General features: G+C 51.2%; 1 protein-coding gene and 1 long non-coding RNA gene across 4 annotated transcripts; one reads left to right on the top strand and one right to left on the bottom strand.

Moving 5' to 3' along the window:
- Window positions 1-16,796: 16,796 nt before the first annotated feature.
- On the bottom strand, window positions 16,797-34,180 carry LOC138776568 (F-box/LRR-repeat protein 6-like). Of its 3 annotated transcripts, none has more exons than XM_069956148.1 (10): window positions 33,939-34,178; window positions 33,273-33,580; window positions 32,755-32,913; window positions 29,745-29,808; window positions 29,293-29,424; window positions 27,663-27,770; window positions 26,749-26,862; window positions 26,439-26,670; window positions 23,897-24,143; window positions 16,797-23,822 (listed from the first exon to the last, which is right to left on the bottom strand). In XM_069956148.1, the coding sequence occupies exons 2-10, from the start codon at window positions 33,578-33,580 to the stop codon at window positions 23,666-23,668; spliced, it is 1,521 nt and encodes a 506-aa protein (XP_069812249.1). In that variant the 5' UTR covers window positions 33,939-34,178; the 3' UTR covers window positions 16,797-23,665. The 3 variants fall into 3 exon arrangements, with proteins under 3 accessions (XP_069812249.1, XP_069812248.1, XP_069812250.1); XM_069956147.1 differs by having other exon boundaries at window positions 33,921-34,177; XM_069956149.1 differs by lacking the exon at window positions 29,293-29,424 and having other exon boundaries at window positions 33,921-34,180.
- Window positions 34,113-66,793, top strand: LOC138776570 (uncharacterized). Its single transcript, XR_011360743.1, has 4 exons — window positions 34,113-34,309; window positions 63,064-63,156; window positions 63,878-63,941; window positions 66,664-66,793. It is a non-coding gene; the product is annotated as an uncharacterized lncRNA (long non-coding RNA).
- Window positions 66,794-70,447: the final 3,654 nt, after the last annotated feature.

The following is a 70,447-nucleotide window of genomic DNA, read 5'->3' as shown; positions in this document are numbered from 1 at the left end:
CCCCTTCTCTCTTTCCTGTATATTGTATACCCCCCTCCCCTTCTCTCTGCTCTCTTTCCTGTATATTGTATACCCCCCTCCCCTTCTCTCTGCTCTCTTTCCTGTATATTGTATACCCCCCTCCCCTTCTCTCTGCTCTCTTTCCTGTATATTGTATACCCCCCTCCCCTTCTCTCTCCTCTCTTTCCTGTATATTGTATACCCCCTCCACTTCTCTCTTTCCTGTATATTGTATACCCCCCTCCCCTTCTCTCTGCTCTCTTTCCTGTATATTGTATACCCCCCCTCCCCTTCTCTCTGCTCTCTTTCCTGTATATTGTATACCCCGCCTCCCCTTCTCTCTCCTCTCTTTCCTGTATACTATATACCCCCCTCCCCTTCTCTCTCCTCTCTTTCCTGTATATTGTATACCCCCCTCCCCTTCTCTCTGCTCTTTCTTTCCTGTATATTGTATACCCCCCCTCCCCTTCTCTCTGCTCTCCTTCCTGTATATTGTATACCCCCCTCCCCTTCTCTCTGCTCTCTTTCCTGTATATTGTATACCCTGCCTCCTCTTCTCTCTGCTCTCTTTCCTGTATATTGTATACCCCCCTCCCCTTCTCTCTGCTCTCTTTCCTGTATATTGTATACCCCCCTCCCCTTCTCTCTGCTCTTTCCTGTATATTGTATACCCCCCCTCCCCTTCTCTCTTTCCTGTATATTGTATACCCCCCTCCCCTTCTCTCTGCTCTCTTTCCTGTATATTGTATACCCCCCTCCCCTTCTCTCTGATCTGTCTTTCCTGTATATTGTATACCCCCTCCCCTTCTCTCTGCTCTTTCCTGTATATTGTATACCCCCCCCTCCCCTTCTCTCTTTCCTGTATATTGTATACCCCCCTCCCCTTCTCTCTGCTCTTTCCTGTATATTGTATACCCCTCCTCCCTTTCTCTCTGCTCTTTCCTGTATATTGTATACCCCCCCTCCCCTTCTCTCTGCTAAATCTTTCCTGTATATTGTATACCCCCGTCCCCTTCTCTCTGCTCTCTCTTTCCTGTATATTGTATACCCCTCCTCCCCTTCCTGTATATTGTATACCCCTCCTCCCCTTCTCTCTGCGCACTTTCCTGTATATTGTATACCCCTCCTCCCCTTCTCTCTGCTCTCTTTCCTGTATATTGTATTCCCCCCCTCCCCTTCTCTCTTTCCTGTATATTGTATACCCCTCCTCCCCTTCTCTCTTTCCTGTATATTGTATACCCCTCCTCCCCTTCTCTCTGCTCTCTCTTTCCTGTATATTGTATACCCCCCTCCCCTTCTCTCTCCTCTCTTTCCTGTATACTATATACCCCCCTCCCCTTCTCTCTGCTCTCTCTTTCCTGTATATTGTATACCCCCCTCCCCTTCTCTCTGCTCTCTTTCCTGTATATTGCATACCCCTTCTCTCTGCTCTCTCTTTCCTGTATATTGTATACCCCCCTCCCCTTCTGTCTGCTCTCTTTCCTGTATATTGTATACCCCTCCTCCCGTTCTCTCTGCGCTCTCTTTCCTGTATATTGTATACCCCCCTCCCCTTCTCTCTGCTCTCTTTCCTGTATATTGTATACCCCTCATCCCCTTCTCTCTGCTCTCTCTTTCCTGTATATTGTATACCCCCCTCCCCTTCTGTCTGCTCTCTTTCCTGTATATTGTATACCCCCCTCCCCTTCTCTCTGCGCTCTCTTTCCTGTATATTGTATCCCCTCCTCCCCTTCTCTCTGATCTGTCTTTCCTGTATATTGTATACCCCCCTCCCCTTCTCTCTGCTCTCTTTCCTGTATATTGTATACCCCCTCCCCTTCTCTCTGCTCTTTCCTGTATATTGTATACCCCCCTCCCCTTCTCTCTGCTCTTTCCTGTATATTGTATACCCTGCCTCCCCTTCTCTCTGCTCTCTCTTTCCTGTATATTGTATACCCCCCTCCCCTTCTCTCTGCTCTCTCTCCTGTATATTGTATACCCCCCCTCCCCTTCTCTCTGCTCTCTCTCCTGTATATTGTATACCCCCCTCCCCTTCTCTCTGCTCTCTCTTTCCTGTATATTGTATACCCCTCCTCCCCTTCTCTCTGCTCTCTTTCCTGTATATTGTATACCCCCCTCCCCTTCTCTCTGCTCTCTTTCCTGTATATTGTATACCCCCCCTCCCCTTCTCTCTCTTTCCTGTATATTGTATACCCCCCCTCCCCTTCTCTCTGCTCTCTCTCCTGTATATTGTATACCCCCCTCCCCTTCTCTCTGCTCTCTCTCTTTCCTGTATATTGTATACCCCCCCTCCCCTTCTCTCTGCTCTCTTTCCTGTATATTGTATACCCCCCTCCCCTCTGCTCTGTGTTTCCTGTATATTGTGTACCCCCCTCCCCTTCTCTCTTTCCTGTATATTGTATACCCCCCTCCCCTTCTCTCTGCTCTCTTTCCTGTATATTGTATACCCCCCCTCCCCTTCTCTCTGCTCTCTTTCCTGTATATTGTATACCCCCCTCCCCTTCTCTCTTTCCTGTATATTGTATACCCCCCCTCCCCTTCTCTCTTTCCTGTATATTGTATACCCCTCCTCCCCTTCTCTCTGCTCTTTCCTGTATATTGTATACCCCTCCTCCCCTTCTCTCTTCTCTTTCCTGTATATTATATACCCCCCTCCCCTTCTCTCTGCTCTCTTTCCTGTATACTATATACCCTGCCTCCCCTTCTCTCTGCTCTCTCTTTCCTGTATACTATATACCCCCCTCCCCTTCTCTCTTTCCTGTATACTATATACCCCGCCTCCCCTTCTCTCTCCTCTCTTTCCAGTATATTGTATACCCCCCTCACCTTCTCTCTGCTCTCTTTCCTGTATATTGTATACCCCTCCTCCCCTTCTCTCTTCTCTTTCCTGTATATTGTATACCCCTCCTCCCCTTCTCTCTGCTCTTTCCTGTATATTGTATAACCCTCCTCCCCTTCTCTGCTCTCTCTCCTGTATATTGTATACCCCTCCTCCCCTTCTCTCTGCTCTCTTTCCTGTATATTGTATACCCCTCCTCCCCTTCTTTCTTTCCTGTATATTGTATACCCCCCTCCCCTTCTCTCTGCTCTTTCCTGTATATTGTATACCCCCCCCTTCTCTCTGCTCTCTTTCCTGTATATTGTATACCCCCCCCTCCCCTTCTCTCTGCTCTTTCCTGTATATTGTATACCCCCGTCTCTCCTTCTCTCTGCTCTTTCCTGTATATTGTATACCCCCCTCCCCTTCTCTCTGCTCTCTCTTTCCTGTATATTGTATACCCCCCCTCCCCTTCTCTTTGCTCTTTCCTGTATATTGTATACCCCTCCTCCCCTTCTCTCTGCTCTCTTTCCTGTATATTGTATACCCCCCCTCCCCTTCTCTCTGCTCTCTTTCCTGTATATTGTATACCCCTCCTCCCCTTCTCTCTGCTCTGTGTTTCCTGTATATTGTATCCCCCCCTCCCCTTCTCTCTGCTCTCTTTCCTGTATATTGTATACCCCCCTCCCCTTCTCTCTCCTCTTTCCTGTATATTGTATACCCCATCCCCTTCTCTCTTTCCTGTATATTGTATACCCCGCCTCCCCTTCTCTCTGCTCTCTCTTTCCTGTATATTGTATACCCCCCCTCCCCTTCTCTCTGCTCTTTCCTGTATATTGTATACCCCCCTCCCCTTCTCTCTGCTGTCTTTCCTGTATATTGTATACCCCCCTCCCCTTCTCTCTTTCCTGTATATTGTATACCCCCCCCTCCCCTTCTCTGTCCTTTCTTTCCTGTATATTGTATACCCCCCCTCCCCTTCTCTCTTTCCTGTATATTGTATACCCCCCTCCCCTTCTCTCTGCTCTCTTTCCTGTATATTGTATACCCCTCCTCCCCTCTGCTCTGTCTTTCCTGTATATTGTATACCCCGCCTCCCCTTCTCTCTGCTCTCTTTCCTGTATATTGTATACCCCTCCTCCCCTTCTCTCTTTCCTGTATATTGTATACCCCCCCCCCTTCTCTCTGCTCTTTCCTGTATATTGTATACCCCCCTCCCCTTCTCTCTGCACTTTCCTGTATATTGTATACCCTGCCTCCCCTTCTCTCTGCTCTCTCTTTCCTGTATATTGTATACCCCCCTCCCCTTCTCTGCTCTCTCTTTCCTGTATATTGTATACCCCCCTCCCCTTCTCTCTGCTCTCTCTTTCCTGTATATTGTATACCCCCCTCCCCTTCTCTCTGCTCTCTTTCCTGTATATTGTATACCCCCCCCTCCCCTTCTCTCTCTTTCCTGTATATTGTATACCGCCCTCCCCTTCTCTCTGCTCTCTCTCTTTCCTGTATATTGTATACCCCTCCTCCCCTTCTCTCTGCTCTTTCCTGTATATTGTATACCCTGCCTCCCCTTCTCTCTGCTCTCTGTTTCCTGTATACTATATACCCCCCTCCCCTTCTCTCTTTCCTGTATACTATATACCCCGCCTCCCCTTCTCTCTCCTCTCTTTCCTGTATATTGTATACCCCCCTCCCCTTCTCTCTGCTCTCTTTCCTGTATATTGTATACCCCCCTCCCCTTCTCTCTTTCCTGTATATTGTATACCCCTCCTCCCCTTCTCTCTCCTCTCTTTCCTGTATATTGTATACCCCTCCTCCCCTTCTCTCTTCTCTTTCCTGTATATTGTATACCCCTCCTCCCCTTCTCTCTGCTCTTTCCTGTATATTGTATACCCCTCCTCCCCTTCTCTCTGCTCTCTTTCCTGTATATTGTATACCCCCCCTCCCCTTCTCTCTTCTCTTTCCTGTATATTGTATACCCCTCCTCCCCTTCTCTGCTCTCTCTCCTGTATATTGTATACCCCTCCTCCCCTTCTCTCTGCTCTTTCCTGTATATTGTATACCCCTCCTCCCCTTCTCTCTGCTCTCTTTCCTGTATATTGTATACCCCCCTCCCCTTCTCTCTTCTCTTTCCTGTATATTGTATACCCCTCCTCCCCTTCTCTGCTCTCTCTCCTGTATATTGTATACCCCTCCTCCCCTTCTCTCTGCTCTCTTTCCTGTATACTATATACCCCCCCTCCCCTTCTCTCTTTCCTGTATACTATATACCCCGCCTCCCCTTCTCTCTCCTCTCTTTCCTGTATATTGTATACCCCCCTCCCCTTCTCTCTGCTCTCTTTCCTGTATATTGTATACCCCTCCTCCCCTTCTCTCTTCTCTTTCCTGTATATTGTATACCCCCCCCTCCCCTTCTCTCTGCTCTCTTTCCTGTATATTGTATACCCCTCCTCCCCTTCTCTCTGCTCTTTCCTGTATATTGTATACCCCTCCTCCCCTTCTCTCTGCTCTCTTTCCTGTATATTGTATACCCCCCTCCCCTTCTCTCTTCTCTTTCCTGTATATTGTATACCCCTCCTCCCCTTCTCTCTGCTCTCTTTCCTGTATATTGTATACCCCTCCTCCCCTTCTCTCTGCTCTCTTTCCTGTATATTGTATACCCCTCCTCCCCTTCTCTGCTCTCTCTCCTGTATATTGTATACCCCCCCCTCCCCTTCTCTCTGCTCTCTTTCCTGTATATTGTATACCCCGCCTCCCCTTCTCTCTCCTCTTTCCTGTATATTGTATACCCCCCTCCCCTTCTCTCTGCTCTCTTTCCTGTATATTGTATACCTCTCCTCCCCTTCTCTCTTCTCTTTCCTGTATATTGTATACCCCTCCTCCCCTTCTCTCTGCTCTTTCCTGTATATTGTATACCCCTCCTCCCCTTCTCTCTGCTCTCTTTCCTGTATGTTGTATACCCCCCCTCCCCTTCTCTCTGCTCTTTCCTGTATATTGTATACCCCCCCTCCCCTTCTCTCTGCTCTTTCCTGTATATTGTATACCCCCTCCCCTTCTCTCTGCTGTCTTTACTGTATATTGTATACCCCCCTCCCCTTCTCTCTTTCCTGTATATTGTATACCCCCCCTCCCCTTCTCTCTCCTTTCTTTCCTGTATATTGTATACCCCGCCTCCCCTTCTCTCTTTCCTGTATATTGTATACCCCCCTCCCCTTCTCTCTGCTCTCTCTTTCCTGTATATTGTATACCCCTCCTCCCCTTCTCTCTGCTCTCTCTTTCCTGTATATTGTATACCCCCCTCCACTTCTCTCTGCTCTCTCTTTCCTGTATATTGTATACCCCCCCTCCCTTTCTCTCTGCTCTCTCTCTTTCCTGTATATTGTATACCCCCCTCCCCTTCTCTCTGCTCTCTCTTTCCTGTATATTGTATACCCCCCTCCCCTTCTCTCTGCTCTCTCTCTTTCCTGTATATTGTATACCCCCCTCCCCTTCTCTCTGCTCTTTCCTGTATATTGTATACCCCCCTCCCCTTCTCTCTGCTCTCTCTTTCCTGTATATTGTATACCCCCTCCCCTTCTCTCTGCTCTCTCTCCTGTATATTGTATACCCCTCCTCCCCTTCTCTCTTTCCTGTATATTGTATACCCCTCCTCCCCTTCTCTCTCCTCTCTTTCCTGTATATTGTATACCCCGGCTCCCCTTCTCTCTCCTCTCTTTCCTGTATATTGTATACCCCCCCCCTCCCCTTCTCTCTCCTCTCTTTCCTGTATATTGTATACCCCCCTCCCCTTCTCTCTCCTCTCTTTCCTGTATATTGTATACCCCCCCCCTCCCCTTCTCTCTCCTCTCTTTCCTGTATATTGTATACCCCCCTCCCCTTCTCTCTCCTCTCTTTCCTGTATATTGTATACCCCCCCCCTCCCCTTCTCTCTCCTCTCTTTCCTGTATATTGTATCCCCCCCTCCCCTTCTCTCTGCTCTCTTTCCTGTATATTGTATACCCCCCTACCCTTCTCTTTCCTGTATATTGTATACCCCCCTCCCCTTCTCTCTTTCCTGTATATTGTATACCCCCCCCCTTCTCTCTGTTCTCTTTCCTGTATATTGTATACCCCCCCTCCCCTTCTCTCTGCTCTCTTTCCTGTATACTATATACCCCCCTCCCCTTCTCCCCGCTCTCTCTTTCCTGTATATTGTATACCCCCCTCCCCTTCTCTCTTTCCTGTATATTGTATACCCCCCTCCCCTTCTCTCTGTTCTCTTTCCTGTATACTATATACCCCGCCTCCCCTTCTCTCTGCTCTGTCTTTCCTGTATATTGTATACCCCCCCTCCCCTTCTCTCTGCTCTCTTTCCTGTTTATTGTATACCCCCCCTCCCCTTCTCTCTTTCCTGTATATTGTATACCCCGCCTCCCCTTCTCTCTGCTCTCTTTCCTGTATATTGTATACCCCCCCTCCCCTTCTCTCTCCTCTCTTTCCTGTATATTGTATACCCCCCCTCCTCTTCTCTCTTTCCTGTATATTGTATACCCCCCCCTCCCCTTCTCTCTCCTCTCTTTCCTGTATATTGTATACCCCATCCCCTTCTCTCTTTCCTGTATATTGTATACCCCCCTCCCCTTCTCTCTGCTCTTTCCTGTATATTGTATACCCCTCCTCCCCTTCTCTCTGCTCTCTTTCCTGTATATTGTATACCCCTCCTCCCCTTCTCTCTGCTCTCTTTCCTTTATATTGTATACCCCTCCTCCCCTTCTCTCTGCTCTCTTTCCTGTATATTGTATACCCCTCCTCCCCTTCTCTCTCCTCTCTTTCCTGTATATTGTATACCCCCCTCCCCTTCTCTCTGCTCTTTCCTGTATATTGTATACCCCTCCTCCCCTTCTCTCTGCTCTCTTTCCTGTATATTGTATACCCCGCCTCCCCTTCTCTCTGCTCTCTTTCCTGTATATTGTATACCCCTCCTCCCCTTCTCTCTGCTCTCTTTCCTGTATATTGTATACCCTACCTCCCCTTCTCTCTGCTCTCTCTTTCCTGTATAATGTATACCCCCCTCTCTTTCTCTCTGCTCTCTTTCCTGTATATTGTATACCCCCCCTCCCCTCTGCTCTCTCTTTCCTTTATATTGTATACCCCCCCTCCTCTTCTCTCTTTCCTGTATATTGTATACCCCCCCTCCTCTTCTCTCTTTCCTGTATATTGTATACCCCGCCTCCCCTTCTCTCTGCTCTCTTTCCTGTATATTGTATACCCCCCCTCCTCTTCTCTCTTTCCTGTATATTGTATACCCCCCCTCCCCTTCTCTCTGCTCTCTTTCCTGTATATTGTATACCCCCCTCCCCTTCTCTCTCCTCTCTTTCCTGTATATTGTATACCCCCCCTCCTCTTCTCTCTTTCCTGTATATTGTATACCCCGCCTCCCCTTCTCTCTGCTCTCTTTCCTGTATATTGTATACCCCCCTCCTCTTCTCTCTTTCCTGTATATTGTATACCCCCCCCTCCCCTTCTCTCTGCTCTCTTTCCTGTATATTGTATACCCCTCCTCCCCTTCTCTCTCCTCTCTTTCCTGTATATTGTATACCCCCCTCCCCTTCTCTCTGCTCTTTCCTGTATATTGTATACCCCCCCACCCCTTCTCCCCTTCTCTCTTTCCTGTATATTGTATACCCCGCCTCCCCTCCTCTCTGCTCTCTCTTTCCTGTATATTGTATACCCCGCCTCCCCTTCTCTCTGCTCTCTTTCCTGTATATTGTATACCCCTCCTCCCCTTCTCTGCTCTCTTTCCTGTATATTGTATACCCCTCCTCCCCTTCTCTCTGCTCTCTCTTTCCTGTACATTGTATACCCCCCCCTCCCCTTCTCTCTGCTCTCTTTCCTGTATATTGTATACCCCCCTCCCCTTCTCTCTGCTCTTTCCTGTATATTGTATACCCCCCACCCTTCTCTCTGCTCTCTTTCCTGTATATTGTATACCCCGTCTCCCCTTCTCTCTGCTCTCTTTCCTGTATATTGTATACCCCCCTCCCCTTCTCTTTCCTGTATACTATATACCCCCCTCCCCTTCTCTCTGCTCTCTTTCCTGTATATTGTATACCCCCCTCCCCTTCTCTCTTTCCTGTATATTGTATACCCCCCTCCCTTTCTCTCTGCTCTCTTTCCTGTATATTGTATACCCTGCCTCCCCTTCTCTCTGCTCTCTTTCCTGTATATTGTATACCCCGCCTCCCCTTCTCTCTGCTCTCTTTCCTGTATATTGTATACCCCCCTCCCCTTCTCTCTGCTCTCTCTTTCCTGTATATTGTATACCCCCCTCCCCTTCTTTCTGCTCTCTTTCCTGTATATTGTATACCCCCCCCCTCCCCTTCTCTCTGCTCTCTCTTTCCTGTATATTGTATACCCCCCCTCCCCTTCTCTCTTTCCTGTATATTGTATACCCCTCCTCCCCTTCTCTCTGTTCTCTTTCCTGTATATTGTATACCCCCCTCCCCTTCTTTCTGCTCTCTTTCCTGTATATTGTATACCCCCCCTCCCCTTCTCTCTGCTCTTTCCTGTATATTGTATACCCCCCTCCCCTTCTCTCCGCTCTCTCTTTCCTGTATATTGTATACCCCCCTCCCCTTCTCTCCGCTCTCTCTTTCCTGTATATTGTATACCCCCTCCCCTTCTCTCTGCTCTCTCTTTCCTGTATATTGTATACCCCCCCTCCCCTTCTCTCTGCTCTCTCTTTCCTGTATATTGTATACCCTGCCTCCCCTTCTCTCTCCTCTCTTTCCTGTATATTGTATACCCCCCTCCCCTTCTCTCTGCTCTTTCCTGTATATTGTATACCCCCCTCCCCTTCTCTCTGCTCTCTTTCCTGTATATTGTATACCCCTCCTCTCTGCTCTCTCTTTCCTGTATATTGTATACCCCCCCTCCCCTTCTCTCTGCTCTCTTTCCTGTATATTGTATACACCCCTCCCCCTTCTCTCTTTCCTGTATATTGTATACCCCCCTCCCCTTCTCTCTGCTCTCTTTCCTGTATATTGTATACCCCCCCCTCCCCTTCTCTCTGCTCTCTTTCCTGTATATTGTATACCCCTCCTCCCCTTCTCTCTGCTCTCTTTCCTGTATATTGTATACCCCTCCTCCCCTTCTCTCTGCTCTCTTTCCTGTATATTGTATACCCCGCCTCCCCTTCTCTCTGCTCTTTCCTGTATATTGTATACCCCCCTCCCCTTCTCTCTGCTCTCTTTCCTGTATATTGTATACCCTGCCTCCCCTTCTCTCTGCTCTCTTTCCTGTATATTGTATACCCCTCCTCTCTGCTCTCTCTTTCTTGTATATTGTATACCCCCCCCTCCCCTTCTCTCTGCTCTCTTTCCTGTATATTGTATACCCCTCATCCCCTTCTCTCTTTCCTGTATATTGTATACCCCTCCCCTTCTCTCTGCTCTCTTTCCTGTATATTCTATACCCCCCTCCCCTTCTCTCTGCTCTCTCTTTCCTGTATATTGTATACCCCCCTCCCCTTCTCTCTTTCCTGTATATTGTATACCCCCCCCCCTCCCCTTCTCTCTTTCCTGTATATTGTATACCCCTCCTCCCCTTCTCTCTTTCCTGTATATTGTTTACCCCCCCCCCCCTCCCCTTCTCTCTTTCCTGTATATTGTATACCCCTCCTCCCCTTCTCTCTTTCCTGTATATTGTATACCCCTCCTACCCTTCTCTCTGCTCTCTTTCCTGTATATTGTATACCCTGCCTCCCCTTCTCTCTGCTCTCTTTCCTGTATATTGTATACCCCTTCTCTCTCCTCTCTTTCCTGTATATTGTATACCCCCCTCCCCTTCTCTCTCCTCTCTTTCCTGTATATTGTATACCCCCCTCCCCTTCTCTCTCCTCTCTTTCCTGTATATTGTATACACCCCTCCCCCTTCTCTCTTTCCTGTATATTGTATACCCCCCTCCCCTTCTCTCTGCTCTCTCTTTCCTGTATATTGTATACCCCCCTCCCCTTCTCTTTTATTGTATACCCCCCTCCCCTTCTCTCTGCTCTCTTTCCTGTATATTGTATACCCCCCACCCTTCTCTCTGCTCTTTCCTGTATATTGTATACCCCCCCCTCCCCTTCTCTCTGCTCTCTTTCCTGTATATTGTATACCCCCCCCCTCCCCCTTCTCTCTGCTCTCTCTTTCCTGTATATTGTATACCCCCCTCCCCTTCTCTCTGCTCTCTTCCTGTATATTGTATACCCCCCCTCCCCTTCTCTCTGCTCTTTCCTGTATATTGTATACCCCCCTCCCCTTCTCCCCTTCTCTCTCTTTCCTGTATATTGTATACCCTGCCTCCCCTTCTCTCTGCTCTCTTTCCTGTATATTGTATACCCCCCCTCCCCTTCTCTCTGCTCTTTCCTGTATATTGTATACCCCCCTCCCCTTCTCTCTGCTTTCTTTTCTGTATATTGTATACCCCTCCTCCCCTCCTCTCTGCTCTCTCTTTCCTGTATATTGTATACCCTGCCTCCCCTTCTCTCTGCTCTCTTTCCTGTATATTGTATACCCCCCCTCCCCTTCTCTCTGCTCTTTCCTGTATATTGTATACCCCCCTCCCCTTCTCTCTGCTTTCTTTTCTGTATATTGTATACCCCTCCTCCCCTTCTCTCTGATCTCTCTTTCCTGTATATTGTATACCCCTCCTCCCCTTCTCTCTGCTCTCTTTCCTGTATATTGTATACCCCCCTCCCCTTCTCTCTGCTCTCTTTCCTGTATATTGTATACCCCCCTCCCCTTCTCTCTGCTCTCTTTCCTGTATATTGTATACCCCCCCCTCCCCTTCTCTCTTTCCTGTATATTGTATACCCCCCCCTCCCCTTCTCTCTGCTCTCTCTTTCCTGTATATTGTATACCCCCCTCCCCTTCTCTCTGCTCTCTTTCCTGTATATTGTATACCCCCCCTCCCCTTCTCTCTGCTCTTTCCTGTATATTGTATACCCCCCTCCCCTTCTCCCCTTCTCTCTCTTTCCTGTATATTGTATACCCTGCCTCCCCTTCTCTCTGCTCTCTTTCCTGTATATTGTATACCCCCCTCCCCTTCTCTCTGCTCTCTTTCCTGTATATTGTATACCCCCCTCCCCTTCTCTCTGCTCTCTTTTCTGTATATTGTATACCCCTCCTCCCCTCCTCTCTGCTCTCTTTCCTGTATATTGTATACCCCCCTCCCCTCCTCTGTGCTCTCTCTTTCCTGTATATTGTATACCCTCCTCCCCTTCTCTCTGATCTCTCTTTCCTGTATATTGTATACCCCTCCTCCCCTCCTCTCTGCTCTCTCTTTCCTGTATATTGTATACCCCCCCTCCCCTTCTCTCTGCTCTCTCTTTCCTGTATATTGTATACCCCCCTCCCCTTCTCTCTGCTCTCTTTCCTGTATATTGTATACCCCTCCTCCCCTTCTCTCTGCTCTCTTTCCTGTATATTGTATACCCCCCTCCCCTTCTCTCTGCTCTCTCTTTCCTGTATATTGTATACCCCCCTCCCCTTCTCTCTGCTCTCTCTTTCCTGTATATTGTATACCCCCCTCCCCTTCTCTCTGCTCTCTTTCCTGTATATTGTATACCCCCCCTCCCCTTCTCTCTGCTCTCTCTTTCCTGTATATTGTATACCCCCCTCCCCTTCTCTCTGCTCTCTTTCTTGTATATTGTATACCCCCCTCCCCTTCTCTCTGCTCTCTCTTTCCTGTATATTGTATACCCCCCTCCCCTTCTCTCTGCTCTCTTTCCTGTATATTGTATACCCCTCCTCCCCTCCTCTCTGCTCTCTCTTTCCTGTATATTGTATACCCCGCCTCCCCTCCTCTCTGCTCTCTCTTTCCTGTATATTGTATACCCCCCTCCCCTCCTCCCCTTCTCTCTGCTCTTTCCTGTATATTGTATACCCCTCCTCCCCTTCTCTCTGCTCTCTCTTTCCTGTATATTGTATACCCCTCCTCCCCTTCTCTCTGCTCTCTCTTTCCTGTATATTGTATACCCCCCTCCCCTTCTCTCTGCTCTCTTTCCTGTATATTGTATACCCCCCTCCCCTTCTCTCTCTTTCCTGTATATTGTATACCCCGCCTCCCCTTCTCTCTGTTCTCTTTCCTGTATACTATATACCCCTCCTCCCCTTCTCTCTGCTCTCTCTTTCCTGTATATTGTATACCCCCCCTCCCCTTCTCTCTGCTCTCTTTCCTGTATATTGTATACCCCCCTCCCCTTCTCTCTGCTCTCTCTTTCCTGTATATTGTATACCCCCCCCTCCCCTTCTCTCTGCTCTCTTTCCTGTATATTGTATACCCTGCCTCCCCTCCTCTCTGCTCTCTCTTTCCTGTATATTGTATACCCCCCTCCCCTCCTCTCTGCTCTTTCCTGTATATTGTATACCCCCCCTCCCCGCTCTCTTTCCTGTATATTGTATACCCCTCCTCCCCTTCTCTCTGCTCTCTCTTTCCTGTATATTGTATACCCCCCTCCCCTTCTCTCTGCTCTCTTTCCTGTATGTTGTATACCCCTCCTCCCCTTCTCTCTCCTCTCTTTCCTGTATATTGTATACCCCCCCTCCCCTTCTCTCTGCTCTTTCCTGTATATTGTATACCCCCCTCCCCTTCTCTCTGCTCTCTCTTTCCTGTATATTGTATACCCCCCCTCCCCTTCTCTCTGCTCTTTCCTGTATATTGTATACCCCCCCCCTCCCCTTCTCTCTGCTCTTTCCTGTATATTGTATACCCCCCTCCCCTTCTCTCTGCTCTGTCTTTCCTGTACAAAATATATCACGGTATGGCCATTTCCCAATCATCTTTGAACGAAGTCTCTGTTACAGCAACTAGGTCCAAATAATCTCCAGACATAATGGCCGTCAGCTCACAGATCTTATCTGCAATTAATTATCCATTTTTTCACCTTGGTGGCTCCGAGCTAAGCTCTGCCTTTGCTTCAGGCCCTGTTCTATCTCGTCCAGATCCCGCCGGGCCATTCTCATTGGAGGTGGATGCCTCTTCTGTGGGAGCCAGAGTCATCCTCACCCAAAAAGACTCTTCAAGGAGGACCAAAGGTGTGGCTTTTTCGCAAAGACTCTCTCTCTAACAGAGAGGAACTTTACCATTAGAGATTGAGAGCTACTGGCTCTGGAAGAGTGGCATCATCTCCTGGAGGGTGCAAAAGATTTAATCAACACTTTCATGGACCACAAGAACCTTCTCTACCTCCAGATGTCCCAGCAACTTAATCCCAGGCAGACCCGGTGGTCCCTCTTCTTCCAGTTCAACTTCATCATCCATTTCTGTCCATAGTAACATAGTTATTAAGGTTGAAAGAAGATAAGGATCCATCAGGTTCAACCTTACTGTGGTAATCCAGGGGAAGGCAAAAACCCCTATGAGGCAGATGACAATTGCCCCATCACAAGGAGAAAACTCCCTCCCGACTCCACTGGCGATCAGAACAATCCCCGGATCCTGTGTATCACTGGAAATCTAATGCCCATAACTTTTAATATTTTGTTCAAGAAAAGCATCCAGGCCTCCCCTGTACTTATATAATGAATCGGCCATGACAACATCATGTGGCAGAGAGTTCCACAGTCTTACTGCTCGTACAGTAAAGAACCTGCGTCGATGCTGATGATAAAATCTTCTTTCCTCTAGACGTAGAGGATGCCCCCTTGTCATTGTTACAGACCTAGGAGTAAGGAGACCCCTACAAAGATCTCTGTACTGTCCATTCATATATTTCTACATTGGGATCAGATCGCCCCTAAGACGTCTTTTTTCTAGAGTAAATAACCCCAAGTGTGATAACCTGTCCTGGTCCTGTAACCCACCCATTCCCTTAATGACCTTTGTTGCCCTCCTCTGCACCCGCTCCAGTTCAGCTGTGTCCTTCTTATATACCGGTGCCCGCTGCTGTACACAGTATATACCATGTGTGGTCTGACCAGTGGTTTATAAAGAGGCAAAACTATGCAGAGTGAGCGGAGAAGGTCACTGAAAATCCTGGCGTCCAGAAGACTGGACAACTAATCTCTTGACACTACTGGTGGCCCAGTCTTTACAGGGATGTCAAGGGCTTTGTGGCCTCTTGCTCCATCTGTGCCCAAAACAAGTCTTCTCGTCCGAGGCCAGATGGTCTTCTCCAGCCTCTGCCCATACCAGATCGCCCCGGACATACATTGCCATGGACTTTGTTACAGAACTTCCTCCTTCTGCAGGTAACACTGTCATCTGTGTGGTCCCAATCAGTTTTTTAAAGATGTCCTATTTTTTGCTTCTTCGCTGTCTACCTTCTGCACCTCGGCTGGCCAGCCTTTTCCTTTAACATGTCTTCCATTTGCATAGTTTGCCTCAACACTGTCTCCAACAGAGGACCTCAATTTGTTTCCAAGTTTTGGCAAGCTCTCTGTTGACCGCTCCAAATGAAATTGGACTTCTAATTGGCTTATTATCCTGAGACCAACGGACAGATAGAGAGGGACAGCTAGGTCCTGGAGAATTATCTTTGTCATTTTGTTTTAGCGCACCAGGACAACTGGACTAGTTTTCTTCTCTGGGCAGAGTTCTCCTATAACCATCTGGACTCAAGCTCCACTGGCAAATCTTAATTCTTCATCATTTACGGGCAACATCCTCATCCTCCATGGCCTCTGCAGACATCTTCCGAGGTACCTGCCGAGAAGGTGTTGGTAAAAGACTTTGCGACCATTTGGGAACAGACAATCGCCAATCCCTGGTGCATACCTCCGATCAAATGAAGATCCAGGCTGACAAGAGGAGGCCTGCTGTAACCTTCTCCACTGGTGACAAGGTTTGGTTGTCTGCCAAATATGTATGATTAAACATCCCAAGCTATAAGTTGGGCCCACAGTTCCTTGGTCCATTCATGGTATCAACCCAGTTGATTATAAACTGTGTCTGCCTAGGCGGATCCCGAACTCCTTCCACATCTCCCTCCTGAAGCCAATGCAATCAGTATCATCTGATATCTGCACAGTCAAGGACATCCTGGCTATGAAGATGGTCAGAGGGAGATGGTTCTTCTTGGTCAACTGGTTTCAGCCCATAAGAGAGATCCAGGGAACCCGAAGCCAACATCCTGGACCGTGATCTCATCAGGAAATCTCTGCAGGCAAGAAAGAGGGGGAGGGGGGTACTGTTAGGGCTGCGGCGGCATCACATGCTCCGGGCCGCGGCTACACCTGCTCTCCCTGCTGGTTGTGTGCTGTCGTAGCTTCAGCCTCTCCAGACGCCTCAACCATCCTCACTCCTGGTCTGTCTTGCTTTGGCTTTGGCAAAAGCCTAGGGTGCACACCGGCTTTTGCGCATTTAAAGTGACAATACGTCCCTGATTTGTTAACGCACCCTGGTCCTCCCTTATAAATTCCTGCACCTTCTTGACCCCTCTGTTGGAGCCTCTAAATGCTTCCCATAAGTAAGTAGCAGATGTGATTCCAGATGTTGCTAGCTCCTGCTTCCAACTGTAGTTCCTGCCTGTGACTGCTATCCCAGTTCCAGTTGTGAGTCCTGTGGTGGTTCAGCCTGCTTGCCTACCTGTCTCCAGCTGCACCTTGTCCGCAGCCACTAGCGAGCCAAGCCAGGGGTTATGACCAGGAGATTGCCTGCTGCAGCAAGTCCGTCCCGCCCTGTGTTGGGCACTGGGGAAGGCCAGCGGCTCCATGCTCCATGGTGCAGCTTACGTCATGGCTAGTGGTGGTACAGTCCTTTGATATCTCACCATATCGTCTGATATCCCCTCATATTCTCTGATCTCCCCATATCCTAACATCCTCGGATAGCTCCACAAATTTTATATTCACCTCACGTTCTCCGATATCCCAGCATATTCTCTGATATACTCCTTTGTCGAGGTGCCTTCCCAAAGAAGGCCTACTGTTGTTGGCTGTCTCCTAATTAAGTTGGAGAATGGGTCCGGATCCCCTCTCCCACACCATGCACTTAGAATGAAGACACAGACAACGTATCTTGCAAACAAGTCTGGTGTAAATGGGCCCAGTTTTATTATGGTGATCACATTTTATAGACAGATAAAATATAGGGTGGTAACAAATGCTAATAAGACATAGATGAGGCGGTGCTAGTGATTTAGATATTCAGTCATGCGCAATGGCATCTATATTAGTATTCATTATTATTATTCAAAAAGGTTAGAACAATACATTCTGTGCAATGATACTTTCCCATTATTCCCACTGTAACAGACAGGCAACTTTCCTCTGAGAACGGCCTTGGACGCTGATAAACATGTCTCTGAGGGAAATAGTTCTTGAGACAAAACATTCTTTCTAGTGTCCATATCAGAAGTTTTCCAAGGTAAGCAATGTTCCAACTATCTCTGAGAACCCACCTTTGTTTATACAGAAAAAAACCAATGGATATGAATGTAAAATGCAAAGTCATACACTATATACGTCGTCAACTTCAAAAAACTAATAACTATATATTTTATACGATATATTTTGACAGATAAATTGTTTACATAAGGATGTTGATACATACATAAGGATGCTAAAAAACATTTGTTATCTGCTTATGAGAATTATAGAATAACATTTATTATCTGCTGGGAACAGGTTTATTATCTGCTGGGAACAGGTTCAGTCACATAGGAGAGTTCCATAATCTCGAAACCAGCTGTATATCCTTGAACAAGTTCAGTGAAAGTTCCATGAGAAAAAGTCTTATTGTTTCTTTCAAACTTTGGATGGAAAAGGATTTATTTTTCTTTCAAACTTTGGATGGATTAACTCATTCCTCTCAGTGTCCCCCCTTTTTGGCGATGATGAAGAAATCTGGGTCCTGGACAGGATTAAATCCCAGTATGCACCCTAAACACTCTCTGACCGGCGAGGGTTGTCAGGGTGCGGATGCTTCTGGGTCCAACACCATCACCTAGAGCCACATGGGCATATCCTCCTCCAAGAGATTTCCTCATCATAACGCCAATCTAGAAGGAAAAGAAACAAACATCATTACTTATAGAGTATAAGATTTAGTCTTTGTAACTTGCTGACAACAACAGCATAATCCTTTGATTACACAATAGACCAATAAAAGAAACAACATGATCTGACACATCCCCCCTTGAGTAGCAGTCAGAAAATCAAGCACCACAGTGTGCTGGTTAGTAACTACCATAAGTTGCCTCTGTACTGCTACTGAGGTGTTAAGTATATCCAGTATGTCAAATATCTGATCATCTAAATAGTCTGTGGCTCCAACTAATTTGTCCCAAGTTTGCATCACCATAAGATACAGAAATAAAGTACTAGAAAATTTGTTGAGAGTTATAGATGGCGGAACAAACTTACAGCAGATGAGGTAGGTAGGTCTGCAATAACCGAAAGAAAATACTAAACAATGGGTGAGTCTGTACAGTATACATAAATATACAGCTTAGTTACAACAAAACAAATAAAAGCTTATTATCAATACCCAAACTAATATATGTATGTGACAAATACCTCCCTGGATTTTGTCAAAATAACCAAACCTTATTGTATATAACAGACGTGACTCTATCACAAGGACTCTACCACTTTGGTATCATGTGGGTATTGGAAAGTCACAAAAACTAACTTTAAAAAGTTTCTGAAAAAGGAAAGTTTAGATGTGAGCAAATCTTATCTCATGGCAAAATTAAAATAAAAAGTTGATTGACACATAAACTAAAAACAGCATAACAGGTGAATGCAATAAAATCTCCACAATGTGACCTACTATGTAACCACTAGATTCACTTATAATAACCAGATAGTGAATTCACAATCTTCAGTATGGGATTCTCAAAATTTCCACTTCTTTTTAGTCTTTTTACTTTATTTTGTACCTAGAAAACGTCTTTATGATTAGATCACACAGGACTAATGACTGGTCGCATGGTCACATCTCTTCCTGTACATAATCATATAGTATAATACATACACCAATAATATGAAGTAACTTGGCGTTTATTACCGATATAATATTTGGATCCTACTGAATTGTCTCTTGTCTCACTGAGATCATCACATATTACACATAAAATAACCACCATAGAAATAAAAGCAAAGTGTAAATGATACATCACCTAAGGTTTCAAAGCCTTTTTAGAATAATATATCATATGATCCTTTTTGTAATAGTAGCATTGGTATGGATCCTTTATCCTTAAACCCATCTTTTGACTGACAGGCCTCTTTACAGACACTTGGATTCTTGGCCTCAGTTATATCGCTTCTTTTAAGGCCACTAGTATCACCTCAGACATTGGCTTTGTTGTCTCCCATAGCTTTGGCTGACCTGTAAAGAAGACACCAATACAAACAAGGACCTACCTATATGGACCACCTGTGGCAGGTGGATGACGTCCACTTACATTCCCTGAAACAGGCAGGAAGATGACAGACTATGCAGACAGGCACTTTACCGTGTTACTTACAGTAGGTTATGGCAGGTGTAGACAATACAGCCGTACACAACCCTCTCTGCTATATTTGTTGTCCCCTGGGCCGCCCAATGTGAGGATACTACACCATATTACACATGGCTTCCTTCTGCTGGTTTTGTCAGACAACTTACAGTGGGATACAAGGCAGGCGGCAAACACAGTTACTTACTTACTGTCTGACTGCCATCTTTACCCTGTACCTCCTCTCCATCCGCTGGTCTCACAGCTTGTTGCTGATTGTTTCTGGAAAAGACTTAAAAACAAACAGATCCACATCTCCACATCCACCTGTATACTATGTGCGGTTACCTCAGGAAGAGACTGGAAACATCTTCCCATCCACCTGTACACTATGTACGGTTACCTCAGGAAGAGACTGGAAACATCTCCCCATTCCCTTGTACACTATGTACGGTTACCTCAGGAAGAGACTGGAAACATCTCCCCATTCCCTTGTACGCTTTGTACGCTGTTACCTTGGGAAGAGCACAGAAACCACAGCATCACCAGCTTCATCCATCATCCTTTTTGGCATCAGGGTTTGTCTGCGTGAACGTTGCGTCAGCCGCTCTATGGCAGCTTTTTTTCAAGTGCTTTTGGTAAGCCCAGGGACCAAACAAATCTCTAATTTGCCAATTAACCCATAATGGTGGGCTTCATATAGACATCTGCACAGTCACCTCCAACCATCCTACATGTCTCAGTGATTGTCCTCACCTCCAGCTTATGGCAGCAGCGGTTTCTGCAGTGGAACGTCACTCTGCATGGCGGTAACATATATCCTTGCGTCTTGTGTCATCCATCTTGAAAAGTCTGAGATAATCTACAATGAAAACTTTTAAACTTTCATTAATATTTGGGCTTTCAATTACATTTTCATCTTTCACAATTTAAAATATCAAAATTGGCTACTCCATCAAAATGGGCTGCTATATATATATTGGCGGGCATAAGGAGTGCAGACTGGAGCCATGGATATGGGTTTGGCTTTACTAGGGATAAAACAATACATATATATTCATGAGCTAGTCTGCCATAACCCTAAAAATAAAGACATTAAAAAAACAATTAAACATTGTACACTTGTTAAATAAAGTTACATAGAAATATATATTACAGTAGTAAGTTACTACTCCTTAGAAATATCATACGTTGGGGACACACACTTAAAGAAAATCTGCTTACAATATACCTTTGTCTAACTTTCTTCTCCATCAGGTAATAATATTCATTAATAAATGTGCAAAACAGTTGTTAGACTCTATCGGAGAATCCTGTGCCCGCCCCCTCAGTGACACTAAGCAGTATGGGCGGAGGACAGAAATGCCAGGAGTTAAAATGGCCACCGGACTAGATAACCGGATATAGGGGTGTTGGCTTAGGGCATGGTTTTGAGACGTCACAATTATAATACAGACGTGGATGATATGTGGGAGTGGTTGGCTTTCCGTCGCCATCTTTGAGGGCTGATTACAAAAAAAGTGGCGTAGCTAAATAAACAAATGTTCCACGGTCGGGACAACAGAAAATGATCAACATTTTGTAACACGTAACATACTTCCAAAGCGGAACACCAGCTTAGTAAGACTGGCTGAAATACAACAGTATATAATGTAGGAGCGTACATTACATTACACTAACAGCTCTGATTCTTTTTTTTTCCTAATGCTGCTTGCATGTGATCTGCAGCCCTCAGAGCTGGTTGATGGCCTTGTACAAAACATAACAAATAACACACAAAAAAAACTTTGTATGCTGCTTCACTACGCAGCATTAATTAACCCCTTCAGCTCTCTCAGTACTGTATCTAGCAATGAGCTGGACTGTTCTCCTTGTCTGAGTACGTGGCTTTGTACTTAGACACTTACATGGCAATATACACTATTTGAGGTTAGGCTGCCCACCTCCACAAAGGCATTGGTCTTACTATCAGGTCAGGGGCACTTTAAATCAAAGTAACTACTTCAACAGCCGACCAAGGGGAAGATTCCTGCAGAACAAAGGGTCTATACGCCACCATTGGAGGTAGGTTGGCTTTTCGCAGGATCTGGAGTTTGTATACAGATATAAACTGGGTACAATGGTGTAACATAATGATGTGGCTTGGGTCTGCCACACACACTACAATATTCTGTCTTATCTAGATATTGCTGGTCACCGGCACATGACATGTCCACCCATTATCAATTATTAATCCTCCCCTTGTTTCTTGGACTTTAGTCCAAGTATTGGGGTTAAAAACAGCATCGTGTTGGATGTTAAAATATTTCAACATTGCTTTTGCCCTTTTTGCTTGTTCTTTGCCATATCGGCAGGTCACTATGTGGGTTGCAGAAACCCCTTTTGATTCTGTGTGGGTTGCAGAAACCCCTTTTGATTCTGTGTGTCCCATTTTATATTACTTCGTGATCGTATAACAGGAGGCACCCAGAATGATCAACTGATGATTTTCTTTCTTGTGTCCTGTACACTTATGACCACGGATCACTACCAAAAGCTGGGACTTAGAATATTCCACGGTTCAGGGCTTCCTTCTCTTATGTTGAAATATACTCTTGCTGCTATGTAGATTACAAAACAAGTTACCCCAAGTATACAGAGGACAGGGATTAGCATATCACAGATCTTTCCCTTGGAAACAACCAGACTACTGTCCAGCGTCCTTGTATAGTTAGGCTACTAGGCTCATTCCAAAGTGGTTTTAGCACTGGCACTGTTCCCACCGCACAACGCTCCGTGTCTATGAGGACCTGTGACAACCACGGCCGGGCTCTGGGTAACAGTTTTAGCCTGAATGAGCAATTCTTCGCCTACTATATACTAACCCTCACAGGTTAGGACAAACAGACACAGAACAGCCAACAAGAGGAGAACAAAGTTCAAATTGACACGCCTATCGTGAGTTCACTTTTGATAACTTACTCTGCAGAGGTAGGTAAGAAAAGATGTGAAGGAGGAGAGCACAGAAAAGAGTAAACAAATATTTTACTCTTACCTGGCCAGGTTTTGTGGTCTCCTTGTTCACCCCTCTCTCTCCTGGTACAGCAGTGTAGGTCATCCGATCTCCCCATGTAATGGGCGTGTCCCTGTTCGGGCGCCAATAATGTCGAGGTGCCTTCCCAAAGAAGGCCTACTGTTGTTGGCTGTCTCCTAATTAAGTTGGAGAATGGGTCCGGATCCCCTCTCCCACACCATGCACTTAGAATGAAGACACAGACAACGTATCTTGCAAACAAGTCTGGTGTAAATGGGCCCAGTTTTATTATGGTAATCACATTTTATAGACAGATAAAATATAGGGTGGTAACAAATGCTAATAAGACATAGATGAGGCGGTGCTAGTGATTTAGATATTCAGTCATGCGCAATGGCATCTATATTAGTATTCATTATTATTATTCAAAAAGGTTAGAACAATACATTCTGTGCAATGATACTTTCACATTATTCCCACTGTAACAGACAGGCAACTTTCCTCTGAGAACGGCCTTGGACGCTGATAAACATGTCTCTGAGGGAAATAGTTCTTGAGACAAAACATTCTTTCTAGTGTCCATATCAGAAGTTTTCTAAGGTAAGCAATGTTCCAACTATCTCTGAGAACCCACCTTTGTTTATACAGAAAAAAACCAATGGATATGAATGTAAAATGCAAAGTCATACACTATGCAAGTCATCAACTTCAAAAAACTAATAACTATATATTTTATACGATATATTTTGACAGATAAATTGTTTACATAAGGATGTTGATACATACATAAGGATGCTAAAAAACATTTGTTATCTGCTTATGAGAATTATAGAATAACATTTATTATCTGCTGGGAACAGGTTTATTATCTGCTGGGAACAGGTTCAGTCACATAGGAGAGTTCCATAATCTCGAAACCAGCTGTATATCCTTGAACAAGTTCAGTGAAAGTTCCATGAGAAAAAGTCTTATTGTTTCTTTCAAACTTTGGATGGAAAAGGATTTATTTTTCTTTCAAACTTTGGATGGATTAACTCATTCCTCTCATCCTTACTCTTATGTCCCAACTCATCCTCTGATATCTCCTTAAATAATATGTCTCCGAGGTCACAGGTCTGATAGTCATACAAGGGAGGTCAGATCACTGGATTCTAGGACAGATTCCAAGGTCACAGGTTTGATCTCCACATAGGGGAGGTCCAATCCCTGGATTTTCTGCAACGTTCTGGGGTCACAGGTCGGCAGACCTCCATTATCACCCCACAGTAACACAGGAATGGTGGACCAGTCATTGGTTCCCGTTCTTTCATAATAACAGCATGAGACATTGTAGGAAACAGAACAAAATTTATTCATAGAAAATGCATTCTCAATGAGTAATACCTTTGGTGTAAACAGTAGTGAGAGTGATGGTGGCGCCCCCTGTGGTGGTCAGTCCCTGCTCTCCTCCACCATCCTGCTGGTTAAGGTTTTCAGACATTGGCAGACGTCCTCCAGGCCACGGTACACGCACCTCAGGCCTCGGGGGATGTTCCGACATGAGGTGAGATCCAGGTGTGTCAGGGCCCGGCAGCTTAACAGCAGGTCCCTGCAAATAGAACAGTGTAAGCACCGAATTCAGACACAGCCCCGCTACATGTAATATAACACAGCGGTCAGCACCTGACAGCGGCCGCATGGACTTTGGTGCCTGTGAGGTTGAGGGACTGTAGCGTTTCATTGCTTGCAGCTCCAGAGAGGATACCCAGTGCCTGGCTCAGGTCACACTCAGTGAAGTTCTGCCCAGTCAGATCCAGTTCCTGAAGACTGTGGCACCATCGTCTAGTCAGTAGGGCACAGCCGGTAGAGGGCAGAGTGGGCTTCACTGTGGCGTCACTGCAGTACATGCCCAGGTAGAGGCGCTCCACATCTGTAAGCACAGAACAAAGATGATGGACTATGAACACTGCTTCCACCTGGACCATCCTCCATTACAGGAGTCCAAAGGAAGCAACCACCCTCTATTAGTATAGAACAAGGGGGAAGGGGGGGACACACGATGTGCATCTGTACACGGCAGGTCACTTATACTAGAGAAGCCCCACACCCGTACAGGGCAGGTCACATGTAATAGAGAAGCCCCTCACCTGTACACGGCAGGTCACATGTAATAGAGAAACCCCTCACCTGTACACGGCCGGTCACATGTAATAGAGAAACCCCTCACCTGTACACGGCAGGTCACATGTAATAGAGAAGTCCCTCACCTGTACACGGCCGGTCACATGTAATAGAGAAACCCCTCACCTGTACACGGCAGATCACTTATACTAGAGAAGCCCCTCACCTGTACACGGCAGGTCACATGTAATAGAGAAACCCCTCACCTGTACACGGCCGGTCACATGTAATAGAGAAACCCCTCACCTGTACACGGCAGGTCACATGTAATAGAGAAGTCCCTCACCTGTACACGGCAGGTCACATGTAATAGAGAAGCCCCTCACCTGTACACGGCCGGTCACATACAATAGAGAAGCCCCTCACCTGTACACGGCAGGTCACATATAATAGAGAAGCCCCTCACCTGTACACGGCCGGTCACATGTAATAGAGAAGCCCCTCACCTGTACAGGGCAGGTCACATGTAATAGAGAAACCCCTCCCCTGTACACGGCCGGTCACATGTAATAGAGAAACCCCTCACCTGTACACGGCAGGTCACATGTAATAGAGAAGCCCCTCACCTGTACACGGCCGGTCACATACAATAGAGAAGCCCCTCACCTGTACACGGCCGGTCACATGTAATAGAGAAACCCCTCACCTGTACACGGCAGGTCACATGTAATAGAGAAGTCCCTCACCTGTACACGGCCAGTCACATACAATAGAGAAGCCCCTCACCTGTACACGGCAGGTCACATATAATAGACGGGCCCCTCACCTGTACACGGCAGATCACTTATACTAGAGAAGCCCCTCACCTGTACACGGCAGGTCACATGTAATAGAGAAGCCCCTCACCTGTACACGGCCGGTCACATGTAATAGAGTAACCCCTCACCTGTACACGGCAGGTCACATACAATAGAGAAGCCCCTCACCTGCACACGGCAGGTCACATGTAATAGAGAAGCCCCTCACCTGTACACGGCAGGTCACATACAATAGAGAAGCCCCTCACCTGTACACGGCCGGTCACATACAATAGAGAAGCCCCTCACCTGTACACGGCAGGTCACATGTAATAGAGAAGCCCCTCACCTGTACACGGCAGGTCACATGTAATAGAGAAGCCCCTCACCTGTACACGGCCGGTCACATACAATAGAGAAGCCCCTCACCTGTACACGGCCGGTCACATACAATAGAGAAGCCCCTCACCTGTACACGGCCGGTCACATGTAATAGAGAAGCCCCTCACCTGTACACGGCAGGTCACATGTAATAGAGAAGCCCCTCACCTGTACACGGCAGGTCACATGTAATAGAGAAACCCCTCACCTGTACACGGCAGGTCACATGTAATAGAGAAACCCCTCACCTGTACACGGCCGGTCACATGTAATAGAGAAGCCCCTCACCTGTACACGGCAGGCCACATGTAATAGACGGGCCCCTCACCTGTACACGGCAGGTCACATATAATAGAGAAGCCCCTCACCTGTACACGGCAGGTCACATATAATAGACGGGCCCCTCACCTGTACACGGCAGGCCACATGTAATAGACGGGCCCCTCACCTGTACACGGCAGGTCACATATAATAGACGGGCCCCTCACCTGTACACGGCAGTCACATATAATAGACGGGCCCCTCACCTGTACACGGCAGGTCACATATAATAGACGGGCCCCTCACCTGTACACGGCAGGCCACATGTAATGGACGGGCCCCTCACCTGTACACGGCAGTCACATATAATAGACGGGCCCCTCACCTGTACACGGCAGGCCACATGTAATAGACGGGCCCCTCACCTGTACACGGCAGGTCACATGTAATAGACGGGCCCCTCACCTGTACACGGCAGGCCACATGTAATAGACGGGCCCCTCACCTGTACACGGCAGGCCACATGTAATAGACGGGCCCCTCACCTGTACACGGCAGGTCACATATAATAGACGGGCCCCTCACCTGTACACGGCAGGCCACATGTAATAGACGGGCCCCTCACCTGTACACGGCAGGCCACATGTAATAGACGGGCCCCTCACCTGTACACGGCAGGTCACAGATGCCCTCTGGGGTCACCTTGTAGCAGCCACGCAGGTCCAACACTCTCAGCTGGGTGCAGTCTCGCAGCAGTCTCTTGCAGACACCGTCAGTGATGAGGGAGAAGGAGGAGGTGGCCAGGCAGAGCTCCTGGAGGCAGGTGAAGCCCGGAGTCTCAGGGTACGAGGGCGTCTTGGACTTCACAGAGAAGACGACATTCAGCAGTCGCAGCACCTGAGAGGACAAAGAGGTGAGGAGAGTCCAGGGTGGGGGGAGGGATCTCGGGGTACCCCGGGCCCCCCACTCACTTACCTCCAGCTTTGGGCAGGATGTCTGGAGCCCCTCGGCAGAGACGTGCACCTCCCTCATCCGCTCCTGCATCCCTCTGTTCACCTCCAGGAGCCTCAGCTCAGGGCAGGAGCCCCTCTGTGACAGCATACAGAGATCAGACTACAGGGGCCACAGGAGGAGGATGGGAGGGCCAAGGGCCACAGGAGGAGGATGGGAGCATCAGGGGCCACAGGAGGAGGATGGGAAAGCCAGGGGCCACAGGAAGAGGATGGGAGGGCCAGGGGCCACAGGAGGAGGATAGGAAAGCCAGGGGCCACAGGAGGAGGATAGGAAAGCCAGGGGCCACAGGAGGAAGGAAAAGCCAGGGGCCACAGGAGGAGGATGGGAAGGCCAGGGGCCACAGGAGGAGGATGGGAAGGCCAGGGGCCACAGGAGGAGGATGGGAAGGCCAGGGGCCACAGGAGGAGGATAGGAAAGCCAGGGGCCACAGGAGGAGGAAAGGAGGGCCAGGGGCCACAGGAGGAGAATAGGAAAGCCAGGGGACACAGGAGGAGGAAAGGAGGGCCAGTGGCCACAGGAGGATGATGGGGGGACAGGGGCCACAGGAGGAGGATGGGAGGGCCAGGGGCCACAAGAGGAGGATAGGAAAGCCAGGGGCTACAGGAGGAGGATTGAAGGGCCAGGGGCCACAGGAGGAGGATTGAAGGGCCAGGGGCCACAGGAGGAGGATTGAAGGGCCAGGGGCCACAGGAGGAGGATGGGAGGGAAGGTTCCCTGGGGCCACAGGAGGAGGATGAGAGTTATGGTTTCCGGGGGCCACAGGAGGAGGATGAGAGGGATGGTTTCCGGGGGCCACAGGAGGAGGATGAGAGGGATGGTTTCCGGGGGCCACAGGAGGAGGATGGGAGGGAGGGATGGATGGGGCGGGCTCTCACCGCGAGCAGGCTGATGATGTTATTGGTCTGGCAGCTGAAGGACAGGTAAAGGCAGCGGAGATCGGCACCACGGATTTCCAGGAAGCGCGACACGGCATTAACATCCACCTGGTGAGACACGAGCCGCCACATGTCACCTGTGCGTCCCCTCCCCCACCTACCTGAGCGTCCCCTCCCCCCGCCTACCTGAGCGTCCCCTCCCCCACCTACCTGAGCGTCCCCTCCCCCACCTACCTGAGCGTCCCCTCCCCCACCTACCTGAGCGTCCCCTCCCCCCACCTACCTGAGCGTCCCCTCCCCCCACCTACCTGAGCGTCCCCTCCCCCCACCTACCTGAGCGTCCCCTCCCCCGCCTACCTGAGCGTCCCCTCCCCGCGCCTACCTGAGCGTCCCCTCCCCCCGCCTACCTGAGCGTCCCCTCCCCCACCTACCTGAGCGTCCCCTCCCCCCCGCCTACCTGAGCGTCCCCTCCCCCACCCACCTGAGCGTCCCCTCCCCCACCTACCTGAGCGTCCCCTCCCCCACCTACCTGAGCGTCCCCCTCCCCCCACCTACCTGAGCGTCCCCTCCCCCCACCTACCTGAGCGTCCCTCCCCCACCTACCTGAGCGTCTCCGCCCCTCCTTCCCACCTACCTGAGCATCTCCGCCCCTCCTTCCCACCTACCTGAGCGTCCCCTCCCCCCACCTACCTGAGCGTCCCCTCCCCCCACCTACCTGAGCGTCCCCTCCCCCCACCTACCTGAGCGTCCCCTCCCCTCCTTCCCACCTACCTGAGCATCTCCGCCCCTCCTTCCCACTTACCTGAGCGTCCCCTCCCCCCACCTACCTGAGCGTCCCCTCCCCCCACCTACCTGACCGTCCCCTCCCCCCACCTGAGCGTCTCCGCCCCTCCTTCCCACCTACCTGAGCATCTCCGCCCCTCCTTCCCACCTACCTGAGCATCTCCGCCCCTCCTTCCCACCTACCTGAGCGTCCCCTCCCCCCACCTACCTGAGCGTCTCCGCCCCTCCTTCCCACCTACCTGAGCGTCCCCTCCCCCACCTGAGTCTCCTCCCCTCCTTTCCACCTACTTGAGTGTCTCCCCCCCACCTGTACATCCCTTCCCCCAGCTACTTGAGTGTCCCCTTCCCTCCTTCTAACCTACCTGAGCGTCCCCTCCCTCACCTACCTGAGCGTCCACTCCCCCCACCTACCTGAGCGTCCCCTACCTACGTAAGCACCCACTCCCACCACCTACCTAAGCGTCCACTACCCCCCCACCTACCTGAGCGTCCCCTCCCCCTACCTACCTGAGCGTCCCCTACCTACCTGAGCGTCCCCTCCCCTCTACCTACCTGAGCGTCCCCTCCACCCTACCTACCTGAGCGTCCCCTACCTACCTGAGCGTCCCCTCCCCCTACCTACCTGAGCGTCCCCTCCCCCTACCTACCTGAGTGTCCCCTCCCCCCTACCTACCTGAGCATCCCCTCCCCCTACCTAAGCGTCCACTCCCACCACCTACCTGAGCGTCCCCTCCCCCCCACCTACCTGTGCATCCCCTCCCCCACCTACCTGATCATCTCCTCCCCTCTCCCCACCTATCTGAGCGTCTCCTCCCCCACCTATATGAGCGTCTCCTCCCTTACCTACCTGACAGTTCTGCAGATTGAGGGAGGTCAGATGGGGGCAGCGGTCACCCAAAGATTCCAGAGCGCTGACTGTCACCTTACTGCAGTGAGAGAGCGTCAGAGAGGACAGCAGAGGGCAGGAGGAGGCCAGCAACTGCAAGAGACAGACCCCCAGAGTGAGAGACAGACCCCCAGAGAGAGAGACAAACCCCCAGAGAGAGAGACAAACCCCCAGAGAGAGAGACAAACCCCCAGAGAGAGAGACAAACCCCCAGAGAGAGAGAGAGAGAGAGAGAGAGAGAGAGAGAGAGAGAGAGAGAGAGAGAGAGAGAGAAAGAGAGAGAGACAGAGAGAGAGAGAGAGAGACAGAGAGAGAGAGAGAGAGAGAGAGAGAGAGAGAAGTGTAGAGGGGACAGACACCCAGAATAGAGTGCAGTGTGATAGAGTAGAGAGCGGCCGTGGGCAGGACGTTACCTGGAGGACAAATGGGATGTGATTGTTCCAGTGATGGAGAGAGAAGTCACCAACCTGAGAGAGCCTGAAAGGGAGAAGAAGCAGGACATCCTCTGTGCTGCTGTGAGAGTGCTATATACACCTGTATGTATATATATATATATACCCCATATACTATACCATTATACCCTGTGTGTATATATATAATATACAGTTTTCACGGATTAGAAACATCATTAACAAACATCTGCCACTGTTGTGGCAAGATGAGGTACTACACAGTATGACCAAGGGTGGAGTTAGGGTCGTATCCAGAAGAGCTCCTACTCTGGGATCGATCCTGTCTCCATCTTTGTATACAGGAAGCAAAGATCAGGAAGCAACATGGTTAGACATTAAAGGATCCTATAAATGTGGACACCAAAGATGTGTGACATGTTCACACATTGCGGTTTCCAAGGAATTTAAGTCCTGCGTTAATGGGAACGTTTTTAAAATCCACAGCTACATTAATTGCAACACTACATATGTGGTATATGTGGCTATGTGCACACAGTGCAACCTGCAGTACGTAGGATGCACATCTACCAGCCTCAAAGCTAGAATACGTAAACATATCTCCGATTGTAGGAATGAGGTGGTAAATGTGTCCTCCCTAACTAAACACTTTAGAGAGGCACACGGAGGTAATGTACAATTTCTTAGAGTCATGGGCATAGAAAAAATTTACCCATCAAAAAGAGGGGGCTCTCTTAAAAGAAAACTATTTAATAGGGAGTCCTTTTGGATTTTTAGGTTGGGGAGTAGGTCTCCTGGTGGCTTAAATGCTAGACACGATCTTATTATGACTTACTAAAATTTAAAATTAAATATTGTTTATGTATTATTTCTGTTCATGTTATTGAGATTTATTTAGGAACGATTTTCTGTTTCAGGTCTCCTAATTCATTTGGTTTAGTGTTCGTACCATTCTTGTGCTTGCTTTTAAATTCATGTGTTTGTGATTTTTTAATTATGTGTCATGTGATGTCTGATACCGCCCATATAAGCTTGTGGGAAAATAGTATATGGTATATTGTGTTGTGAACAAGGCGTGAGATACGCCGAAACGCGTCAACCTACCGCATGTCTAGTTCCTGTATGTGAAGTTTGCACAAATAAAGAAAGAAAGTTTTTATCCGCTGCACTGGTGCTGGACTTTTCCTTTTGCATATATATATATATATATATATATATATATATATATATATATATACACTCACCGGCCACTTTATTAGGTACACCTGTCCAAATGCACGTTACCACTTAATTTCTAATCAGCCAATCACATGGCGGCATCTCAGTGCATTAAGGCATGTAGACATGGTCAAGACAATCTCCTGCAGTTCAAACCGAGCATCAGTATGGGGAAGAAAGGTGATTTGAGGCCTTTGAACGTGGCATGGTTGTTGGTGCCAGAAGGGCTGGTCTGAGTATTTCAGAAACTGCTGATCTACTGGGATTTTCACGCACAACCATCTCTAGGGTTTACAGAGAATGGTCCGAAAAAGAAAAACCATCCAGTGAGCGGCCGTTCTGTGGGCGGAAATGCCTTGTTGGTGCCAGAGGTCAGAGGAGAATGGGCAGACTGGTTCCAGCTGATAGGCAACAGTGACTCAAATAGCCAACCGTTACAGCCAAGGTAGGCAGAAGAGCATCTCTGATCGCACAGTACGGCCAACTCTGAGGCAGATGGGCTACAGCAACAGAAGACCACACCGGGGGCCACTCCGCTCAGCTAAGAACAGGAAACTGAGGCTACAATTTGCACAAGCTCATCGAAATTGGACAGTAGAAGATTGGAAAAACGTTGCCTGGTCTGATGAGTCTCGATTTCTGCTGCGACATTCGGATGGTAGGGTCAGAATTTGGCGCCAACAACATGAAAGCATGGATCCATCCTGCCTTGTATCAGCGGTTCAGGCTGGTGGTGGTGGTGTCATGGTGTGGGGAATATTTTCTTGGCACTCTTTGGGCCCCTTGGTACCAATTGAGCATGGTTACAACGCCACAGCCTACCTGAGTATTGTTGCTGACCATGTCCATCCCTTTATGACCACAATGGACCCAACATCTGATGGCGACTTTCAGCAGGATAATGCGCCATGTCATAAAGCTAGAATCATCTCAGACTGGTTTCTTGAACATGACAATGAGGTCACTGTACTCCAATGGCCTCCACAGTCACCAGATCTCAATCCAATAGAGCATCTTTGGGATGTGGTGGAACGGGAGATTGGCATCATGGATGTGCAGCCGACAAATCTGCGGCAACTGTGTGATGTCATCATGTCACTATGGACCAAAATCTCTGAGGAAGCTTCCAGCACCTTGTTGTATCTATGCCACCAAGAATTGGGGCAGTTCTGAGGGCAAAAGGGGGTCCGACCCGTTACTAGCATGGTGTACCTAATAAAGTGGCCGGTGAGTGTGTGTGTGTATATATATACCCCACACACTATACCATTATACCCTGTATATATATATATATATATATATATATACACCCCACACACTATACCATTATACCCTGTATATATATACACCCCACACACTATACCATTATACCCTGTATATATATATATATATATATATATATATATATATATACACCCCACACACTATACCATTATACACTGTATATATATATATATATATATATATATATATATATATATATATATATATATATACCCCACACACTATACCATTATACCCTGTATATATATACACCCCCCACACACTATACCATTATACCCTGTATATATATATACACCCCCCACACACTATACCATTATACCCTGTATATATATACACCCCCCACACACTATACCATTATACCCTGTATATATATACACCCCCCACACACTATACCATTATACCCTGTATATATATATACCCCACATACCATTATACCCTGTATATATATATACCCCACACACTATACCATTATACCGTATATATATAATATACACATACACACACGTATTACCTCTCTCGGATTACGCTCTCTATTGTCCTCTTCACCTTGTTCTGGATATTGGGGGGATCGGTCTTGGTTGGGACAATCCAGCACCGGCTGACAGACACCCGCAGCCACAGGTCCGGACTGGAGGCCACCTGACGCCACAGACGACACACCTGCGCCAGCCTGGTAATAAACATGACAGGTAAGAACAGGTCACAGAGCGTGCCCACTACACTCTCCCATAGCAGTCAGCAGGTGGTGTCACAGCTCTTCTCAATGCACAGAGCGTGCCCACTACACTCTCCCATAGCAGTCAGCAGGTGGTGTCACAGCTCTTCTCAATGCACAGAGCGTGCCCACTACACTCTCCCATAGCAGTCAGCAGGTGATGTCACAGCTCCCCTCCCTGCACAGGTCACAAAGCATGCCCACTACACTCTCCCATAGCAGTCAGCAGGTGACGTCACAGCTCCCCTCCCTGCACAGGTCACAGAGCACGCCCACTACACTCTCCCATAGCTGTCAGCAGGTAAGAGACTCACCTGCACAGGGCGGGCACTGCCCCCTCGCTGTCCACCACCAGCTGGAAGACCCTGTAGATGATCTCGTGAGGCATGAGGCTGCCCCAGCCACAGTCTGTGGTGATGGGGAGGCTGACCCCCTCAGATCGCCGCACTCTCTTCACCACAGTGACGCTTTCCTGCAGCTCGCTGGGGATGAGGAGCACCATGTCCTTGTCTGTGTGCTGGATGTAGTAGTCTCCTCCCGCTGCGCGCTGCGGATGACGCTTCTTACACGTTCTCTTGGCTCCTAACCCCGTACGGCGTCCCCGAGAGCTGCCCGAGGCCATCTGTGCGGAAGAGAGCAGAGGTGAGCGACACCTACAGGTTACCAAAACATCCTCTGTGCTGCTGTGGGGGCAGGGGGACATCCTCTGTGCTGCTGTGGGGGCAGGGGGACATCCTCTGTGCTGCTGTGGGGACAGGGGGACATCCTCTGTGCTGCTGTGGGGACAGGGGGACATCCTCTGTGCTGCTGTGGGGACAGGGGGACATCCTCTGTGCTGCTGTGGGGACATCCTCTGTGCTGCTGTGGGGACAGGGGGACATCCTCTGTGCTGCTGTGGGGGCAGGGGGACATCCTCTGTGCTGCTGTGGGGACAGGTCACGGCTGCTCACCCCCACACTTACCGTCTCTCGCTCTCGTACCTCAGTATGTGGGCGGGGCCGGGCCCAGCTTTGTGGGCGGGGTCAGGGAAGATACACACAGCTGATTGGGATTGAACTCTTGGTACCCCCGGAGCGGGCGGTGGGGGTGATGGGTGGGGGTGAGGGGTGATGCGGGGGGGCGGGGCCCCAGACACCCGTGCACCCGGAGCAGAAACATTGACATCACAGCCGCGATCTCTTCTGCCAATAGGAAACACTTAAGGGGCGGAGCCAGCCAAAGAGCCAAAGCACAGCGGGGTCATGTGATAGCGGAAGCACGTGGGGAGCGCGGGAGTCCGGAGCTGAGGGACACAAAGAGAGGGACGCGCGAGGACACGTGACCGCCGCCGGGAGACGTCACCCTGCGCCCTGTATGTATATATAGCCTTCTGTATACAGCTGTACCTAGTGACGTCACAGGGCAGGAGCCCAGCCGCGGCCCCATACACATATATACCGGCGCCATATACCTGTATATATCTATATACTGTGCCCATATACCTGTATATATACTGCCCCCATATACCTGTATATATCTATATACTTTGCCCATATACCTGTATATATCCTGCCCCCATATACCTGTATATATCTATATACTGCCCCCATATACCTGTATATATCCTGCCCCCATATACCTGTATATATCTATATACTGCCCCCATATACCTGTATATCTATATACTGCCCCCAGATACCTGTATATATACTGCCCCCATTTACCTGTATATATACTGCCCCCATATACCTGTATATATACTGCCCCCAGATACCTGTATATATACTGCCCCCAGATACCTGTATATATACTGCCCCCAGATACCTGTATATATACTGCCCCCATATACCTGTATATATACTGCCCCCATATACCTGTATATATCTATATACTGTCCGCATATACCTATATATATATCTATATACTGCCCCCATATACCTGTATATCTATATACTGCCCCCAGATACCTGTATATATACTGCCCCCATTTACCTGTATATATACTGCCCCCATATACCTGTATATATACTGCCCCCAGATACCTGTATATATACTGCCCCCATATACCTGTATATATACTGCCCCCATATACCTGTATATATCTATATACTGTCCGCATATACCTATATATATATCTATATACTGCCCCCATATACCTGTATATCTATATACTGCCCCCAGATACCTGTATATATACTGCCCCCATTTACCTGTATATATACTGCCCCCATATACCTGTATATATACTGCCCCCAGATACCTGTATATATACTGCCCCCATATACCTGTATATATCTATATACTGTCCGCATATACCTATATATATATATATATCTATATACTGTGCCCATATACCTGTATATATACTGCCCCCATATACCTGTATATATACTGCCCCCATATACCTGTATATATACTGCCCCCATATACCTGTATATATACTGCCCCCATATACCTGTATATATCTATATACTGCCCCCATATACCTGTATATATACTGCCCCCATATACCTGTATATATCTATATACTGTCCGCATATACCTATATATATATTTATATATATATATATCTATATACTGCCCCCATATACCTGTATATATACTGCCCCCATATACCTGTATATATCTATATACTGTCCGCATATACCTGTATATATACTGCCCCCATATACCTGTATATATACTGCCCCCATATACCTGTATATATCTATATACTGCCCCCATATACCTGTATATATACTGCCCCCATATACCTGTATATATCTATATACTGTCCGCATATACCTATATATATCTATATACTGCCCCCATATACCTGTATATATACTGCCCCCAGATACCTGTATATATACTGCCCCCAGATACCTGTATATATCTATATACTGCCCCCATATACCTGTATATATACTGCCCCCAGATACCTGTATATATACTGCCCCCATATACCTGTATATATACTGCCCCCATATACCTGTATATATACTGCCCCCATATACCTGTATATATACTGCCCCCATATACCTGTATATCTATATACTGCCCCCATATACCTGTATATATACTGCCCCCATATACCTGTATATATACTGCCCCCATATACCTGTATATATCTATATACTGTCCGCATATACCTATATATATCTATATATATCTATATATTGCCCCCATATACCTGTATATATACTGCCCCCATATACCTGTATATATACTGCCCCCATATACCTGTATATATACTGCCCCCAGATACCTGTATATATACTGCCCCCATATACCTGTATATATACTGCCCCCAGATACCTGTATATATACTGCCCCCATATACCTGTATATATACTGCCCCCATATACCTGTATATATACTGCCCCCATATACCTGTATATATACTGCCCCCATATACCTGTATATATACTGCCCCCATATACCTGTATATATACTGCCCCATATACCTGTATATATACTGCCCCCAGATACCTGTATATATACTGCCCCCAGATACCTGTATATATACTGCCCCCAGATACCTGTATATATACTGCCCCCATATACCTGTATATATACTGCCCCCAGATACCTGTATATATACTGCCCCCAGATACCTGTATATATACTGCCCCCATATACCTGTATATATACTGCCCCCATATACCTGTATATATACTGCCCCCAGATACCTGTATATATACTGCCCCCATATACCTGTATATATACTGCCCCCATATACCTGTATATATACTGCCCCCAGATACCTGTATATATACTGCCCCCATATACCTGTATATCTATATACTGCCCCCATATACCTGTATATATACTGCCCCCATATACCTGTATATATACTGCCCCCATATACCTGTATATATACTGCCCCCAGATACCTGTATATATACTGCCCTCATATACCTGTATATATACTGCCCCCAGATACCTGTATATCTATATACTGCCCCCAGATACCTGTATATCTATATACTGCCCCCAGATACCTGTATATATACTGCCCCCAGATACCTGTATATATCTATATACTGCCCCATATACCTGTATATCTATATACTGCCCCCATATACCTGTATATATCTATATATTGCCCCCATATACCTGTATATATACTGCCCCCATATACCTGTATATATACTGCCCCCATATACCTGTATATATTACTGCACCCAATATACCTGTATATATACTGCACCCATATACCTGTATATATACTGCCCCCATATACCTGTATATATACTGCCCCATATACCTGTATTATATACTGCCCTCATATACCTGTATATATCTATATACTGCCCCATATACCTGTATATTACTGCCCCCAGATACCTGTATATCCTATATACTGCCCCAGATACCTGTATATCTATATACTGCCCCCATATACCTGTATAGTATACTGCCCCCAGATACCTGTATATATACTGCCCCCCATTATACCTGTATATATACTGCCCCCATATACCTGTATATATCATATACTGCCCCCCATATACCTGTATATATCTATATACTGCCCCCATATACCTGTATAATATCTATATACTGCCCCCATATACCTGTATATCTATATACTGCCCCCCATATACCTGTATATATACTGCCCCCATATACCTGTATATATACTGCCCCCATATACCTGTAATATATACTGCCCCTCATATACCTGTATATATCAGATACTGCCCCCATATACCGTATATATCTATATATTGCCCCCATATAACCTGTATATCTATATACTGCCCCCATATACCTGTATATAATCTATATACTGGCCCCCCTATACCTGTATATATACTGGCCCTCATATACCTGTATATATCTATATACTGCCCTCATATACCTGTATATCTATATACTGCCCCCATATACCTGTATATATACTGCCCCCATATACCGTATATATACTGCCCCAGATACCTGTATATATCTATATACTGCCCCATATACCTGTATATATACTGCCCCCAGATACCTGTATATATCTATATATTGCCCCCATATACCTGTATATATACTGCCCCCAGATACCTGTATATATCTATATATTGCCCCCATATACCTGTATATATCTATATACTGCCCCCATATACCTGTATATATACTGCCCTCATATACCTGTATATATCTATATACTGCCCTCATATACCTGTATATCTATATACTGCCCCCATATACCTGTATATATACTGCCCCCATATACCTGTATATATACTGCCCCCAGATACCTGTATATATACTGCCCCCAGATACCTGTATATATACTGCCCCCATATACCTGTATATATACTGCCCCCAGATACCTGTATATATACTGCCCCCATATACCTGTATATATACTGCCCCCATATACCTGTATATATACTGCCCCATATACCTGTATATATACTGCCCCCAGATACCTGTATATATACTGCCCCCATATACCTGTATATATACTGCCCCCATATACCTGTATATATACTGCCCCCAGATACCTGTATATATACTGCCCCCACATACCTGTATATATACTGCCCCCATATACCTGTATATCTATATACTGCCCCCATATACCTGTATATATACTGCCCCCATATACCTGTATATATACTGCCCCCATATACCTGTATATATACTGTCCCCAGATACCTGTATATATACTGCCCTCATATACCTGTATATATACTGCCCCCAGATACCTGTATATCTATATACTGCCCCCAGATACCTGTATATCTATATACTGCCCCAATACCTGTAATATATACTGCCCCCAGATACCTGTATATATTACTGCCCCCAGATACCTGTATAATACTGCCCCCTATACCCTGTATATATACTGCCCCCATATACCTGTATATATACTGCCCCCATATACCTGTATATATACTTGCCCCCATATCCTTATATATACTGCCCCCATAAACCGGTATATATACTGCCCCATTACCTGTATATATACTGCCCCCAGATACCTGTATATATACTGCCCCCATATACCTGTATATATACTGCCCCCATATACCTGTATATATACTGCCCCCATATACCTGTATATATCTATATACTGCCCCCATATACCTGTATATATCTATATACTGCCCCCATATACCTGTATATATACTGCCCCCATATACCTGTATATATCTATATACTGTCCGCATATACCTATATATATATATATATATCTCTATATACTGCCCCCATATACCTGTATATATACTGCCCCCATATACCTGTATATATCTATATACTGTCCGCATATACCTATATATATATATATATATATATATATCTATAAATTGCCCCCATATACCTGTATATATACTTGCCCCCATATACCTGTATATATACTGCCCCATATACCTGTATATATACTGCCCCCATATACCTGTATATATACTGCCCCCATATACCTGTATATATACTGCCCCCAGATACCTGTATATATACTGCCCCCAGATACCTGTATATATCTATATACTGCCCCATATACCTGTATATCTATATACTGCCCCCATATACCTGTATATATCTATATATTGCCCCCATATACCTGTATATATACTGCCCCCATATACCTGTATATATACTGCCCCCATATACCTGTATATATACTGCCCCCATATACCTGTATATATACTGCCCCCATATACCTGTATATATACTGCCCCCATATACCTGTATATACTGCCCCCATATACCTGTATATATACTGCCCTCATATACCTGTATATATCTATATACTGCCCCCATATACCTGTATATATACTGCCCCCAGATACCTGTATATCTATATACTGCCCCCAGATACCTGTATATCTATATACTGCCCCCATATACCTGTATATATACTGCCCCCAGATACCTGTATATATACTGCCCCCATATACCTGTATATATACTGCCCCCATATACCTGTATATATCTATATACTGCCCCCATATACCTGTATATATACTGCCCCCATATACCTGTATATATCTATATACTGCCCCCATATACCTGTATATATCTATATACTGCCCCCATATACCTGTATATATATACTGCCCCCATATACCTGTATATATACTGCCCTCATATACCTGTATATATCTATATACTGCCCCCATATACCTGTATATATCTATATACTGCCCCATATACCTGTATATCTATATACTGCCCCCATATACCTGTATATATACTGCCCCCATATACCTGTATATATACTGCCCTCATATACCTGTATATATCTATATACTGCCCCCATATACCTGTATATATCTATATATTGCCCCCATATACCTGTATATCTATATACTGCCCCCATATACCTGTATATATCTATATACTGCCCCCATATACCTGTATATATACTGCCCTCATATACCTGTATATATCTATATACTGCCCTCATATACCTGTATATCTATATACTGCCCCCATATACCTGTATATATACTGCCCCCAGATACCTGTATATATCTATATACTGCCCCCATATACCTGTATATATACTGCCCCCATATACCTGTATATATACTGCCCCCAGATACCTGTATATATCTATATATTGCCCCCATATACCTGTATATATCTATATACTGCCCCCATATACCTGTATATATACTGCCCTCATATACCTGTATATATACTGCCCCCAGATACCTGTATATATCTATATATTGCCCCCATATACCTGTATATATCTATATACTGCCCCCATATACCTGTATATATACTGCCCTCATATACCTGTATATATACTGCCCTCATATACCTGTATATATCTATATACTGCCCTCATATACCTGTATATCTATATACTGCCCCCATATACCTGTATATATACTGCCCCCATATACCTGTATATATCAATATACTGCCCCCATATACCTGTATATATCTATATACTGCCCCCATAAACCTGTATATATCTATATACTGCCCCATATACCTGTATATCTATATACTGCCCCCATATACCTGTATATATACTGCCCCCATAAACCTGTATATATACTGCCCTCATATACCTGTATATATCTATATACTGCCCTCATATACCTGTATATCTATATACTGCCCCCATATACCTGTATATATCTATATACTGCCCCCATAAACCTGTATATATCTATATACTGCCCCCATAAACCTGTATATATCTATATACTGCCCCCAGATACCTGTATATATACTGCCCCCATATATCTGTATATATCTATATATTGCCCCCATATACCTGTATATATCTATATACTGCCCCCATATACCTGTATATATCTATATACTGCCCCCATATACCTGTATATATCTATATACTGCCCCATATACCTGTATATCTATATACTGCCCCCATATACCTGTATATATACTGCCCCCATAAACCTGTATATATCTATATACTGCCCCCATATACCTGTATATATACTGCCACCATTAACCTGTATATATCTATATACTGCCCCCATAAACCTGTATATATCTATATACTGCCCCCATAAACCTGTATATATCTATATACTGCCCCCAGATACCTGTATATATCTATATACTGCCCCCATATACCTGTATATATACTGCCCCCAGATACCTTTATATACCTATATACTGCCCCCATATACCTGTATATATACTGCCCCCATATACCTGTATATATACTGCCCCCATATACCTGTATATATACTGCCCCCAGATACCTGTATATATCTATATACTGCCCCCATATACCTGTATATATCTATATACTGCCCCCATATACCTGTATATATACTGCCCTCATATACCTGTATATATCTATATACTCCCCCCATATACCTGTATATATACTACCCTCATATACCTGTATATATCTATATACTGCCCCCATATACCTGTATATATACTGCCCCCATATACCTGTATATCTATATACTGCCCCATATACCTGTATATCTATATACTGCCCCCATATACCTGTATATATACTGCCCCCATATACCTGTATATATACTGCCCCCATATACCTGTATATATCTATATACTGCCCCCATATACCTGTATAACTATATACTGCCCCCATATACCTGTATATATCTATATACTGCCCCCATATACCTGTATATATCTATATATTGCCCCCATATACCTGTATATATCTATATACTGCCCCCATATACCTGTATATATACTGCCTCCATATACCTGTATATATCTATATACTGCCCCCATATACCTGTATATATCTATATACTGCCCCAATATACCTGTATATATATTGCCCCCATATAGCTGTATATATCTATATACTGCCCCCATATACCTGTATATATCTATATACTGCCCTCATATACCTGTATATATCTATATACTGCCCTCATATACCTGTATATCTATATACTGCCCCCATATACCTGTATATATCTATATACTGCCCCCATATACCTGTATATATCTATATACTGCCCCCATATACCTGTATATATACTGCCCTCATATACCTGTATATATCTATATACTGCCCTCATATACCTGTATATCTATATACTGCCCCCATATACCTGTATATATATACTGCCCTCATATACCTGTATATATCTATATACTGCCCCATATACCTGTATATCTATATACTGCCCCCATATACCTGTATATATCTATATATTGCCCCCATATACCTGTATATATCTATATACTGCCCCCATATACCTGTATATATACTGCCCCCATATACCTGTATATATCTATATATTGCCCCCATATACCTGTATATCTATATACTGCCCCCATATACCTGTATATATACTGCCCTCATATACCTGTATATATCTATATACTGCCCCCATATACCTGTATATATCTATATACTGCCCCCATATACCTGTATATATACTGCCCCGATATACCTGTATATATCTATATACTGCCCCCATATATCTGTATATATCTATATACTGCCCCCATATACCTGTATATCTATATACTACCCGCATATACCTGTATATATCTATATACTGCCCCCATATACCTGTATAACTATATACTGCCAGCATATACCTGTATATCTATATACTGCCCCTGCATATCTATATACTGCTGTGTGTGTGTGTGCGTGTGTGTGTGCGCACGCGCACGCGCAGTCCCAGAGGTTGGTGGATGTGTGTGTGCGGTTCTAGAGGTCTGTGCATGTGTGTTTGTGTTTTCGCGCGCGGTCCCAGAGGTCTGTGTGTGTGTGTGTGTGTGTGTGTGTGTGTGCGCGCGCGGTCCCAGAGGTCTGTGTGTGTCTGTGTGCGCGGTCTCGGTTCGTCGGTCCCGGAGGTCTCTGTCTGTGTGTTGGTGCGGTTGGTCGGTTCCGGAGGTCTCTGTCTGTGTGTTGGTGTGGTTGGTCGGTCCCGGAGGTCTCTGTCTGTGTGTTGGTGCGGTTGGTCGGTCCCAGAGGTCTCTGTCTGTGTGTTGGTGCGGTTGGTCGGTTCTGGAGGTCTCTGTCTGCGTGTTGGTGCGGTTGGTCGGTCCCGGAGGTCTCTGTCTGGTCCCGGAGGTCTCTGTCTGTGTGTTGGTGCGGTTGGTCGGTCCTGGTGGTCTGTGTGTCTATGTGTTGGTGCGGTTGGTTGATCCCGAAGGTCTCTGTCTGTGTGTTGGTGCAGTTGGTGAGTCCCGGAGGTCTCTGTCTGTGTGTTGGTGCAGTTGGTGAGTCCCGGAGGTCTCTGTCTGGTCCCGGAGGTCTCGGTCTGTGTGTTGGTGCGGTTGGTCGGTCCCGGAGGTCTCTGTCTGTGTGTTGGTGCGGTTTGTAGGTCCCGGAGGTCTCTGTCTGTGTGTTGGTGCGGTTGGTCGGTCCCGGAGGTCTCTGTCTGGTTCCAGAGGTCTCTGTCTGTGTGTTGGTGCGGTTGGTTGGTCCCGGAGGTCTCTGTCTGGTTCCAGAGGTCTCTGTCTGTGTGTTTGTGCGGTTGGTTAGTCCCGGAGGTCTCTGTCTGGTCCCGGAGGTCTCTGTCTGTGTGTTGGTGTAGTTGGTCAGTCCCGGAGGTCTCTGTCTGGTCCCGGAAGTCTCTGTCTGTGTGTTGGTGCGGTTGGTCGGTCTCGTAGGTCTCTGTCTGGTCCCGGAGGTCTCTGTCTGTGTGTTGGTGCGGTTGGTCGGTCCCGGAGGTCTCTGTCTTGTCCTGGAGGTCTCTGTCTCTGTGTTAGTGTGGTTGGTCGGTCCAGGAGGTCTCTGTCTGTCTGTGTGTTGGTGCGGTTGGTCGGTCCCGGAGGTCTCTGTCTGTCTGTGTGTTGGTGCGGTTGGTCGGTCCCGGAGGTCTCTGTCTGTGTGTTGGTTGCGGTTGGTCAGTCCCGGAGGTCTCTGTCTGTGTGTTGGTGCGGTTGGTCGGTCCCGGAGGTCTCTGTCTGTGTGTTGGTGCGGTTGGTTGGTCCCGGAGGTCTCTATCTGTTTGTTGGTGCGGTTGGTTGGTCCCGGAGGTCTCTGTCTGGTCCCGGAGGTCTCTGTCTGTGTGTTGGTGCGGTTGGTCGGTTCCGGAGGTCTCTGTCTGTGTGTTGGTGCGGTTGGTCGGTCCCGGAGGTCTCTGTCTGTGTGTTGGTGCGGTTGGTCGGTCCCGGAGGTCTCTGTCTGAGTGTTGGTGCGGTTGGTCGGTTCTGGAGGTCTCTGTCTGTGTGTTGGTGCGGTTGGTCGGTCCTGGAGGTCTGTGTCTGGTCCCAGAGGTCTCTGTCTGTGTGTTGGTGCGGTTGGTCGGTCCTGGAGGTCTGTGTCTGGTCCCAGAGGTCTCTGTCTGTGTGTTGGTGCGGTTGGTCCGGTCCCTGAGGTCTCTGTCTGTGTGTTGGTGCGGTTTGTAGGTCCCGGAGGTCTCTGTCTGTGTATTGGTGCGGTTGGTCGGTCCCGGAGGTCTCTGTCTTGTCCAGGAGGTCTCTGTCTGTGTGTTGGTGCAGTTGGTCAGTCCCGGAGGTCTTTGTCTGGTCCCGGAGGTCTCTGTCTGTCTGTGTGTTGGTGCGGTTGGTCGGTCCCGGAGGTCTCTGTCTGTCTGTGTGTTGGTGTGGTTGGTCGGTCCTGGAGGTCTCTGTCTGTGTATTGGTGCGGATGGTCGGTCCCGGAGGTCTCTGTCTGTGTGTTGGTGCGGTTGGTCGGTCCCGGAGGTCTCTGTCTGTGTGTTGGTGCGGTTGGTCGGTCCCGGAGGTCTCTGTCTGTGTGTTGGTGCGGTTGGTCGGGTCCCAGAGGTCTCTGTCTGAGTGTTGGTGCGGTTGGTCGGTTCTGGAGGTCTCTGTCTGTGTGTTGGTGCGTTTGGTCGGTCCCGGAGGTCTCTGTCTGGTCCCAGAGGTCTCTGTCTGTGTGTTGGTGCGGTTGGTCGGTCCCGGAGGTCTGTGTCTGATCCCAGAGGTCTCTGTCTGTGTGTTGGTGCGGTTGGTCGGTCCCGGAGGTCTCTGTCTGTCTGTGTGTTGGTGCGGTTGGTCGGTCCCGGAGGTCTCTGTCTGTCTGTGTGTTGGTGCGGTTGTTCGGTCCCGGAGATCTCTGTTTGTGTGTTGGTGCGGTTGGTCGGTCCCAGAGTCTCTGTCTGAGTGTTGGCGCGGTTGGTCGGTTCTGGTGGTCTCTGTCTGTGTGTTGGTGCGGTTGGTCGGTCCCGGAGGTCTCTGTCTTGTCCCAGAGGTCTCTGTCTGTGTGTTGGTGCAGTTGGGCGGTCCTGGAGGTCTGTGTCTGGTCCCAGAGGTCTCTGTCTGTGTGTTAGTGCGGTTGGTCGGTCCTGGAGGTCTGTGTCTGGTCCCAGAGGTCTCTGTCTGTGTGTTGGTGCGGTTGGTCGGTCCCGGAGGTCTCTGTCTGTGTGTTGATGCGGTTGGTCGGTCCCGGAGGTCTCTGTCTGAGTGTTGGTGCGGTTTGTAGGTCCCGGAGGTCTCTGTCTGTGTATTGGTTCGGTTGGTCAGTCCCGGAGGTCTCTGTCTTGTCCAGGAGGTCTCTGTCTGTGTGTTGGTGCAGTTGGTCAGTCCCGGAGGTCTTTGTCTGGTCCCGGAGGTCTCTGTCTGTGTGTTGGTGCGGTTGGTCGATCCCGGAGGTCTGTCTGGTCCTGGAGGTCTCTTTCTCTGTGTTAGTGTGGTTGGTCGGTCCCGGAGGTCTCTTGTCTGTCTGTGTGTTGGTGCGGTTGGTCGGTCCCGGAGGTCTCTGTCTGGTCCCGGAGGTCTCTGTCTGTCTGTGTGTTGGTGTGGTTGGTCGGTCCTGGAGGTCTCTGTCTGTGTGTTGGTGCGGATGGTCGGTCCCGGAGGTCTCTGTCTGTGTGTTGGTGCGGTTGGTCGGTCCCGGAGGTCTCTGTCTGTGTGTTGGTGCGGTTGGTCGGTCCCGGAGGTCTCTGTCTGTGTGTTGGTGCAGTTGGTCAGTCCCGGAGGTCTGTGTCTGGTCCCGGAGGTCTCTGTCTGTGTGTTGGTGCGGTTGGTCGATCCCGGAGGTCTGTCTGGTCCTGGAGGTCTCTGTCTCTGTGTTAGTGTGGTTGGTCGGTCCCGGAGGTCTCTGTCTGTCTGTGTGTTGGTGCGGTTGGTCGGTCCCGGAGGTCTCTGTCTGGTTCCGGAGGTCTCTGTCTGTCTGTGTGTTGGTGTGGTTGGTCGGTCCTGGAGGTCTCTGTCTGTGTGTTGGTGCGGTTGGTCGGTCCCGGAGGTCTCTGTCTGGTCCCGGAGGTCTCTGTCAGTGTGTTGGTGCGGTTGGTCGGTCCCGGAGGTCTCTGTCTGGTCCCGGAGGTCTCTGTCTGTGTGTTGGTGCGGTTGGTCGGTCCCGGAGGTCTCTGTCTGTCTGTGTGTTGGTGCGGTTGGTCGGTCCCGGAGGTCTCTGTCTGTCTTTGTGTTGGTGCGGTTGGTCGGTCCCGGAGGTCTCTGTCTGTCTGTGTATTGGTGCGGTTGGTCGGTCCCGGAGGTCTCTGTCTGTCTGTGTGTTGGTGCGGTTGGTCGATCCCGGAGGTCTCTGTCTGTCTGTGTGTTGGTGCGGTTGGTCGGTCCCGGAGGTCTCTGTCTGTCTGTGTGTGGGTGCGGTTGGTCGGTCCCGGAGGTCTCTGTCTGTCTGTGTGTTGGTGCAGTTGGTCGGTCCCGGAGGTCTCTGTCTGGTTCCTGAGGTCTCTGTCTGTGTGTTGGTGCGGTTGGTTGGTCCCGGAGGTCTGTGTCTGGTCCCGGAGGTCTCTGTTTGTGTGTTGGTGCGGTTGGTCGGTCCCGGAGGTCTCTGTGTGGTCCCGGAGGTCTCTGTCTGTGTGTTGGTGCCGGTTGGTCGGTCCCGGAGGTCTCTGTCTGTCTGTGTGTTGGTGCGGTTGGTCAGTCCCGGAGGTCTCTGTCTGTGTGTTGGTGCGGTTGGTTGGTCCCGGAGGTCTCTGTCTGTCTGTGTTGGTGCGGTTGGTCGGTCCCGGAGGTCTCTGTCTGTCTGTGTGTTAGTGCGGTTGGTCGGTCCCGGAGGTCTCTGTCTGGTCCCGGAGGTCTCTGTCTGTGTGTTGGTGCGGTTGGTCAGTCCGGAGGTCTCTGTCTGTGTGTTGGTGCGGTTGGTCGGTCCCAGAGGTCTCTTTCTGTGTGTTGGTGCGGTTGGTCGGTCCCGGAGGTCTCTGTCTGTGTGTTGGTGCGGTTGGTCGGTCCCCGAGGTCTCTGTCTGTGTGTTGGTGCGGTTGGTCGGTTCCGGAGGTCTCTGTCTGGTTCCGGAGGTCTCCGTCTGTGTGTTGGTGCGGTTGGTCGGTTCCGGAGGTCTCTGTCTGTGTGTTGGTGCGGTTGGTTGGTCCCAGAGGTCTCTGTCTAGTCCCGGAGGTCTCTGTCTGTTTGTTGGTGCGGTTGGTTGGTCCCGGAGGTCTCTGTCTGGTCCCGGAGGTCTCTGTCTGTGTGTTGGTGCGGTTGGTCGGTCCCGGAGGTCTCTGTCTGTCTGTGTGTTGGTGCGGTTGGTCGGTCCCGGAGGTCTCTGTCTGTGTGTTGATGCGGTTGGTCGGTCCCTGAGGTCTCTGTCTGAGTGTTGGTGCGGTTGGTCGGTTCTGGAGGTCTCTGTCTGTGTGTTGGTGCGGTTGGTCGGTCCCGGAGGTCTCTGTCTGGTCCCAGAGGTCTCTGTCTGTGTGTTGGTGCAGTTGGTCGGTCCTGGAGGTCTGTGTCTGGTCCCAGAGGTCTCTGTCTGTGTGTTGGTGCGATTGGTCGGTCCCGGAGGTCTCTGTCTGTGTGTTGGTGCGGTTGGTCGGTCCCGGAGGTCTCTGTCTGTGTGTTGGTGCAGTTGGTCAGTCCCGGAGGTCTCTGTCTGGTCCCGGAGGTCTCTGTCTGTGTGTTGGTGCGGTTGGTCGGTCCCGGAGGTCTCTGTCTGTGTGATGGTGCGGTTGGTCAGTCCCGGAGGTCTCTGTCTGGTCCCGGAGGTCTCTGTCTGTCTGTGTGTTGGTGCGGTTGGTCAGTCCCGGAGGTCTCTGTCTGGTCCCGGAGGTCTCTGTCTGTGTGTTGGTGCAGTTGGTCGGTCCCGGAGGTCTCTGTCTGGTCCCGGAGGTCTCTGTCTGTGTGTTGGTGCGGTTGGTCGGTCCCGGAGGTCTCTGTCTGTGTGTTGGTGCGAATTGCAGGTCCTGGAGGTCTCTGTCTGTGTATTGGTGCGGTTGGTCGGTCCCGGAGGTCTCTGTCTTGTCCAGGAGGTCTCTGTCTGTGTGTTGGTGCGGTTGGTCGGTCCCGGAGGTCTCTGTCTGGTTCCAGAGGTCTTTGTCTGTGTGTTGGTGCGGTTGGTTGGTCCCGGAGGTCTCTGTCTGTTCCCGGAGGTCTCTGTCTGTGTGTTGGTGCGGTTGGTCGGTCCCGGTGGTCTGTGTGTCTGTGTGTTGGTGCGGTTGGTTGGTCCCGAAGGTCTCTGTCTGTGTGTTGGTGCAGTTGGTCAGTCCCGGAGGTCTCTGTCTGGTCCCGAAGGTCTCTGTCTGTGTGTTGGTGCGGTTGGTTAGTCCCGGAGGTCTCTGTATGTATGATGGTGCGGTTGGTCAGTCCCGGAGGTCTCTGTCTTTCTGTGTTTGTGCGGTTGGTCAGTCCCGGAGGTCTCTGTCTGGTCCCGGAGGTCTCTGTCTGTGTGTTGGTGCGGTTGGTCGGTCCCGGAGGTCTCTGTCTGGTTCCAGAGGTCTTTGTCTGTGTGTTGGTGCGGTTGGTTGGTCCCGGAGGTCTCTGTCTGTTCCCGGAGGTCTCTGTCTGTGTGTTGGTGCGGTTGGTCGGTCCCGGTGGTCTGTGTGTCTGTGTGTTGGTGCGGTTGGTTGGTCCCGAAGGTCTCTGTCTGTGTGTTGGTGCAGTTGGTCAGTCCCGGAGGTCTCTGTCTGGTCCCGAAGGTCTCTGTCTGTGTGTTTGTGCGGTTGGTTAGTCCCGGAGGTCTCTGTCTGGTCCCGGAGGTCTCTGTCTGTGTGTTGGTGTAGTTGGTCAGTCCCGGAGGTCTCTGTCTGGTCCCGGAAGTCTCTGTCTGTGTGTTGGTGCGGTTGGTCGGTCTCGTAGGTCTCTGTCTGGTCCCGGAGGTCTCTGTCTGTGTGTTGGTGCGGTTGGTCGGTCCCGGAGGTCTCTGTCTGGTCCTGGAGGTCTCTGTCTCTGTGTTAGTGTGGTTGGTCGGTCCAGGAGGTCTCTGTCTGTCTGTGTGTTGGTGCGGATGGTCGGTCCCGGAGGTCTCTGTCTGTCTGTGTGTTGGTGCGGTTGGTCGGTCCCGGAGGTCTCTGTCTGTGTGTTGGTGCGGTTGGTCAGTCCCGGAGGTCTCTGTCTGTGTGTTGGTGCGGTTGGTCGGTTCCGGAGGTCTCTGTCTGTGTGTTGGTGCGGTTGGTTGGTCCCGGAGGTCTCTATCTGTTTGTTGGTGCGGTTGGTTGGTCCCGGAGGTCTCTGTCTGGTCCCGGAGGTCTCTGTCTGTGTGTTGGTGCGGTTGGTTGGTTCCGGAGGTCTCTGTCTGTCTGTGTGTTGGTGCGGTTGGTCGGTCCCGGAGGTCTCTGTCTGTGTGTTGATGCGGTTGGTCGGTCCCAGAGGTCTCTGTCTGAGTGTTGGTGCGGTTGGTCGGTTCTGGAGGTCTCTGTCTGTGTGTTGGTGCGGTTGGTCGGTCCTGGAGGTCTGTGTCTGGTCCCAGAGGTCTCTGTCTGTGTGTTGGTGCGGTTGGTCGGTCCTGGAGGTCTGTGTCTGGTCCCAGAGGTCTCTGTCTGTGTGTTGGTGCGGTTGGTCGGTCCCTGAGGTCTCTGTCTGTGTGTTGGTGCGGTTTGTAGGTCCCGGAGGTCTCTGTCTGTGTATTGGTGCGGTTGGTCGGTCCCGGAGGTCTCTGTCTTGTCCAGGAGGTCTCTGTCTGTGTGTTGGTGCAGTTGGTCAGTCCCGGAGGTCTCTGTCTGGTCCCGGAGGTCTCTGTCTGTCTGTGTGTTGGTGCGGTTGGTCGGTCCCGGAGGTCTCTGTCTGTCTGTGTGTTGGTGTGGTTGGTCGGTCCTGGAGGTCTCTGTCTGTGTATTGGTGCGGATGGTCGGTCCCGGAGGTCTCTGTCTGTGTGTTGGTGCGGTTGGTCGGTCCCGGAGGTCTCTGTCTGTGTGTTGGTGCGGTTGGTCGGTCCCGGAGGTCTCTGTCTGTGTGTTGGTGCGGTTGGTCGGTCCCAGAGGTCTCTGTCTGAGTGTTGGTGCGGTTGGTCGGTTCTGGAGGTCTCTGTCTGTGTGTTGGTGCGTTTGGTCGGTCCCGGAGGTCTCTGTCTGGTCCCAGAGGTCTCTGTCTGTGTGTTGGTGCGGTTGGTCGGTCCCGGAGGTCTGTGTCTGATCCCAGAGGTCTCTGTCTGTGTGTTGGTGCGGTTGGTCGGTCCCGGAGGTCTCTGTCTGTCTGTGTGTTGGTGCGGTTGGTCGGTCCAGGAGGTCTCTGTCTGTCTGTGTGTTGGTGCGGTTGGTCGGTCCCGGAGGTCTCTGTCTGTGTGTTGGTGCGGTTGGTCGGTCCAGAGTCTCTGTCTGAGTGTTGGCGCGGTTGGTCGGTTCTGGTGGTCTCTGTCTGTGTGTTGGTGCGGTTGGTCGGTCCCGGAGGTCTCTGCCTTGTCCCAGAGGTCTCTGTCTGTGTGTTGGTGCAGTTGGGCGGTCCTGGAGGTCTGTGTCTGGTCCCAGAGGTCTCTGTCTGTGTGTTAGTGCGGTTGGTCGGTCCTGGAGGTCTGTGTCTGGTCCAGAGGTCTCTGTCTGTGTGTTGGTGCGGTTGGTCGGTCCCGGAGGTCTCTGTCTGTGTGTTGATGCGGTTGGTCGGTCCCGGAGGTCTCTGTCTGAGTGTTGGTGCGGTTTGTAGGTCCCGGAGGTCTCTGTCTGTGTATTGGTTCGGTTGGTCAGTCCCGGAGGTCTCTGTCTTGTCCAGGAGGTCTCTGTCTGTGTGTTGGTGCAGTTGGTCAGTCCCGGAGGTCTTTGTCTGGTCCCGGAGGTCTCTGTCTGTGTGTTGATGCGGTTGGTCGGTCCCGGAGGTCTCTGTCCTGGAGGTCTCTTTCTCTGTGTTAGTGTGGTTGGTCGGTCCCGGAGGTCTCTTGTCTGTCTGTGTGTTGGTGCGGTTGGTCGGTCCCGGAGATCTCTGTCTGGTCCCGGAGGTCTCTGTCTGTCTGTGTGTTGGTGTGGTTGGTCGGTCCTGGAGGTCTCTGTCTGTGTGTTGGTGCGGATGGTCGGTCCCGGAGGTCTCTGTCTGTGTGTTGGTGCGGTTGGTCGGTCCCGGAGGTCTCTGTCTGTGTGTTGGTGCGGTTGGTCGGTCCCGGAGGTCTCTGTCTGTGTGTTGGTGCAGTTGGTCAGTCCCGGAGGTCTTTGTCTGGTCCCGGAGGTCTCTGTCTGTGTGTTGGTGCGGTTGGTCGATCCCGGAGGTCTGTCTGGTCCTGGAGGTCTCTGTCTCTGTGTTAGTGTGGTTGGTCGGTCCCGGAGGTCTCTGTCTGTCTGTGTGTTGGTGCGGTTGGTCGGTCCCGGAGGTCTCTGTCTGGTCCCGGAGGTCTCTGTCTGTCTGTGTGTTGGTGTGGTTGGTCGGTCCTGGAGGTCTCTGTCTGTGTGTTGGTGCGGATGGTCGGTCCCGGAGGTCTCTGTCTGGTCCCGGAGGTCTCTGTCTGTGTGTTGGTGCGGTTGGTCGGTCCCGGAGGTCTCTGTCTGGTCCCGGAGGTCTCTGTCTGTGTGTTGGTGCGGTTGGTCGGTCCCGGAGGTCTCTGTCTGTCTGTGTGTTGGTGCGGTTGGTCGGTCCCGGAGGTCTCTGTCTGTCTTTGTGTTGGTGCGGTTGGTCGGTCCCGGAGGTCTCTGTCTGTCTGTGTGTTGGTGCGGTTGGTCGGTCCCGGAGGTCTCTGTCTGTCTGTGTGTTGGTGCGGTTGGTCGATCCCGGAGGTCTCTGTCTGTCTGTGTGTTGGTGCGGTTGGTCGGTCCCGGAGGTCTCTGTCTGTCTGTGTGTTGGTGCGGTTGGTCGGTCCCGGAGGTCTCTGTCTGTCTGTGTGTTGGTGCGGTTGGTCGGTCCCGGAGGTCTCTGTCTGGTTCCTGAGGTCTCTGTCTGTGTGTTGGTGCGGTTGGTTGGTCCCGGAGGTCTGTGTCTGGTCCCGGAGGTCTCTGTCTGTGTGTTGGTGCGGTTGGTCGGTCCCGGAGGTCTCTGTGTGGTCCCGGAGGTCTCTGTCTGTGTGTTGGTGCCGGTTGGTCGGTCCCGGAGGTCTCTGTCTGTCTGTGTGTTGGTGCGGTTGGTCAGTCCCGGAGGTCTCTGTCTGTGTGTTGGTGCGGTTGGTTGGTCCCGGAGGTCTCTGTCTGTCTGTGTTGGTGCGGTTGGTCGGTCCCGGAGGTCTCTGTCTGTCTGTGTGTTGGTGCGGTTGGTCGGTCCCGGAGGTCTCTGTCTGGTCCCGGAGGTCTCTGTCTGTGTGTTGGTGCGGTTGGTTGGTCCCGGAGGTCTCTGTCTGTGTGTTGGTGCGGTTGGTCGGTCCCAGAGGTCTCTTTCTGTGTGTTGGTGCGGTTGGTCGGTCCCGGAGGTCTCTGTCTGTGTGTTGGTGCGGTTGGTCGGTCCCCGAGGTCTCTGTCTGTGTGTTGGTGCGGTTGGTCGGTTCCGGAGGTCTCTGTCTGGTTCCGGAGGTCTCTGTCTGTGTGTTGGTGCGGTTGGTCGGTTCCGGAGGTCTCTGTCTGTGTGTTGGTGCGGTTGGTTGGTCCCAGAGGTCTCTGTCTGGTCCCGGAGGTCTCTGTCTGTTTGTTGGTGCGGTTGGTTGGTCCCGGAGGTCTCTGTCTGGTCCCGGAGGTCTCTGTCTGTGTGTTGGTGCGGTTGGTCGGTCCCGGAGGTCTCTGTCTGTCTGTGTGTTGGTGCGGTTGGTCGGTCCCGGAGGTCTCTGTCTGTCTGTGTGTTGGTGCGGTTGGTCGGTCCCAGAGGTCTCTGTCTGTGTGTTGGTGCGGTGGTCGGTTCTGGAGGTCTCTGTCTGTGTGTTGGTGCGGTTGGTCGGTCCCGGAGGTCTCTGTCTGGTCCCAGAGGTCTCTGTCTGTGTGTTGGTGCAGTTGGTCGGTCCTGGAGGTCTGTGTCTGGTCCCAGAGGTCTCTGTCTGTGTGTTGGTGCGGTTGGTCGGTCCCGGAGGTCTCTGTCTGTGTGTTGGTGCGGTTTGTAGGTCCCGGAGGTCTCTGTCTGTGTGTTGGTGCAGTTGGTCAGTCCCGGAGGTCTCTGTCTGGTCCCGGAGGTCTCTGTCTGTGTGTTGGTGCGGTTGGTCGGTCCCGGAGGTCTCTGTCTGTGTGATGGTGCGGTTGGTCAGTCCCGGAGGTCTCTGTCTGGTCCCGGAGGTCTCTGTCTGTCTGTGTGTTTGTGCGGTTGGTCAGTCCCGGAGGTCTCTGTCTGGTCCCGGAGGTCTCTGTCTGTGTGTTGGTGCAGTTGGTCGGTCCCGGAGGTCTCTGTCTGGTCCCGGAGGTCTCTGTCTGTGTGTTGGTGCGGTTGGTCGGTCCCGGAGGTCTCTGTCTGTGTGTTGGTGCGAATTGCAGGTCCTGGAGGTCTCTGTCTGTGTATTGGTGCGGTTGGTCGGTCCCGGAGGTCTCTGTCTTGTCCAGGAGGTCTCTGTCTGTGTGTTGGTGCGGTTGGTCGGTCCCGGAGGTCTCTGTCTGTCTGTGTGTTGGTGCGGTTGGTTGGTCCCGGAGGTCTCTGTCTGTTCCCGGAGGTCTCTGTCTGTGTGTTGGTGCGGTTGGTCGGTCCCGGTGGTCTGTGTGTCTGTGTGTTGGTGCGGTTGGTTGGTCCCGAAGGTCTCTGTCTGTGTGTTGGTGCAGTTGGTCAGTCCCGGAGGTCTCTGTCTGGTCCCGAAGGTCTCTGTCTGTGTGTTGGTGCGGTTGGTCGGTCCCGGAGGTCTCTGTATGTATGATGGTGCGGTTGGTCAGTCCCGGAGGTCTCTGTCTTTCTGTGTTTGTGCGGTTGGTCAGTCCCGGAGGTCTCTGTCTGGTCCCGGAGGTCTCTGTCTGTGTGTTGGTGCGGTTGGTCAGTCCCGGAGGTCTCTGTCTGGTCCCGGAGGTCTCTGTCTGTGTGTTGGTGCGGTTGGTCGGTCCCGGAGGTCTCTGTCTGTGTGTTGGTGCGGTTTGTAGGTCCCGGAGGTCTCTGTCTGTGTATTGGTGCGGTTGGTCGGTCCCGGAGGTCTCTGTCTGGTTCCAGAGGTCTCTGTCTGTGTGTTGGTGCGGTTGGTTGGTCCCGGAGGTCTCTGTCTGGTCCCGGAGGTCTCTGTCTGTGTGTTGGTGCTGTTGGTCAGTCCCGGAGGTCTCTGTCTGGTCCCGGAGGTCTCTGTCTGTGTGTTGGTGCGGTTGGTCGGTCTCGTAGGTCTCTGTCTGGTCCCGGAGGTCTCTGTCTGTGTGTTGGTGCGGTTGGTCGGTCCCGGAGGTCTCTGTCTGGTCCCGGAGGTCTCTGTCTCTGTGTTAGTGTGGTTGGTCGGTCCAGGAGGTCTCTGTCTGTGTGTTGGTGCGGTTGGTCAGTCCCGGAGGTCTCTGTCTGTGTGATGGTGCGGTTGGTCAGTCCCGGAGGTCTCTGTCTTTCTGTGTTTGTGCGGTTGGTCAGTCCCGGAGGTCTCTGTCTGGTCCCGGAGGTCTCTGTCTGTGTGTTGGTGCAGTTGGTCAGTCCCGGAGGTCTCTGTCTGGTCCCGGAGGTCTCTGTCTGTGTGTTGGTGCGGTTGGTCGGTCCCGGAGGTCTCTGTCTGGTCCCGGAGGTCTCTGTCTCTGTGTTAGTGTGGTTGGTCGGTCCAGGAGGTCTCTGTCTGTCTGTGTGTTGGTGCGGTTGGTTGGTCCCGGAGGTCTCTGTGTGGTCCCGGAGGTCTCTGTCTGGCTGTGTGTTGGTGCGGATGGTCGGTCCCGGAGGTCTCTGTCTGTCTGCGTGTTGGTGCGGATGGTCGGTCCCGGAGGTCTCTGTCTGTGTGTTGGTGCGGTTGGTCAGTCCCGGAGGTCTCTGTCTGTGTGTTGGTGCGGTTGGTCGGTTCCGGAGGTCTCTGTCTGTGTGTTGGTGCGGTTGGTTGGTCCCGGAGGTCTCTATCTGTTTGTTGGTGCGGTTGGTTGGTCCCGGAGGTCTCTGTCTGATCCCGGAGGTCTCTGTCTGTCTGTGTGTTGGTGCGGTTGGTCGGTTCCGGAGGTCTCTGTCTGGTCCCGGAGGTCTCTGTCTGTTTGTTGGTGCGGTTGGTTGGTCCCGGAGGTCTCTGTCTGGTCCCGGAGGTCTCTGTCTGTGTGTTGGTCTGTCTGTCTGTGTGTTGGTGCGGTTGGTCGGTCCCGGAGGTCTCTGTCTGAGTGTTGGTGCGGTTGGTCGGTTCTGGAGGTCTCTGTCTGTGTGTTGCTGCGGTTGGTCGGTCCCGGAGGTCTCTGTCTGGTCCCAGAGGTCTCTGTCTGTGTGTTGGTGCGGTTGGTCGGTTCCGGAGGTCTCTGTCTGGTCCCGGAGGTCTCTGTCTGTGTGTTGGTGCGGTTGGTCGGTCCCGGAGGTCTCTGTCTGTCTGTGTGTTGGTGCGGTTGGTCGGTCCCAGAGGTCTCTGTCTGAGTGTTGGTGCGGTTGGTCGGTTCTGGAGGTCTCTGTCTGTGTGTTGGTGCGGTTGGTCGGTCCCGGAGGTCTCTGTCTGGTCCCAGAGGTCTCTATCTGTGTGTTGGTGCGGTTGGTCGGTCCCGGAGGTCTGTGTCTGGTCCCAGAGGTCTTTGTCTGTGTGTTGGCGCGGTTGGTCGGTCCCGGAGGTCTCTGTCTGTCTGTGTGTTGGTGCGGTTGGTCGGTCCCGGAGGTCTCTGTCTGTCTGTGTGTTGGTGCGGTTGGTCGGTCCCGGAGGTGTCTGTTTGTGTGTTGGTGCGGTTGGTCGGTCCCAAAGTCTCTGTCTGAGTGTTGGCGCTGTTGGTCGGTTCTGGAGGTCTCTGTCTGTGTATTGGTGCGGTTGGTCGGTCCCGGAGGTCTCTGTCTGGTCCCAGAGGTCTCTGTCTGTGTGTTGGTGCGGTTGGTCGGTCCTGGAGGTCTGTGTCTGGTCCCAGAGGTCTCTGTCTGTGTGTTGGTGCGGTTGGTCGGTCCCGGTGGTCTGTGTGTCTGTGTGTTGGTGCGGTTGGTTGGTCCCGAAGGTCTCTGTCTGTGTGTTGGTGCAGTTGGTCAGTCCCGGAGGTCTCTGTCTGGTCCCGGAGGTCTCTGTCTGTGTGTTGGTGCGGTTGGTCGGTCCCGGAGGTCTCTGTCTGTGTGATGGTGCGGTTGGTCAGTCCCGGAGGTCTCTGTCTGGTCCCGGAGGTCTCTGTCTGTCTGTGTGTTTGTGTGGTTGGTCAGTCCCGGAGGTCTCTGTCTGGTCCCGGAGGTCTCTGTCTGTGTGTTGGTGCAGTTGGTCAGTCCCGGAGGTCTCTGTCTGGTCCCGGAGGTCTCTGTCTGTGTGTTGGTGCGGTTGGTCGGTCCCGGAGGTCTCTGTCTGTGTGTTGGTGCGGTTTGTAGGTCCCGGAGGTCTCTGTCTGTGTATTGGTGCGGTTGGTCGGTCCCGGAGGTCTCTGTCTGGTCCCGGAGGTCTCTGTCTGTGTGTTGGTGCGGTTGGTCGGTCCCGGAGGTCTCTTTCTGGTTCCAGAGGTCTCTGTCTGTGTGTTGGTGCGGTTGGTTGGTCCCGGAGGTCTCTGTCTGGTCCCGGAGGTCTCTGTCTGTGTGTTGGTGCAGTTGGTCAGTCCCGGAGGTCTCTTTCTGGTCCCGGAGGTCTCTGTGTGTCTGTGTGTTTGTGCGGTTGGTCAGTCCCGGAGGTCTCTGTCTGGTCCCGGAGGTCTCTGTCTGTGTGTTGGTGCAGTTGGTCAGTCCCGGAGGTCTCTGTCTGGTCCCGGAGGTCTCTGTCTGTGTGTTGGTGCGGTTGGTCGGTCTCGTAGGTCTCTGTCTGGTCCCGGAGGTCTGTGTCTGTGTGTTGGTGCGGTTGGTTTGTCCCGGAGGTCTCTGTGTGGTCCCGGAGGTCTCTGTCTGTCTGTGTGTTGGTGCGGATGGTCGGTCCCGGAGGTCTGTGTCTGGTCCCAGAGGTCTTTGTCTGTGTGTTGGCGCGGTTGGTCGGTCCCGGAGGTCTCTGTCTGTCTGTGTGTTGGTGCGGTTGGTCGGTCCCGGAGGTCTCTGTCTGTCTGTGTGTTGGTGCGGTTGGTCGGTCCCGGAGGTGTCTGTTTGTGTGTTGGTGCGGTTGGTCGGTCCCAAAGTCTCTGTCTGAGTGTTGGCGCTGTTGGTCGGTTCTGGAGGTCTCTGTCTGTGTATTGGTGCGGTTGGTCGGTCCCGGAGGTCTCTGTCTGGTCCCAGAGGTCTCTGTCTGTGTGTTGGTGCGGTTGGTCGGTCCCGGAGGTCTGTGTCTGGTCCCAGAGGTCTCTGTCTGTGTGTTGGTGCGGTTGGTCGGTCCCGGTGGTCTGTGTGTCTGTGTGTTGGTGCGGTTGGTTGGTCCCGAAGGTCTCTGTCTGTGTGTTGGTGCAGTTGGTCAGTCCCGGAGGTCTCTGTCTGGTCCCGGAGGTCTCTGTCTGTGTGTTGGTGCGGTTGGTCGGTCCCGGAGGTCTCTGTCTGTGTGATGGTGCGGTTGGTCAGTCCCGGAGGTCTCTTTCTGGTCCCGGAGGTCTCTGTCTGTCTGTGTGTTTGTGTGGTTGGTCAGTCCCGGAGGTCTCTGTCTGGTCCCGGAGGTCTCTGTCTGTGTGTTGGTGCGGTTGGTCAGTCCCGGAGGTCTCTGTCTGGTCCCGGAGGTCTCTGTCTGTGTGTTGGTGCGGTTGGTCGGTCCCGGAGGTCTCTGTCTGTGTGTTGGTGCGGTTTGTAGGTCCCGGAGGTCTCTGTCTGTGTATTGGTTCGGTTGGTCGGTCCCGGAGGTCTCTGTCTTGTCCAGGAGGTCTCTGTCTGTGTGTTGGTGCGGTTGGTCGGTCCCGGAGGTCTCTTTCTGGTTCCAGAGGTCTCTGTCTGTGTGTTGGTGCGGTTGGTTGGTCCCGGAGGTCTCTGTCTGGTCCCGGAGGTCTCTGTCTGTGTGTTGGTGCAGTTGGTCAGTCCCGGAGGTCTCTTTCTGGTCCCGGAGGTCTCTGTGTGTCTGTGTGTTTGTGCGGTTGGTCAGTCCCGGAGGTCTCTGTCTGGTCCCGGAGGTCTCTGTCTGTGTGTTGGTGCGGTTGGTCAGTCCCGGAGGTCTCTGTCTGGTCCCGGAGGTCTCTGTCTGTGTGTTGGTGCGGTTGGTCGGTCTCGTAGGTCTCTGTCTGGTCCCGGAGGTCTCTGTCTGTGTGTTGGTGCGGTTGGTTGGTCCCGGAGGTCTCTGTGTGGTCCCGGAGGTCTCTGTCTGTCTGTGTGTTGGTGCGGATGGTCGGTCCCGGAGGTCTCTGTTTGTCTGTGTGTTGGTGCGGTTGGTCGGTCCCGGAGGTCTCTGTCTGTGTGTTGGTGCGGTTGGTCAGTCCCGGAGGTCTCTGTCTGTGTGTTGGTGCGGTTGGTTGGTCCCGGAGGTCTCTGTCTGGTCCCGGAGGTCTCTGTCTGTGTGTTGGTGCGGTTGGTCGGTCCCGGAGGTCTCTGTCTGGTCCTGGAGGTCTCTGTCTCTGTGTTAGTGTGGTTGGTCGGTCCAGGAGGTCTCTGTCTGTCTGTGTGTTGGTGCGGATGGTTGGTCCCGGAGGTCTCTGTGTGGTCCCGGAGGTCTCTGTCTGTCTGTGTGTTGGTGCGGATGGTCGGTCAGGGAGGTCTCTGTCTGTCTGTGTGTTGGTGCGGATGGTCGGTCACGGAGGTCTCTGTCTGTGTGTTGGTGCGGTTGGTTGGTCCCGGAGGTCTCTTTCTGTGTGTTGGTGCGGTTGGTCGGTCCCGGAGGTCTCTGTGTGTTGGTGCTTTTGGTCGATCCCGGAGGTCTCTTTCTGTGTGTTGGTGCGGTTGGTCGGTCCCGGAGGTCTCTGTCTGTGTGTTGGTGCGGTTGGTCGGTCCCGGATGTCTCTGTCTGGTCCCGGAGGTCTCTGTCTGTGTGTTGGTGCGGTTGGTCGGTCCCGGAGGTCTTTTTCTGTGTGTTGGTGCGGTTGGTCGGTCCCGGAGGTCTCTGTCTGTGTGTTGGTGTGGTTGGTCGGTCCCCGAGGTCTCTGTCTGTCTGTGTGTTGGTGCGGTTGGTCGGTCCCGGAGGTCTCTGTCTGTCTGTGTGTTGGTGCGGTTGGTCGGTCCCGGAGGTCTCTGTCTGTCTGTGTGTTGGTGCGGTTGGTCGGTCCCGGAGGTCTCTTTCTGTGTGTTGGTGCGGTTGGTCGGTCCCGGAGGTCTCTGTGTGTCGGAGCGGTTGGTCGGTCCCCGAGGTCTCTGTCTGTCTGTGTGTTGGTGCGGTTGGTCAGTCCCGGAGGTCTCTGTCTGTCTGTGTGTTGGTGCGGTTGGTCGGTCCCGGAGGTCTCTGTCTGTGTGTTGGTGTGGATGTTCGGTCCCGGAGGTCTCTGTCTGTCTGTGTGTTGGTGTGGTTGTTCGGTCCCGGAGGTCTCTGTCTGTCTGTGTGTTGGTGCAGTTGGTCGGTCCCGGAGGTCTCTGTCTGTCTGTGTGTTGGTGCGGATGGTCGGTCCCGGAGGTCTCTTTCTGTCTGTGTGTTGGTGCGGTTGGTCGGTCCCAGAGGTCTCTGTCTGAGTGTTGGTGCGGTTGGTCGGTTCTGGAGGTCTCTGTCTGTGTGTTGGTGCGGTTGGTCGGTCCCGGAGGTCTCTGTCTGGTCCCAGAGGTCTCTGTCTGTGTGTTGGTGCGGTTGGTCGGTCCCGGAGGTCTCTGTCTGGTCCCAGAGGTCTCTGTCTGTGTGTTGGTGCGGTTGGTCGGTCCCGGAGGTCTCTGTCTGTCTGTGTGTTGGTGTGGTTGGTCGGTCCCGGAGGTCTCTGTCTGTCTGTGTGTTGGTGCGGTTGGTCGGTCCCGGAGGTCTCTGTCTGTGTGTTGGTGCGGTTGGTCGGTCCCAGAGGTCTCTGTCTGAGTGTTAGTGCGGTTGGTCGGTTCTGGAGGTCTCTGTCTGTGTGTTGGTGCGGTTGGTCGGTCCCGGGGGTCTCTGTCTGGTCCCAGAGGTCTCTGTCTGTGTGTTGGTGCGGTTGGTCGGTCCCGGAGGTCTCTGTCTGTCTGTGTGTTGGTGCGGTTGGTCGGTCCCGGAGGTCTCTGTCTGTGTGTTGGTGCGGTTGGTCGGTCCCGGAGGTCTCTGTCTGTCTGTGTGTTGGTGCGGTTGGTCGGTCCGGAGGTCTCTGTCTGTCTGTGTGTTGGTGCGGTTGGTCGGTCCCGGAGGTCTCTGTCTGTCTGTGTGTTGGTGCGGTTGGTCGGTCCCGGAGGTCTCTGTCTGTCTGTGTGTTGGTGCGGTTGGTCGGTCCCGGAGGTCTCTGTCTGTCTGTGTGTTGATGCGGTTGGTCGGTCCCAGAGGTCTCTGTCTGTCTGTGTGTTGGTGCGGTTGGTCGGTCCCGGAGGTCTCTGTCTGTCTGTGTGTTGGTGCGGGTTGGTCGGTCCCAGAGGTCTCTGTCTGTCTGTGTGTTGGTGCGGTTGGTCAGTCCCGGAGGTCTCTGTCTGTCTGTGTGTTGATGCGGTTGGTCGGTCCCGGAGGTCTCTGTCTGTCTGTGTGTTGGTGCGGTTGGTTGGTCCCGGAGGTCTCTGTCTGTCTGTGTGTTGGTGCGGTTGGTCGGTCCCGGAGGTCTCTGTCTGTCTGTTGGTGCGGTTGGTCGGTCCCGGAGGTCTCTGTCTGTCTGTGTGTTGGTGCGATTGGTCGGTCCCGGAGGTCTCTGTGTGGTCCCGGAGGTCTCTGTCTGTCTGTGTGTTGGTGCGGTTGGTCGGTCCCGGAGGTCTCTGTCTGTCTGTGTGTTGGTGCGGTTGGTCGGTCCCGGAGGTCTCTGTCTGTCTGTGTGTTGGTGCGGTTGGTCGGTCCCGGAGGTCTCTGTCTGTCTGTGTGTTGGTGCGGTTGGTTGGTCCCGGAGGTCTCTGTCTGTCTGTGTGTTGGTGCGGTTGGTCGGTCCCGGAGGTCTCTGTCTGTCTGTGTGTTGGTGCGGTTGGTCGGTCCCGGAGGTCTCTGTCTGTCTGTTGGTGCGGTTGGTCGGTCCCGGAGGTCTCTGTCTGTCTGTGTGTTGGTGCGGTTGGTCGGTCCCGGAGGTCTCTGTGTGGTCCCGGAGGTCTCTGTCTGTCTGTGTGTTGGTGCGGTTGGTCGGTCCCGGAGGTCTCTGTCTGTCTGTGTGTTGGTGCGGTTGGTCGGTCCCGGAGGTCTCTGTCTGTCTGTGTGTTGGTGCGGTTGGTCGGTCCCGGAGGTCTCTGTGTGGTCCCGGAGGTCTCCGTCTGTCTGTGTGTTAGTGTGGTTGGTCGGTCCCGGAGGTCTCTGTGTGGTCCCGGAGGTCTCTGTCTGTCTGTGTGTTGGTGCGGTTGGTCGGTCCCGGAGGTCTCTGTCTGTCTGTGTGTTGGTGCGGTTGGTCGGTCCCGGAGGTCTCTGTCTGTCTGTGTGTTGGTGCGGTTGGTCGGTCCCAGAGGTCTCTGTCTGTCTGTGTGTTGGTGCGGTTGGTCAGTCCCGGAGGTCTCTGTCTGTCTGTGTGTTGATGCGGTTGGTCGGTCCCGGAGGTCTCTGTCTGTCTGTGTGTTGGTGCGGTTGGTTGGTCCCGGAGGTCTCTGTCTGTCTGTGTGTTGGTGCGGTTGGTCGATCCCGGAGGTCTCTGTCTGTCTGTTGGTGCGGTTGGTCGGTCCCGGAGGTCTCTGTCTGTCTGTGTGTTGGTGCGGTTGGTCGGTCCCGGAGGTCTCTGTCTGTCTGTGTGTTGGTGCGGTTGGTCGGTCCCGGAGGTCTCTGTCTGTCTGTGTGTTGGTGCGGTTGGTTGGTCCCGGAGGTCTCTGTCTGTCTGTGTGTTGGTGCGGTTGGTCGGTCCCGGAGGTCTCTGTCTGTGTGTTGGTGCGGTTGGTCGGTCCCGGAGGTCTCTGTCTGTCTGTGTGTTGGTGCGGTTGGTCGGTCCCGGAGGTCTCTGTGTGGTCCCGGAGGTCTCTGTCTGTCTGTGTGTTGGTGCGGTTGGTCGGTCCCGGAGGTCTCTGTCTGTCTGTGTGTTGGTGCGGTTGGTCGGTCCCGGAGGTCTCTGTCTGTCTGTGTGTTGGTGCGGTTGGTCGGTCCCGGAGGTCTCTGTGTGGTCCCGGAGGTCTCTGTCTGTCTGTGTGTTAGTGTGGTTGGTCGGTCCCGGAGGTCTCTGTCTGTCTGTGTGTTGGTGCGGTTGGTCGGTCCCGGAGGTCTCTGTCTGTCTGTGTGTTGGTGCGGTTGGTCGGTCCCGGAGGTCTCTGTCTGTCTCTGTGTTGGTGCGGTTGGTCGGTCCCGGAGGTCTCTGTCTGTCTCTGTGTTGGTGCGGTTGGTTGGTCCCGGAGGTCTCTGTCTGTCTGTGTGTTGGTGCGGTTGGTCGGTCCCGGAGGTCTCTGTCTGTCTGTGTGTTGGTGCGGTTGGTCGGTCCCGGAGGTCTCTGTCTGTCTCTGTGTTGGTGCGGTTGGTCGGTCCCGGAGGTCTCTGTCTGTCTCTGTGTTGGTGCGGATGGTCGGTCCCGGCGGTCTCTGTCTGTCTGTGTGTTGGTGCGGTTGGTCGGTCCCGGAGGTCTCTGTCTGTCTCTGTGTTGGTGCGGTTGGTCGGTCCCGGAGGTCTCTGTCTGTCTGTGTGTTGGTGCGGTTGGTTGGTCCCGGAGGTCTCTGTCTGTCTGTGTGTTGGTGCGGTTGGTCGGTCCCGGAGGTCTCTGTCTGTCTGTGTGTTGGTGCGGTTGGTCGGTCCCGGAGGTCTCTGTCTGTCTCTGTGTTGGTGCGGTTGGTCGGTCCCGGAGGTCTCTGTCTGTCTCTGTGTTGGTGCGGATGGTCGGTCCCGGCGGTCTCTGCTCCTTCCCATCCTGACTCTTCGGTTATCCAGGATGCGCGGGGTTAATGCGGCTCATTTACATAATGACTCTCTTATCTCCTTAGGTGTGAACTTTGTGTTACATCCGGAGAGATGAGAGGAGCGAACGACAGCAACAGCCGCAGCAGCATCCACACCCCGCAGCCGCCCCTATAGAGGTGAGTGTGACCCCGCAGACGGAGGAGCCTCCCCTGTACACCCCACACCGCAGCCGCCCCTATAGAGTTGAGTGTGACCCCGCAGAGGGTGGAGCCGCCCCTGTACACCCCACACCGCAGCCGCCCCTATAGAGGTGAGAGTGACCCCGCAGGGGGAGGAGCCGCCCCTGTACACCCCACACCGCAGCCGCCCCTATAGAGGTGAGAGTGACCCCGCAGAGGGAGGAGACGCCCCTGTACACCCCACACCGCAGCCGCCCCTGTAGAGGTGAGAGTGACCCCGCAGGGGGAGGAGCCGCCCCTGTACACCCCACACCGCAGCCGCCCCTGTAGAGGTGAGAGTGACCCCGCAGGGGGAGGAGCCGCCCCTGTACACCCCACACCGCAGCCGCCCCTATAGAGGTGAGAGTGACCCCGCAGGGGGAGGAGCCGCCCCTGTACACCCCACACCGCAGCTGCCCCTATAGAGGTGAGTGTGACCCCGCAGAGGGAGGAGCTGCCTCTGGAGGAGGAGGAGACAGAGGAGTGTGGGGGCCTCTCCCCTCTCTAGGACACACGGATGATCTGTCGGGCTGAGTCTGCACGTGTCGGGGGGTGAGCGCTTCTCCTTCCCTATTGCACCTTCCCCAGCAGCGCAGGATAGATTTGGGGGTCCCCCCCTCCCCCACAGACATCCTGACTTCCCTCCATTGTTCTCATCCTCTCTGTGACTTTCCTGCAGATTTCTGTCCTGGTCACTGGAGGAAGTGAGGAAGGACGAGCGCAAACCTCTCATCACCGAGCAGGTACAGAGGGGGTGCAGAGTCATCAGGGGGGAGAGGAGGGGGGTGCAGAGTCATCAGGGGGAGAGGAGGGGGGTGCAGAGTCATCAGGGGGGAGGAGGATGGGGGTGCAGAGTCATCAGGGGGGGGAGGAGGATGGGGGTGCAGAGTCATCAGGGGGGGAGGAGGGGGATGCAGAGTCATCGGGGGGAGGAGGGGGTGCAGAGTCATCGGGGGGAGGAGGGGGTGCAGAGTCATCGGGGGGAGGAGGGGGGTGCAGAGTCATCAGGGAGAGGATGGGGGTGTACAGTCATCAGGGGGAGAGGAGGGGTGTGCAGAGTCATCAGGGGGAGAGGAGGGGTGTGCAGAGTCATCGGGGAGAGGAGGGGTGTGCAGAGTCATCGGGGGGAGGAGGGGGTGCAGAGTCATCGGGGGGAGGAGGGGGTGCAGAGTCATCAGGGAGAGGATGGGGGTGTACAGTCATCAGGGGGGGAGGATGGGGGTGTAGAGTCATCAGGGGGAGAGGAGGGGGTGCAGAGTCATCAGGGGGGGAGGAGGGGGGTGCAGAGTCATCAGGGGGAGAGGAGGGGGGTGCAGAGTCATCATGGGGAGAGGAGGGGGATGCAGAGTCATCAGGGGGGTGCAGAGTCATCAGGGGGAGAGGAGGGGGGTGCAGAGTCATCAGGGTAGAGGAGGGGGGTGCAGAGTCATCAGGGGGAGAGGAGGGGGGTGCAGAGTCATCGGGGGGAGGAGGGGGTGCAGAGTCATCAGGGGGAGAGGAGGGGGGTGCAGAGTCATCAGGGGGAGAGGAGGGGGGTGCAGAGTCATCAGGGGAGAGGAGGGGGGTGCAGAGTCATCAGGGGGGGAGGAGGATGGGGGTGCAGAGTCATCGGGGGGGAGAAGGGGGATGCAGAGTCTTCAGGGGGGAGGAGGATGGGGGTGCAGAGTCATCAGGGGGGGAGGAGGGGGGTGCAGAGTCATCAGGAGGGGAGGAGGGGGGTGCAGAGTCATCGGGGGGAGGAGGGGGTGCAGAGTCATCAGGTGGAGAGGAGGGGGTGCAGAGTCATCGGGGGGAGGAGGGGGTGCAGAGTCATCGGGGGGAGGAGGAGGGGGTGCAGAGTCATCGGGGGAGGAGGGGGTGCAGAGTCATCAGGGAGAGGATGGGGGTGTACAGTCATCAGGGGTAGAGGAGGGGTGTGCAGAGTCATCAGGGGGAGAGGAGGGGGGTGCAGAGTCATCAGGGGAGAGGAGGGGTGTGCACAGTCATCGGGGGGAGGAGGGGGTGCAGAGTCATCGGGGAGAGGATGGGGGTGCAGAGTCATCAGGGGGGGAGGAGGGGGTGCAGAGTCATCGGGGGGGGGGTAGGATGGGGGTGCAATGTCATCGGGGGGGAGAGGATGGGGGGATGGGGGTGCAGAGTTATCGGGGGGGAGGATGGGGGTGCAATGTCATCGGGGGGAGGAGGATGGGGGTGCAGAGTCATCAGGGAGAGGAGGGGGTGCAGAGTCATCGGGGGGGAGGATGGGGGTGCAGAGTCATCGGAGGGAGGATGGGGGTGCAGAGTCATCGGGAGGAGTAGGGGGTGCAGAGTCATCGGGGGGGAGGATGGGGGTGCAGAGTCATCAGGGGGAGAGGAGGGGGGTGCAGAGTCATCGGGGGGAGGAGGATGGGGGTGCAGAGTCATCAGGGGGAGAGGAGGGGTGCAGAGTCATCGGGGGGGAGGATTGGGGTGCAGAGTCATCGGGGGGGAGGATGGGGGTGCAGAGTCATCGGGGGGGAGGATGGGGGTGCAGAGTCATCGGGGGAGAGGAGGGGGGTGCAGAGTCATCGGGGGGGAGGATGGGGGTGCAGAGTCATCGGGGGGAGGATGGGGGTGCAGAGTCATCGGGGGGGAGGATGGGGGTGCAGAGTCATCAGGGGGAGGATGGGGGTGCAGAGTCATCGGGGGGGAGGATGGGGGTGCAGAGTCATTGGGGGGGAGGATGGGGGTGCAGAGTAATCAGGGGGAGGATGGGGTGCAGAGTAATCGGGAGGAGTAGGGGGTGCAGAGTCATTGGGGGGGAGGATGGGGGTGCAGAGTCATTGGGGGGGGAGGAGGGGGTGCAGAGTCATTGGGGGGGAGGATGGGGGTGCAGAGTCATAGGGGGGGGAGGATGGGGGTGCAGAGTCATTGGGGGGGAGGATGGGGGTGCAGAGTCATTGGGGGGGAGGGATGGGGGTGCAGAGTCATTGGGGGGGAGGATGGGGGTGCAGAGTCATTGGGGGGGAGGATGGGGGTGCAGAGTAATCAGGGGGAGAGGAGGGGGGTGCAGAGTCATCGGGGGGGAGGATGGGGGTGCAGAGTCAGTGGGGGGGGAGGATGGGGGTGCAGAGTAATCAGGGGGAGAGGAGGGGGTGCAGAGTCATCGGGGGGGGGGGGAGGGGGTGCAGAGTCATCGGGGGGGAGCATGGGGGTGCAGAGTCATCGGGGGGGAGGATGGGGGTGCAGAGTCATCGGGGGGGAGGATGGGGGTGCAGTCATCAGGGGGAGAGGAGGGGGTGCAGTCATCAGGGGGAGAGGAGGGGGGTGCAGAGTCATCGGGGGGAGAGGAGGGGGGTGCAGAGTCGGGGGTGCAGTCATCAGGGGGGGAGGAGGGGGGTGCAGTCATCAGGGGGAGAGGAGGGGGGTGCAGCACAGCTGGGGGGGCATTGTCCATGGGGGTGATGGCCGCTCTGTACACCGGATTGTCACAGTCTTCTCTTGCAGAGCGGAGACCATGGAGGTGACGGGCCCGCTCGCTCCTCACTCACCTTCTTGTTGCCCTGTTTGGGATGGGTTCCTGGGTGTCGGTGAACTCCTTGTGGGTGGAGCTTCCTGTTGTAGTAAAAGAACTTCCAGAAGGTGAGCCCCTCCCCCGCGGAGCCATGTGCAGCAGCGTGTGTGTAGGTATATAGCAGTGTGTGTGTGTGTGTAGGTATATAGCAGTGTGTGTGTGTGTGTAGGTATATAGCTGTGTGTGTGGGTATATAGCAGTGTGTGTGTGTGTGTAGGTATATAGCAGTGTGTGTAGGTATATAGCTGTGTGTGTAGGTATATAGCTGTGTGTGTATGTGTAGGTATATAGCTGTGTGTGTAGGTATATAGCTGTGTGTGTAGGTATATAGCAGTGTGTGTATGTGTAGGTATATAGCAGTGTGTGTAGGTATATAGCAGTGTGTGTAGGTATATAGCAGTGTGTGTAGGTATATAGCAGTGTGTGTAGGTATATAGCAGTGTGTGTAGGTATATAGCTGTGTGTGTAGGTATATAGCTATGTGTGTAGGTATATAGCTGTGTGTGTGGGTATATAGCTGTGTGTGTATGTGTAGGTATATAGCAGTGTGTGTAGGTATATAGCAGTGTGTGTGTAGGTATATAGCTATGTGTGTGTAGGTATATAGCTGTCTGTGTGTAGGTATATAGCTGTGTGTGTATGTGTAGGTATATAGCAGTGTGTGTAGGTATATAGCAGTGTGTATGTAGGTATATAGCTGTGTATGTAGGTATATAGCAGTGTGTGTGTTGGTATATAGCAGTGTGTGTGTAGGTATATAGCAGTGTATGTAGGTATATAGCTGTGTGTGTGTGAGAGTATGTAGCAGCGTAGGTATACAAGTGTGTGTGTAGGTATATAGCAGTGTGTCTAGGTATACAGGTGTGTGTGTGTAGGTATATAGCAGGGTGTGTAGGTATATAGCTGTGTGTGTGTGTGAGAGTATGTGGCAGTGTAGGTATACAGGTGTGTGTGTGTAGGTATATAGCAGGGTGTGTAGGTATATAGCTGTGTGTGTGTGAGAGTATGTAGCAGTGTAGGTATACAGGTGTGTGTGTGTGTGTGTGTAGGTATGTATATATGCAGCTCATGATTGCAGTGTGTATGATGTGGGGAGCTGTAAGTGTTGGTGGGCGACGTGAGTGTTACAGATTGGCTGCAGTGTGTGTATGTGTGTGTCAGTGTGTGTGTGTGTTATGAGAGTATTTAGCAGTGTAGTATATCAGGCAGTGTGTGTATGCTGTGTGTGTGTGTGTGTGTATGAGAGTATTTTAGCAGTGTAGGTATATAGCAGTGTGTGTGTGTATGTATGTAGCAGTGTGTAGTATATGCAGCTCCTGATGGCAGTGTGTAGGTAGGTATGTAGCAGTGTGTATGTGTGTGTAGGTATGTGTGTAGCAGTGTGTATGTGTTTAGGGAGGTAATGTACAGTGTGTATGTGTGTAGGCAGGTATGTAGCAGTGTGTATGTGTGTAAGTAGGTGTGTAGCAGTGTGTAGTATATGCAGCTCCTGATGGCAGTGTTGTTTGTGTGTGTGGCTGTGTAAGTATGTAGCAGTGTGTATGTAGGTATGTAGCAGTGTGTAGTATATTGCAGCTCCTGAATGGCAGTGTGTAGGTAGGTATGTAGCAGGTGTGTATGTGTGTAGGTATGTGTTTAGCAGTGTGTATGTGTTTTAGGGAGGTATGTAGCAGTGTGTATGTGTGTAGGGAGGTATGTAGCAGTGTGTATGTGTGTAGGGAGGTATGTAGCAGTGTGTATGTGTGTAGGGAGGTATGTAGCAGTGTGTATTGTGTGTAGTAGGTATGTAGCAGTGTGTATGTGTTTAGGGAGGTATGTTAGCAGTGTGTATGTGTGTAGGGAGGTATGTAGCAGTGTGTATGTGTGTAGGCAGGTATGTAGCAGTGTGTATGTGTGTAGGTATGTATGTAGCAGTGTGTAGTGTATGCAGCTCCTGATGGCAGTGTGTAGGTAGGTTATGTAGCTGTGTGTATGTGTGTAGGCAGGTATGTAGCAGTGTGTATGTGTGTAGGTATGTATGTAGCATGGTAGTGTATGCAGTCTCCTGATTGCTAGTCTGTAGGTAGGTATGTAGCTGTGTGTATGTGTGTAGGCAGGTATGTAGCAGTGTGTATGTGTGTAGGTATGTATGTAGCAGTGTGTAGTATATGGCAGCTTCCTGATGGCAGTGTGTAGGTAGGTATGTAGCAGTGTGTATGTGTGTAGGCAGGTATGTAGCAGTGTGTATGTGGTAGGTATGTATGTAGCAGTGTGTGTGTAGGTAGGTATGTAGCAGTGTGTATGTGTGTAGGTAGGTATGTAGCAGTGTGTATGTGTGTAGGTATGTATGTAGCAGTGTGTAGTATACGCAGCTCCTGATGGCAGTGCATTTGTGTGTGTGGCTGTGTGTAAGTATGTAGCAGTGTGTAGGTAGGTATGTAGCAGTGTGTAGTATATGCCAGCTCCTGATGGCAGTGTGTAGGTAGGTATGTAGCAGTGTGTATGTGTGTAGGTATGTGTGTAGCAGTGTGTATGTGTTTTAGGGAGGTGTGTATGTGTGTAGGGAGGGTATGTAGCAGTGTGTATGTGTGTAGGGAGGTATGTAGCAGGTGTGTATGTGTGTAAGGTGTGTAGCAGTGTGTATGTGTGTAGGTATGTATGTAGCAGTTTGTATGTGTGTAGGTATGTATGTAGCGGTTGTATAGTGTATGCAGCTCCTGATGGCAGTGTGTAGGTAGGTATTGTAGCAGTGTGTATGTGTGTAGGTAGGTATGTAGCAGTGTGTATGTGTGTAGGCAGGTATGTACAGTGTGGCATGTGTAGTAGGTATGTATGTAGTACGTGTGTAGTGTATGCAGCTCCTTGATGGCAGTGTGTAGGGAGGTATGTAGCAGTGTGTATGTGTGTAGGTAGGTAGGACGTTGTGTATGTGTGTAGGGAGGTATGTATCGTGTGTATGTGTGTAGGCAGGTATGTAGCAGTGGTGTATGTTGTAGGTATGTATGTAGCGTGGTGTGGAGTGTATGCAGCTCCTGATGGCAGTGTGGTAGGTAGGTATGTAGCAGTGTGTCATGTGTGTAGGTAGGTATGTAGCAGTGTGTATGTGTGTAGGGAGGTATGTATACAGTGTGCAGCGTGTGTAGGGAGGTATTAGTCAGTGTGTAATGTGTGTAGGTTATGTATGTAGCAGTGTGTATGTGTGTAGTATGTATGTACAGTGTGTAGTAGTTATGCATGCTCCTGATGGCAGTGTGTAGTAGGTATGTAGCAGTGTGGGTGTAGGCAGGCATGATCAGAGTGTGGGTGTGTGTGTGTAGGGTATGTATGTCATCAGTAGTGTAGTGTAGTGCAGCTCCTGATGGCAGTGTGTAGGTAGGGTATGTAGCGTGTGTGTGTAGGTAGGTATGTACAGTGTGTATGTGTGTAGGTATGTATGTAGCAGTGGTGTAGTATACGCAGCTCCTGATGGCAGTGTGTTTGTGTGTGTGGCTGTGAGTGTATTAATGTAGCAGTGTGTATGTGTGTAGGTAAGTAGTAGCAGTGTGTATTATATGCAGCTTCTGATGGCAGTGTTAGTAAGTATTAGCAAGTGTGTAGGTATTGGTGTAGCAGTGTGTAGTATACGCAGCTCCGGATGGCAGTGTGTGTTGTGTGTGTGGCTGTGTGTAAGTATGTAGCAGTGTGTATGTGTGGCTGGTAAGTATGTAGCAGTGTGTAGTGTATATTCAGCTTCTGATG

The sequence above is a fragment of the Dendropsophus ebraccatus genome, unplaced genomic scaffold (assembly GCF_027789765.1).
Source record: "Dendropsophus ebraccatus isolate aDenEbr1 unplaced genomic scaffold, aDenEbr1.pat pat_scaffold_435_ctg1, whole genome shotgun sequence".
Taxonomy (NCBI): Eukaryota; Metazoa; Chordata; class Amphibia; order Anura; family Hylidae; genus Dendropsophus; species Dendropsophus ebraccatus.
Note: the sequence above shows the minus strand (reverse complement) of the source record. Positions and strands in the feature narration are given on the sequence as shown.

What these genes read in the sequence shown, in the direction of transcription:
- LOC138776568 (XM_069956148.1), bottom strand. Translation starts at nt 33,580, where the DNA reads ATGGCCTCGGGCAGCTCTCGGGGACGCCGTACGGGGTTAGGAGCCAAG. An exon ending in ACATCATCAGCCTGCTCGCG is followed by an intron (nt 26,863 to 27,662) that starts GTGAGAGCCCGC and finishes ATGCTGTCACAG; the next exon opens with AGGGGCTCCTGCCCTGAGCT. An exon ending in CTGTGACCTGCCGTGTACAG is followed by an intron (nt 24,144 to 26,438) that starts GTGAGGGGCCCG and finishes CTGTGCTTACAG; the next exon opens with ATGTGGAGCGCCTCTACCTG.